At 33.7% G+C, this 72,089-nt stretch overlaps 1 protein-coding gene across 1 annotated transcript; it reads left to right on the top strand.

The window, feature by feature from the left end:
• The first annotated feature begins 21,317 nt into the window (after nt 1-21,317).
• On the top strand, nt 21,318-22,481 carry LOC130812726 (probable CCR4-associated factor 1 homolog 11). The gene has a single exon (XM_057678300.1). It carries the CDS (start codon nt 21,544-21,546, stop codon nt 22,366-22,368), a length of 825 nt encoding a protein of 274 aa, XP_057534283.1. The 5' UTR covers nt 21,318-21,543; the 3' UTR covers nt 22,369-22,481.
• The last annotated feature ends 49,608 nt before the right edge of the window (nt 22,482-72,089 follow it).

Raw genomic sequence — 72,089 nt, forward strand, 5'->3', positions numbered from 1 at the left:
TACTTTTGTGCCGCGTTTTTATGAAACCGCAGCATATGTTGCACAGCATATAAGGTCTTTTCCACTAGTGATCATCACTCTCATTCTCCAACTCACTTGTGGAATCCGAATCACTCCAAGTAGCAAGCATGGCTTTCGTTTTTTCATGTCTTTTATCAACTTTCCTTTTGAAGTCTTTCCTTTTATTATCTCTTTTATCATCCCTTTTTATCTTTCTTTTTCTTTTTCGGCCAATTTCTAATAAAATGATATGTTGCACCATATTAAAAACAAGTTAGTGTATTAGATTAGAAGGAATAGATTTTTTACCTCGTGGAAATTTGGAAGATCGTGGATATTTTTCTTTCTTTAAGTTCTATCTCATTTTCATGATTTTAGAAAGACCAAGAGTAATTAGGGCAAATGGATCATCATAATCTTTACTTTCTTCTTCAGATGTGGAGGGTTCTTCCCCCTTCTTGGCCTTGAGAGACATATTCTTTACTTTTAAAGGTAGCTCTTCATCATCTTCTTGCATGGTAACTTCATGTGTTACAAGTTTGCAAAGGAGATCATCAAGAGGTAACTTTTTCAAATCCTGAGCTAATTAATTCCTTTATAACTGTCACCTTTGGTTCTAATTCACTCTTTGGAAGACATCTTAGAATCTTTCAGACTTTTTCTTCATTTGTAAAGGATTCTCCAAAAGAAAGAAGATTATTCACTATAAGTGTGAATCGAGTGAATATTTTCATCATAGATTTTGTAATAGTCGGTGTTAAAATAAACCGGATATTCACATGTAAATATGAATTTCAGATTATACGTCAGACATTTAATTTAAACCGTATTCTAGGACCAACGGAATTCTAGGGACAAAGAAATACGTAAAGGACAACAATAATAAAAAATAAAAAAATAATTAAAAAAAAAAGTCAGCGGATGTCTTTGCAGTTTACAACTTGAGAACCTTTTGGCCTTATAAAACCAAATAATGTCTATAAGGTAAAAGTAGGGGTGTTCAAAACCGGATACCGGGTCGACCCGGTTCCGAAAAACCGGGTACCCGGTTTTCCGAATAGTTAAAATTCTGTTCCGAATCCGACCCAGTTTAAACCGGGTCGGAAACCAGATGCCCGGTTTTGTAAATTTTTTTTTTCCTTATTTCTTTTAACATTTTTTTAATATATAATTCAAATAATATTAAAATACTTAACTTACTTAGTCATAAACTATTAAAATACAACCATTAGTTAATTGAAATACAACCATAATCCACAAACTGATAATTCCATAAACTAAAAGCAAGCGATTAAAATTTATAAATTGAAACTTCAAGCTCTATTAATCATCTTCAATGACGTCAAGAGTTTCATCGATTATGACTTCCGGATGCTCCAAAGTTAATGCATTACCTAAACCAAGAGCACGAATAGTCGAACAATATAAGGTTAAAGGAAAAATATTTTTACTCTTAAATATTAAATAATCAATTGAAAAATAATTAAAAATTTATACTAACCTTCCTCATCTCTTCAAGTGCAAGCAAACTCTCCTCTATTGCTAAAGGAGTTCTAGAAATACGAAGCCAAGCTTGTGCGCAAATAAGGGCTTCGGCCATCTTTGGAGTCAATGATGTTCGAAAATCATCAAGAATACGACCACCAGTACTGAAAGTCGATTCAGAAGCAACGGTAGAAATAGGTATAGCAAGCACATCTTTAGCCATCTTTTGAAGAATGGGATACCTTTTTGTTTGATCTTTCCACCATAGTAAAATATCAAAGTTAGAATCATGAGATTCACATGTATCTTCTAAATACCTATCCAACTCACTTTTGTTTAGATTGGTTAATGAACAACCTGTCTCCATTTCATATCTTGAATTCATTAGTTCAATAAGGTTCACCTTCCTCACTCCTTGAGTCCCACTTTGAGTAAAAATGGTAGAGGTTAAAGAGGTGGAAGTGGAGGAAGAAGCTCCACTTGTCTTTGGTGGAGGCATAGAATAAGAATAAGTATCAAACAAGTTTTGAAAAACCATTTTAATCTTTAGTGACAAGATAGTAGCTTTTTGTGGCATCATATGAAGTTGGCACAATCCAATCAACATAATTCCACTTATGCCTAGGGTCAAGGAGAACAGCTACAAACACTAAAATATTGATATTATCGATGTTTCCATAATATTTGTCATATTTTGCCATCATATTGGTAGCCATTTTCCTCATACCCTCATTATCGACACTCATGTTGTTCGCAAGCAATAATCTAGTCCCAAAATTCTCATGTGCATAAGAGTTGCAAGTTACATAACGAGAAGCAGAAAATCTCAAAGTTGCATCATAAAAAACACTGAAAAAGGTAAGAAAGTGGACACTTTCTTCCAATCCTCTTTAGTAGAAGCACCACCAAACTTCCTAAGTAACTTAACTAAAGCAGAATCTTTCATGCATAAAGAAGCAAATGAATTTTTAAATTTGATAGCAGATTCAAGATTAGGTAAGTTGAATTCCATCTAGTTTCAATATCCAAAACAACAAGGCTTTTGCTCTCCTCTTTCTCCTCTTTTATGCATTCTTTAAACTTGTTAAGCCTAGCAGGAGAAGACCTTACATACTTCACAAGAACACGAACTTTCAAAACAGACAAATCAACATCATTCAAACCATCTTTCACAATCAAATTCAAAATACGTGACACACATCTCATATGTAGGTATTGACCCTCCAACAAACCAGTATCCCAAATGTTAAGTCTTTTCTTAAGGTAATTGGCTGCTATGTCATTTCAACAAAAGCAAAAGGCAATTCATCCATAATAAGCATTGTAGCAAGTTTTTTCCTACACAAATCATAATCAAATCCCCACAATTTCGGAACACCAACACTATCAACACTATCATCCTCATTGACACTTCTAGCAATATCAAATTCAATTTTCTTTTGCTTCATATCCAAATTTGGAGGATATTTTTTGCATCTTTTAATATGATTAGCCAAAGGAGTTATTCCATTTTTGCTATAGGACAACTAATATAAGTTTTGCAATACTTACAATGAGCAATTGTTGAATCTAATTCATCAACTGTGTAATGATCCCACCATTTTGACCTATTACTCCTCGTACCAGTAGTTACACGAGGTTGTTTTTTCTGTTTTTTAATTGGTGATCTTGTATCTTCATCCTCATCGAACAAGCGATGAACACTCTCTTCAAATTGAGTTCCTTCATTCGGTAGTGAATTTCCATTATTATCAAAAGACGACCCCATGTTCTATACAAGTTACCAATTCATAATCAGTTCATCGCTAGTTGTACAATACTACAATCAATTCACAATTAGTTCATCATCAGTTCATCCAAGACCTTTCAGCTAAGATAATCACAACTCACAACTTACATGAATCAATTTCAATCAGTTCATTCATCAGTTCATCACAATTCAGTGATTCCCAATCAATTATTTTCTCCAAATGTAAAGCAAAAAACAAAGGATTTGTAGAAGTAAATAATTCACAATCGGTTCATCATTAGTTGTACACAATCAATTCCCAATCAGTTCATCATCAGTTCATCCAAGACCTTTCAGCTAAGATAATCACAACTCACAACTTACATGAATCAATTTCAATTAGTTCATTCATCAGTTCATCACAATTCAGTGATTGATAATCGACTATTTTCTCCAAATGTAAAGCAAAAAACAAAGGATTTGTAGAAGTAAACAATTCACAATCGATTCATGATTAGTTGTACAATCAATTCACAATCAACAGTTCATCAAATTAAATGGCTACCAAAAATCAGAATATCACAACAAAAATCAGAATATCAGAATAAATATCAGAATTTTGAACAATTGATAAAGAGTCACCAAAAATCTAGATGGTGGAACCGGTGTGTAAGAATCCATGTAGATCTTCAATTTACTACCGAAAATGGCTGAATAAATCTGTGACAAAATCGAAAATGGCAAAAAAAAAATTAAATAAGTACTGAAGATGTTCTGTGACAAAATCGAAAATGCGAAAATGGTGATGAACTAAGATAACGAAATCGAAAATGGCAAAAAAAAATCTAATAGGTACTGAAGAAGAAGAAGAAGAAGAAGAACTGAAGAAGAAGAAGATGGCAAAAAAATTGAAACAAACTTACCCAATTAAAGATGACGGCGTGAATGGTGAAGGAGGACGAAGGCAAGCAGCAGCCAGCAAGCAGCAAGAATGAAGGAGGAAGAAGAAGGAATACCGAATAGGCGAATACTGGAAGACTGGAATAGGCCGCCCAAGGTAGAAGGAATTTGATAGATTAATTCATTTAGGGTTTTCAATTTCATTTTTGTCATTTTGAAATTTACAAAAAAAAAAAAAAAAAAAAAAAAAAAAAAAAAAAAATCAAACCGGATACCGGGTACCCGATTTTCCAAAATTTGCGATCCGTATCCGACACGAATACCCGGTTTTAAAACCGGGTACCCGACCCGAATTATCCGAATTTGGAAAACCGGGTAATTTACCTGGTTTTAAAAATCGAAAAGTGGGTTTTTCGGATCGAGTTTTCAAAATTGGATATTTTTGAACACCCCTAGGTAAAAGTACTTGCAATTGAAAAATGAATTAATGTTCATTAAACTTATAACAATAATCAAGTGTATCGGATTGCTCAACTACAGGTTCTAATATCCAATTCTCACCCTTCCAATCCCACCTGCAATCAACCTTCTAGTTTTCAAATGACAACATCATTGCTCGTTCCAAAGAACATAAACAAGTACACGTTAGAAACTTCATACGGTGTACAATATAAGTTACGTACAAATAATGAGTTTATCCTAATATGCAAAGGCTCTAACTTTTTTAATTCATATTCGACTTTCCAATTTTCCAACTCATATCGTTGCCCGTCCTGTTCGGGTCGCCAGAGTGTTACCAAATTTTGGAGAAATACAAAAGGGAGAGCTAATCCCAAGGAAATCTCTGACCTTAGAGATTGTCCGTCCTGTTCGGGTCGTCAAAGGTAAAGTATGCATAACCTATGGTGATCGTAATGATCCACAACTGCCATGGGAACTAATAATAATAATAAAATATTTCCAAACCCAATCTATTAATTCCATACGGGTGATAAACACAATCATCCTCAATTTCGAAGTTAAACTCTTTCAAATTATTCGAGGTGTCTAAATCTTAAGTGATATACAACATCACATCATAGAATGAATACAACATTCCTTTAAATAACAAATTACAAAAGTATGGTCTAAGCGTGTACCTTAGTAGCACGACAACCCAACACAATCACCTTACGTACAGTATCTCAACATCTTATGAATCGAGGTCCTAAACACAAAGACACATACAAAAATCACGTATTAGTTAGTGTTCGCACATCGAATCCACTCCATGCCGTAACGGCATTACTGTACTTCATATTATTAAATATTTGAATCATAAAACCCATTATTTCTTAATTTTAAAAACAATCAGTAACTTGACAACCCTTTGGGCACTTAAAAATTTTTAAATCGAAAATTCGAATTTATTACTGCATCCAGAAGGCATCAACTACCTTGGGTTCCAAATTTCATAATTTTAACACCCGTTTACTATTTTTAATTGATTTTAGTGTTTAAGCGACTTTTAATTTAATCAGCAGTGAAACAACGAACGAAACACACTCAAACCATAAATATATTTTCATGATGATTATCAATCTTATATCTTGAATACTATTAACCTTATTTTCTAAATCTTCCCATCACACATTTTCTTTTAAATCTCTATTCATGAAAAATGTATTTATAAATTAGTGATATATACACATATATACATAATTTCATCATTATATAAAATCATGAAACAAAATATACATATTTTTTCTCTTTTTCTTTGTATTTCATCACTAATTTATTTATTTCTATGTATTTTAAATAAAAAGTATGGACATGATCCTTTAAACAAATTAAAATTTTTTCGGAAATTATCAATGGTATTCCTGAGTTTTGGCACTTTATTAATGGTAGCCTTTAGTTTTTTTTTATTATCAATGGCACCCTTGTACTATTGAGTGTTTTACAACCGTAACTTTTCAAAACTTTTTTCGTTAAAAGTCGTCGAAAACTATTGACTATTTTTCTTTCTATTTTATTTTTCAATTCAAAACATAAAAGAAAGTTAACGGTTTGGGACGATTTTTGACGAAAAAAGTTTAAAAAGATTACAGTTGTAAAACACTTAATAGCACGAGGGTACCATTGATAATAAAGAAAACTTAGGGTCACCATTGGTAAAGTGCCAAAACTCAGGGGTACCATTGATAATTTCCCAATTTTTTTCAATGGTTTATAAATCATGAAGACTTACCAATTAAATATCAAAAGGCTTGAACCAGGACACTTGAACACCCAAAACCAAACCATAAACTATTTTCTCTTTTTCTCTCTTTGTTTGAATGGAATGGAGGAAATGGAGCAAAGATTTCCAATTGTGATTCTATACTAAGCATCCATATGAAAAGTTTAAGGCATGATTAAGTAAGGGATTAATTCATAAGCTTAAATATCCTCATGAATGGCATTAAGGGGAGGAGTTACATGAACCTTCTAGAAACTAACCATCACTTCCCTTTCCCCTTACTAATTTTTTTTATTTAATAATATTAATTTGATTAAATTGTTCAATTAATTTGTAAGACGACAAGATAAACTTGTTACGTGACGAAACACGAGGACCACAGAAACTTAAACGATGTCGAATTAATACGTACGTGCTTATATATTTTAATCTCGACTAAAATATATCAGATAATTATTTATCTTGGTTTCGTTGACCTCATTAGTAACAATGATTTTATTCAAATCGCACGGGCAGAAGAACAAGATGAAGTTCTTTCAAATTTAGGAAGGGGTTGAAAGAATGATATGGATCTCTTTGGTTTCTTAATTTTTTTGGCCAAGTAAGGTGTCGTTGGATTGCTTATGAAGTTATCTAAAAGTCCCCAAGTAATAGATCTCATAAATATAGACATTTTGATGCTCATTTTGGTCTAAAAGTTGAGAGATGCAGGCCCATAAGAAATCTGATTACCCATTGTAGAGAATGAAATGATTACTCTCTTTATCCTACAAGTTACCTCCATTTTAAGCATGATTATCCTAATAAATATGTTTATTAAACCAACAAATTTTAGAAGGAAGTTGAAGTAATTTAAGTAAATTCAAATAATGTTTAGAGAAAGAAAAAACATTGAAATCTTTACTCAATATAATAATAATGTTTCACAAAAGAAGACTTAGTTTGAAACTTTAAAAGTTAAAAAGGACTTCCATTATTTTTGGCTCATAATTAAAAATGGATATCTAGAGAGGTTAATATTCCTATTTTATGATTATGTGAACTGTTCTTCGAGAAGAATAATGTGATCAGTGCTAATCCTGGTTACAATAACTATCATGTTTTAGGTTCATAATAATTAATTGTGAAATTAGAAATTCAATGATTATCCAAACATTGGATTTGAAATTCAAATTCATCATTTTCATTTCTGAAATTAAAATTTCATATATTCAATTCCCAAACGTTATCTACTGAATTCTGATATGGGTTGTTTATGCCTTTGATTATTTGTGGTTTGCATTTGATTAGAGAGTATTTAGTTTTGTGATGAACTCTTTTCAGGAAATTGGTAATTACATCAATTAATACAGAAATCTACTCCTTGATAAAGAAGTCTTAACTTTGTACATGTGTGAGTTGTGTGCTTAAAAGTTTTCACCTTCTGTTTTGGATTTTGTATATGAATGTATATGAATTGGATTTTGTTTTTGTTTACACCTTTGTCTATTATGATAAGCCATTGACGTGGTTCCAATTGATCAAATGTTAGCTAAGTTGTAATTGATTTTGTAGATTCCTTCAAAAAGTGTGGATTTTAAAAAGAAAATGTTTTTTGAGAGAGGATTCTTGTAGGTTAAATGTTTAGTTCAGATGGTTTCTTTTCTTTAGTATCTGGTTGATGGCTGGTGTTTTGTGATAATGTTAGTTTTGCTTCTGTTGAAAGATGCAGCTTGGGCTCCGTCAATGGTGACTAAACCCGCTATAGGAGGAAGAAGGTGAGATATGTAATTCAAATTGAGGCTGTTAAAAGGTTGACTCTTTATGTTTTCCTGATTAATATGATGTTTTGCTGATGCTAATTTGTATCCTTTTTTGTTGTTAGTTGTTCTGATGAGAGCAGCCGTGCTACTCTTAAACTCGTCTGCGACCTATCGCAACATGTATTATGTAGCTCCCAGTAAAGCTAAGCTACTGTATTCAGATCATTTTTTGATACAAATTTATTTATTACATTTTCTTGGTGGATTAGGTTACAAATGGTTTTTACTATCGAGATTCGAGGGTCAATCGCAAATAACCTCTTTATTATTATAAGAGTTAGTTTGTGTACAACCGATCCCTAAACCTTGCCTAGATAGGAGTCACGTAATTGGAGTAATGATTTTTTATATGGTTCTTTTGTACACAATATTTAGATTTTAGCTGGCCATTAAAAATGGAAATTCAAAAGCCTCATTTAGCTTGAGATACTCATTTTGATTGCAGCTGGACATTAGAAGATAGAGTTGTGAACGAAATAAAGATGGACTCATGGTGATGGGCATCAAGGTAAGCCGTCAGACCCTGTGTATTGCGATTTGTGTCTCTTGATCTTTTTCATTCAACTGTCGTTTTAGCCTGGGCGTTGTTGGTTGTGTGCTCATGTTCATGTCTTCATCTTCTTTGATTCAATCAGACTGCAGCTCTATCAGCTGATCATTTTTACTTTTTCTAATTTTTTCTTCATTTAATTTATTGCTTGTTTTATAAGGGATAAAGCTTGTTAGAAATGAGCTTAAACTGATGTCCATTAAATTATTTGGTACAATGGTCTCTTACAATTGAAATTGACATGATTAATAGAGATGAGCCTTAATTTCTTTTTCATGCTACAAGTTCTTATTCTTTATGTACCTGTTATCAATAATTTATGAAATACCAATTGGTGATGAATTTATGAATAAACAGATATTTTCAATGATTTTTAAAGGAGGCTGCTTGTTTAAAGAGAAGATTGGGATTTAGTAGAGGAATTATTCATTTTTAAGGCTCATTAGAGGCAGAAAGGGAATAAACAATGCCTCTTTTAGTAGAATATCTTGCTTTAGTAATATCTTGCTTAAGTTTCTGTCAGATATTGTAGATCTTGCCAGTTTATTGGAAGTTGTCTAAGATTAAAGCAGTTAAGTTGAAAGATAGTTAAGATGGAAGTTATGGGGTTTTAAAAATGTGTTTTGGACCTTAGCCATTATGCTTTTAAATAATTGATGGGATTATACTAATTGAAACAAGTTTCGAGTCAAGGTTAAAATCGACTTTGAAAATACATCGAATTTGGCATAAATTATTATTTATTTCAGCTTTGCTTGAAACTTGTATGGTAATTGGAGATGGTGTATTGACTAAACCCAAAAACAAAAAATGTGATGAAGACCGGTTAAGACTTGTGTGCAAAAGTTTGTGCCATTTTGATTTTAATATTGGATTTGGTGCAAGTTTTTTAGTTTTGTGGTTGTTTTAGTTTCGCTACTATAATTTTCTATTTATGAATGTAGAGGCATGATAGATGGTGTGAGCAAGATCAATTGTACCTTTGAACATAGAAAATATTTGAACTCGGGGAATTTGTAAATTTAGTACATTTCTAGACTGCTAATTAAAAGTGAGCTGTTTTGCCAAGTTTCCATTTACCTTGTCGCATTCCACATGCAATCTGTGTGCTGTTGTTTTCTGCTCCCTTGATGATGTCCCTGTGCACACAATAATACAGAGTCTATCAAGATGCCCCATAGCAACCCACACGAAGCATGCTGCCCTCACACAGCCCCCTCGATGTCCCTCTTGTGCTGCTTTGTGCATCCAAAATGCACCCCAACCGCCATTTAATGCATCACTAAAGCAACTCTTTGCATTACTTGGGCCTAGAAGCAACAGCAATGGCTCAGAAAAAATGTGATAAAGACCAGTTACAATAAAAATGCAGTCAAACAAGATTATTATACTCTTGTTCAAGTGGATATCAGTAGATCTCTAGACTGTTAAAATATTTAAGGCAGGCTTTTCTCTTGACTATTAAAATATTTTTTTACCATTGTTTGTTATACAAATGAATAACGTTTTTGTCCTTGCAGAGCAGTTGAAATACAAGTGTAAAGTTGCATAAAAGCTTCAGATGATTGGTAAGTTAATGAGGTTGAATTACACTATTGGTCTTGCGTGGAATTTGTTCCATCTGGTATCTTCCAATGTGATTCATTAATGGGGTATGGCTTGAAGTAGAGCTTAGAGGCTCGTGTTAAGCAACGCCTTCGAGGTAAAAAATCACATCCATGAAGCATAAGCTTTTGAATAGGTTAATTTATAATTATTATTATTATTTTTTTTTTGAGAAATAAGAGAAATTTTATTTCATCAAGAATCAAAAATAGATATCAAGGTACAGAACCAGAAAAAATGATGCACGATCCATCATGAGCAGTAGCAAGAATCACCTTCTAGGAAGGGTTCCCAAGCCACGCTTAATCATTTGTAGCATCATTTCCTACAAAATTACAATGCTTGGAGCCAATCATAATGTCTATCATCCTCATCACACAATTGGAGTAATCTATTTTTCACACTCCATCTAATATGGGAAACTATATAAGCTGAATTAGATGCATCTGTATTCCGCCAGAGAACATCATTCCTCAGCTTCCACACTCCGTAAACTGTTGCTGCTATACTGCACAACAAAGCACGCTTCTTCATCTTGTTGCCTTTAATATTACCACACCTGTAAAGAATGGTTTGCAATGATTTGGTTGTAAAATTACATCCCAGCCACTGCATAACTTGCTGCAAAATAACAAAACTACAAGAATAATAAAAGAACAAGTGATCATGAGTTTCTATGTCATTGTTACATAAAACACAGGTAGCATCTACAATCAGGTTATGTTTTAGCAATCTGTCTCGAGTTTGCAATCTGTTTTTTATGGTGAGCCAGGTGATAAAACGGTGCTTAGGAATTGAGTGTCTACACCAGACCGTCCTGCACCAAGGGATACTAAGTTCTGGAGGTAGCAGGTCCTTGTATAGTCCTCTGATGCTGTAAGTCGTGCTGGACTGCTATTGTACTAGGCCTATAATGTCATCTCTTAGCTTGCATAGATCTCTCCAAATCCAACTTGCTGTGACAGGAGGCCTGTGATCCTCCCATAGTTGGTCCTTGATATAAACCGCATGAACCCATTTGACCCATAAGTTGTCTTTCTTGAGGCAAATAGACCAAATATGTTTTCCTATAGCAGCTTTGTTCCATAGCCCCAAGTTCCTAATGCTTAGGCCTCCACCTTTCTTTGTCTTACACAGATTTTTCCAGGCAATATTCCCATGCTTTGTGCCTTGACTGACTCCATGTCATAGGAATTGTTAACAGATGCTGTTGATTTTGTTAGTGACTGAAACTGGCAAAATATTATTATTATTATTATTATTATTATTATTATTATTATTATTATTATTATTATTATTATTATTATTATTATTATTTATGTATTACTATTTTATTAATTAAATAATTAATTTAATAATTTTGTTAATTAAATATTACTTGATTAATTTAATTAATTAATTAATTATTAAAATTATTATTTTTATAACACCTACAGTAATGATAATAATAATAATAATAATAATAATAATATTATTGTTGTTGTTGTTGTTGTTGTTGTTGTTGTTGTTGTTGTTATTATTATTAATAAAACTAATAATAATAATAATAATAATAATAATAATAATAATAAATAATGTAACAATAATAATAATAATAATAATAATAATAATAATAATAATAATAATAATAATTACAATAATAATAATAATAATAATAATAATAATAATAATAATAATAATAATAATAATTTGATCTGGTCTGGTAGGATCTGATCTGATTTGGTCTGATCCGATTTGATCTAATTTGATTTCAATAAGAATAAGTAAAAAGTTCATAAAATAAGTTGAAGAGAACAGGCCCTAAGCTATGGTTGGTTCATAAAATTCATATGTACAGCTTTATTAAAAATTCTCAAACACGTACATGTTTGTTTTTGTCATCTATCAGATTAACTCTCGCTTTTGACGCCCACGATAGCACGGGCTCATCCAACTAACTGCATTCAATGACACTATAGCAGAACTCTTTGGCAAAACATTCGATAAAATATATAGTCCAGCTACTTATGTGAGTCACAAATCTCTGAAATGTAACCTTAGCAAATCCTTAACTTTAATAATCAATACACTTATTACTACTATTAATTTATCTTCACTAAACAAGAACATATTGTATCGTATAAAGAAATTGCTCAATCACTACGAGCGAAACCGATTGAGATATACCTGGGGAGATTTCAATTGTTTTTTGCTTCATGCTTTAGTATCTTGAATCCATTGGGATATTTTGTATATTAAAACTTTTATTGATCATAACAATCTTTTTTTAGAAAATCGCCTATTCAATTTATATGAATTTCGTGCTTAAGTCATTAAAAAATATATGGATAATTGTCTTTTCAATATAACATTCTGAAATTTTAAAAATTAATTATAAATATTATTTATTAGAGTTAAAGATAATAATGAGGTTGAGTAGTATTTTTGTATCATGAAAAAATAATCAATTATTTGGGTTGAAGTAGTACTACATTTTATATTTGGGCTTAAATAACATTGTAGCTATGAGCCTCACTATAATTACCCAAATAAAAAAAATTAAACCTTAACCCTAATTACTTGCTATATAAATAAATCATAGTCATTAAATTTTTTATTTCATCTCTTCTACAATGAACACAAAACCCTATTTAAGTTTTATTTCCTTTTCCTTCTCCCACAGTTCCTTGTTTTGTTGATTGACAGTTTACATCAAAATCCATTCTTTTTTTTTTTCTCTATAATGTTACCGAGAATCGAATTAAGGCAGCAGCTTTCATTGTTTATCGCTATGGCTCTGGGCCCAACGCAAGATCTCATTATTTTCTTTCCTAATTACTCCTCCTTCACTTGGTAGGGTAAGTATTTTACTGCTTTACTTTTTACTACTCTGTTGTTAATCAATTTGTTCATATTTATTCATTTAATTATTTGACCCACTGTAGGAGTATACTCACATTCCAACTCCAATTCTTTCTTCCTTACACTAATTTGCTTTTTAGTATTGTACCATGTAAAAGATTTTATATATATAATATCATTTGTAAGTAGGCATATGGACATTAGATTAAAATATATATGTATACATACAAAGTTATGTAATTAGTAGTATGATAAATAATTGGATTGTGAGCGTATTAATTTATGGTACTAATTGCATATCATGCAAATATTGTATTAGCGATTGAATAAATCATTTAGTATAGTGGACCATTTGAGAGGAGATGCAATAGGATAAAATTTAATTGAGTCTAGTTCTTGTATGACACAATGTATATCGATTCACTTACTATTAGTTACTGATATTATTATCTGATCCAGAAGACGACTTCGTAAAGAAATCATTTTGTTGTTCTTAGTAGTTGTTGTTGATGGGCATCCGACAACTGAGCTATAGGTAAGTGGATAGTGCCTCTCTTCTAAAAAGAGACTAGCCAGACTGATTTTCTATTATGTGCATCATTGTTAATATTTGAAATTTTGACATGAAAATTATATCTTGACGTTGATTTGTTACATGGAGTGACACTTAAAAGACCATAGGTCTATCCTCCTTGATATTATATTGTGAGCAGGAGACAATTGGGTTTCTGCTATATTTTGAGACGAGTTGCCATTAAGACATTGGCTAGCTTCAGCCGAGAGAGACATAGCCCTAGAGTTATGGAGCATCCTGTCAACTAGATAATTAGTGCGCACAAAGGTGTAGGATCTTGTTTTTAATGTTCTGTGCTATACTCTTCTCCCTATTTTTCAAACCATATTTTATTTAAAGTTGAAAAATGTTTTACGTGAAGTGTATCTACCCGTTCAACCTTCCGTGGTTAATATTTATCTGTTTTGATTTTAGATTGCAAGTGACGTGCGGGAGCAGTCGATTGGCAAGTGGGGTATCGCAGTGTGTCCTCATATATCGTTGTACTCTTTATATAGATTTTTAGTAGCTTTACATTAGTATTGAAATTACTTCATTTTATCACTGATTTTTATGCAATTACTTTTATGCTTTTAACTTTCCTGGATTGTGACAATAAAAATTGAATATTTTCTTTGATTGTAGTTGGTAATGATCATTTTAATTATCAATTTTTCACACGTTCATGTCTAAATTTACTTTTTGATCTTTTTCACAGACAACAACGGATATCTAAAGTGAGGTAATTATTTTTTATAGACGTCTTTTACTTATAGCTCCATGATGATATATCTAATAAGATTTTCAGTAAATTAGTCTTCCGCAAATCATTATTTCCAATGCACATAACACAACAGATTGATGTTTTACTATTTTTATTCATTTTATTGTTAATAAAAGAATATAAAATAGCATTATAACGCATGCGACCCCACAACTAGTATATAAAAACCAAGAATAACAGTTCTTCGCTACTTGTAAATTTTCACAATGGAATTTTTGAATCATTCTTTTCTCCAATGACATTATAATAACTTTTATACCCAATATATAAATTATGGCTTATAATTGATGGGCAATTAAATTTAAAATAAGTTTGTTTTTATATCTCTATGAAAGAGTTTTAAACTCTTAATTTATCAGTATGGGACAAGTTATCAAACAATATTTAGAGTAATAGTTCTTCACTTTTCTTATAGGATTCCACATTTTTAATAAATTATTAATTAAAATTCATAATTATTGTATGTGTAAAAATATCAGCCATCAGGCAAAAGATCCTCTGGAAATGATAAATCAGGATTATTTTGGGAGAAGATAATAAGATCAGGTGAAAATCTGGGAGCTTAAGATTGAGGAATCTGGAAAGATTAAAGAGAACGTGGAAATGGAATGTCAAGAATGTTAGTGCATGAAATGTTAACGTAAGGTCAAGAGGATAGTTGTCTACTGTTGAGATTGGTATAAGGTAGTAGGACATGTGTTAACGAAAGAAATGAGAAGTGTCACCTAAAATAGAAGAAAAGCCACTAAGAAGAAGGAGAAATCAACATGTAAAAAGACAACTAGAGGAACATATAAGGGAATTTTGGGGATTGATAAATTTCAGAAGAAACATTCTATACATCCAATGATAGTGTAACACCCCTGAATTTCCGACCCCTTGTACGAGACCAAAACTGTAAAGGACGGGAGGAAATTTTAGTGTTACATAAAAGAAAAGGAAAAGAATTTAGATAAATGTTAAATATTAACTTAAAAAAGGTGAGTGGAAATTTCGGCAAAAACTCTTCTAAAAATCGAACATATGGTAGAGCAATTAGCACAATAAAACATTAAACTAATCTAAGGCATCATGACCATTAAAATCTCACACCACAGCGGAATGATTCGTCACCGGCTTCTCAAATCAACATGCCAAGCATGGATCGTAGCTCCAGTGTCAATGCTTGCGTTTTAAAATGACTTAACTCCTCAAACCATACAGAGTTATAAAATACGCAACGAAAATACAAATATGCAAGGGAGGACACAAGGCCTCATAACAAAACATATACAACCAAAGTTTACAAAAGATAACAAGAGCTACAAAATTGAAAGATAGCAATATGACACAGGTTATGCTTCGCCCTCATCACTCTCCCCTAATGCAATGCAAAAGAAGCTCCATTACCTGCTACGCTTGTCTATGATCTTCTTGTTGCTCGACATTAGACCAAATACTAATGTGTCATAGCAGGACAATCATAGAAAGTCATCAACAATCAAACACAAACACAAGCACGTACACGTTAGTAACTAGCATCGAATATAATAAGGCCAACTACTAGATAACATTATGTTATACAACAACATAAGATGATTTCATAAGACACAAGCACAGATAGTAACCGTTTATCGTCCACTTATACTTCTTGATCTCATTACGTCCTTTCCAACCCGAACCATGTGTTCTTAGATAGAATGCAGGTCTTTACACTCTTCTTTTCAAAACATAAACTCTTGCAAAACACGCATAGTATCAACTCAACCAAGGCATTAATAGAATACCAAACACATGACTTTATAGAGCTTGTCTATCTTAAGGTAAGTGTGATCATAGTCTGTAATACCCCTGAGGTAACTTAACTTAGGCACACTTCTCACTAGCATAAACTATTCTATCAATGAGTAGATATTCTATCAATGAGTAAACGTTCTATCAATGTGTAAGCAAACTATCAAAGAATGAAACTTCTATCATTAAATAACTTTCAATCAATGAATAAACTTTCTATCACTGAATAACTTTCTATCAGTGGATCTTTTCTCTACTTCCTGGCATAATGACACGGCCAAGGACGTTATCGGCCATCCGGCGCCCATGGCAAAGTATGAGCTCATGCCCCCTCCGGCTGACCCTCTCGGGTCCTACCTTCGGGAAAAACTAACACACTGGGGTACTAAACCAGTGAAAAGGCCACCATATTGGGGTTTGCAAGGCTCGCATGGTAACACCTCGGTCAAGGGGTGGTATCGGCCATCCGGCGCCCATGACAAAAGCATGCTCATACCCCCCTTACGGTGATCCCATCAGATCTCTCCTAGGGGACTACTAAATTAACTGGACATAATCTAGTTGACTCACGCCAGCTAATCATAATCTAATACTTTATCAGATGGGAATAACTCCCACTTTTGCCTATTAATGAGCGCCCTGGGATAGTAGCACGCCAAAACCACTGAGTCACTCAACAAAATATGAAATTCACCTATAAAGGAGTCATTCTAACTCCAAGTAAGGCATAATCCAATTCTTAAATAAATAAGGGGGTGGTCCCCGCCTTCTACTAACACTCTCATTCTCTATAACTATTCTAAGCGCAAGGATTTCATAGTCGATAGCTTTTCGTACAAAGTGTATTCACTAGTACTTCATAGTTTACAATGCATATTATCACAATACAATAAACAATGATCTCTTGAAGGAAAATTGTATATAACAGTTAATTATTGCGTGTACATACCTGTAAGCGTCACTGCATGACCAAAAGTCACAAAATTCACCCAACTAAGGTTCTATTTTCCTCTTATGAACTAGAAACCTATACAAGTTAGGAATAAAACTAATAAATCCCCTTAACTACTTTGTCATACCAACTAAATACCAAAATAACCACTATCACCTATTCAACATGAGTTTTTCGATTACTTTAGCACATACACAACTCATTCAATACAAGTCAAAATCATTAACTCAACACAACATAAGTCTTTTCACCAATTTAAAAGTAAAAGCATATGTGAATCGTTCCTTCTTATCAACAAATTTTGAGTACATTGGTTTGCGTTACCCATAAATAACTAATCACAACTAAGCCTTACAATTTTAATATAACACTTATACAATAATAAGGTAAATTTTAGAGTTACCGAATCGCGATATCATTTGTCACATTCTCCAAAGCTAGAAAAAATTATAATCAAAACACGACAAGTAACTTTTGCAACCATCGACGATAAGTTGACATTATGCGCTTGGCTTACTAACATTATGCATTATGACTTCAATAACAACCTAATAAGAGCACTAGTAATTCGCAGCAATCAAACCACAACAATTAGTAACTATTATTCCCAATTTAACAACCAATCACTTTCACTGTCAACTAAAATCATCACCATTACTAATTATCACAACAATAACCAATCGACTAAGTTTTAAAACAACTTTTAAGGTTATTTAATCAATTATCACCAAAATATAGCATAAAACACACATCATTAGTAATTTCATTTCTAAATCCAAATAGTCATTTCATGTTCAAAGATAATACTTTTAACCATTATCCATAGCAAGAATCAATAAACCAATACACCATCATAATGTACATGAAAGCCCATACTATTACTAATTTCAAAGATAACACCTTTAATTGTTACTCATAGTAAAATTCAAAGAAACTAACACACAATCAACACAAACTATAATTTCTAATCACACTTCAAATGCTAAATCATAAATATGTTCAATTCATCAATCAAACTCTTACCCACAAAAAGATTCAATGAATACAACACAAAAATCAACATCACACACATAAACTTTATAAAACTTCTAATTGAAACAAGAAGAATCAAATGGAAGAAGAGGAGATGGCTTACAAGGTTTAAAACTAGCAAAACCAATGGTGAAGAGGTAAGTGAAGGTTGTGGTAGTGGTAGCACAAGGCCAAAACCGGTTGGAAGGGAGCAAAAGCCGGCTGCCTCAGCTGCTGCTAACTGGCGACACACAGCCTGGCTCATCATAGCTTGGCCGCTATTTGGGGAGGAAGTCATGGCTGCTGTGACTGGCGGTGCTGTCGGCTGCTGTGGGAGGATGGTGGCGTGAGAAGTGAGGGAGAAGGAGAGAAGAAGAGAGGGAGGATGAAAATGACGGCTAGTAGAGCAACAAGGGTTTCAAGCTCTTTTATCACTATAATAATTGTTGTTGTTCTTGTTCTTGTTCTTGGTATTGTTCTTGTTATTGTTTTATTGTATTGTTATTGTTATTGTTATTGTTATTGTTATTGTTATTGTTATTATTATTATTATTATTATTATTATTATTATTATTATTATTTATTTGTTTATTTATTTTCTAAATTCTCTTGAAATGCCCAACTAAGAAGGCTTATTTATGTGTGCTCACAAATTCTAATAAAATAATAATTTTGATTCAAACCTCTTTATTTTTAGTAATCGCAAATTTATTTTTAATATAAGTATGTTAATGTTTAAATTCGTATGTGAAAGGTATCTATTAAGACAATTCAAAATAACTTAATATATTTATAAAATCTCCAAAAGTGATAATAATAATAATAATAATAATAATAATAATAATAATAATAATAATTAATGACGTCATAAAAATGACGGGTGTAACAAATAGGCTATAAATACTCCTCAAAGGACACACAAAAAAGAGCAACTAATTTTCTACTGTTTAAAGAAACACAAAGAACTCTTAGTAATTCATTGCAAAAGAGTTATTACAACTGAATTTCAAGGACCCACGTTGATTTTCAGAAAAACATTAAAAGCATAATCATAAATATAAGAGAGTTAATACAATTATTCTCATTAATCTTCAAAAGAACATTTGTCAGATATAAGGAACATCTTCAATAATTATCCTTTTTACAAAGACTTCACGTCAAAATAAGTCCTAAGTAGTAATCCACCTTGTAGTCAGTGTGCTCCTAAAAGGACTTATTAGGCAAATTGTGTCAATTAGATACTAACTTGGGCGTCAGAGTGGGTTCCTAGAAAAATATTTCAGGCCCTGCTAACTCCTTGTTGCTTCTTACAAGAACACGTGTCTTCAAGAGTGGTCTTATTGCATAACTTGATAAGATAGTAAAGACAAACGTCCACATCACCAGCATTAATCTTTGATTAATTTGAATCAAGAGATTAAACTTGTAATTAATTGTTCCACTAAAAGGAAACAAGAACAATTATAAAGTTTAAATCCAACATATAAATTACGACCTATAAACTTGATAAACAACTAAGAAAAAAAATTTGCTTTTATACCTATGTAAAAGAGCCTATTATTCTTCATTTATCAACAAGGACATGCCTTTAAACCTTTGTAAATGTAACTGTTCACTTTTCTTGTAGATTCCCACATTAAAATTAATTAAATAAATTAATTTATTAATCATAAGACGAAATAATATAATTTAGGCGCAACAGATAAATTATAACTCATGAACTTGATAGACATTTAACTGAGAAATTAATTTTAATTATATCGCTATAATTAGCATTTTTTATCTATTTATGTGAGACAAATTATCAAAACCATAGAAGGATAGTAGTAATTCTTTACTTATTGTATAGTGGAACATTATCTTTTTAAGGTTATCCATCTTCATTAATAGTTTGAGATAAGTATCAAACCATATAAGGAGAGTGGTAGTTCTTGACTTTTCCTAGAGTCTCTTATAATGTTTGTAAGTCTTGAAAAAATGCTTTTGAACAATTCAAAATAACATAAATCTGAAACCTCACATTGTTATAAAACTAATTTGACTAGTAAGTGTTAACAAACAACCATTATATCCCCAACTTAAACAATTGAAATAGATTAATTTGTTTTGGAGTATTATCTAATAAAACAACTAGTAATTATTTTTCACAAATTAATGAGCATACATTAAATAAAAACCGACTATAAATGCAATTTGATCGATAGATACCAACTAGAACAATTGAATTAGACTACCTTTTCTTATTATCTAATAAAACAACTAGTAATGATTTTTCACAAGTCAATGAGCATGCATTAAATAAAAAAACCGCCAATGAACTTAATTTGATCAATACCAACCGGAATAATTGAAATAGATTAATTTGTCTTATTATAAAATAAGACAACTACTACTAATTATTTTTTTTACAAGTCAATAAGCATACATTAAATATAAAATTAACTATGAACTTAATTTGATAGATAGTAATTTCTGATCGATAACTACCTAAAAATTAAAGTTTGAATCCGATCTGTGTCTAGAAAAACAGAAGCAATTATAGACTGATGACAAATCGAATCCAATTGACCCTCAACTCGATGTTCAACTGGTCACGAACCCGTGCAAATTTGATAATGCGAATAATTATTGTTAAATCGACATGTAACTAACCGACCTGATCTGAGCATGACCCGTCGTGACATACAATTTTAAAATTGACCAAATTATATTTAAAAAAGTGATATTAAACTCAAAAACATGCATGAATTGAGAGTTGAGACTTCAGGACACTCAATAATGATTCATGAAGATATATATGGGAATTCTTGTTATTAAACTCCAAAATTACATGCGTTAGACGACTAATCAAACGGTTGATTGACTATCACTGTTTTAAGAGTAAGCCCTTTTGTACTTGTTAGATGTAGTCAAGTAGCATAGAAAAGTGGACCACTTCTCTGTTCATCAAAGTTTAAAATTAAATATCATATGGTCAAAAGTGATCCGCGTTGAAATTGGACCTCATTATCACTTGTAACTTGTAATACGCTTTTTTTTTTTTTAAATTTTTTTTTTATTATTATTAGATTAGAAAACGTGATGACTAGTTGAGTGTTTGTAAAATCAAAAATGTGTGTTTAAAATCCACATTCATCCCCCCCTTCTTGGAAGCAACAAAGCAGCAGCCATCCTCCTATTCTCCTACTTCCTTTTATCTTCTTTTCTCACAACTACAGAAGTATATAATAAAACTCTAGTCTCTCCATTATCATCCAATTCCATCATCAACTCTTCCCGCACGACTTTTCTCTTCTTTTTTCTTACCCCAACATTTGAACAAGGATAGAAACAAACAATGGTTACTAAAGATGATTCCAAACCAATTTTGATTAGGAGTGTTTGGGCTTCTAATTTGCATTCTGAATTTCAATTAATTACCACTTTAATTGATCATTACCCTTTCATTTCTATGGACACTGAATTTCCTGGCGTTATCCACCGTCCCCACAAACCCAACTCTTACGCCCATCGCCGACCCTCCGATCTTTATCGCTTCCTCAAATCCAACGTTGATGATTTAAATCTCATCCAAGTTGGGCTTACCTTATCCGATGCTTCTGGTAATCTACCTGATTTGGGTACCAACAATTGCTTCATCTGGGAGTTTAATTTCTCTGACTTCGATGTGGAACGTGATCCTCACGCGCACGACTCTATAGAATTACTCAGAAAACAGGGTATCGATTTTCAAAGGAACAAGAAAGAAGGGATTGACTCCGAGAGATTTGCTGAGTTCATGATGTCTTCTGGATTAGTTTGCAATGACTCAGTGAGTTGGGTTACGTTTCACAGTGCTTATGATTTTGGTTACTTGATTAAAATTCTCACGCGCCGTCGTTTGCCGTCTGATTTATACGAGTTTTTAGCTTTGATGAGAGTGTTTTTCGGCAACCGGGTTTATGATATTAAATATATGATGCGCTTTTGTAATTGCTTGTACGGTGGATTAGACCGGGTTGCTAAGACACTGGAAGTAAACCGGGCGGTTGGGAAGTGTCATCAAGCCGGTTCAGATAGCTTACTGACGTGGCAAGCATTCCAAAAAATCGTACAAGTTTATTTTGTAAATAACGTTCCCGAAATGCACGCTGGGGTTCTATATGGACTGGAGGTGTACTAGTATTTCAGTGGTGTAACGTTTTAACTGTACTGAATTCAATGATTTAATAGTTGATTATATTAATTAATTAATTCTTTATTAGTAATAAGATAAGGTTATGTCATTGTTGACAACTTTTACACTGGCCATCACCATTTATATTGAATTTTAACATTACTCCATTTGTTGGGTCTGGGGCTTTCGATGAAAATACTTAACCACTTGGAGCTAGCCTACTTACGTTAAAGTGTCTTTTAATATTTTACCTATTCTATTCCCTTATGCTTTTGCAAAAATTTCAAGTTTTCTTTTCTCTACTTTATTTTATTAATAAAGTTCTCACAAAATATTTCACCAAAATTGAGAAAAATATAATATTTTCGATAGTAATAAATATAATATTATTAGATAATAAATTTGATGGAGAAAAAAATAAACATAAACCTTAAAAAGGTATTAAAAGAAAGTTGGTGAAAAAAAATATGAAAATTATTACAAATTTAAAATATGTTTATAAAGTTACTAGAAATTTAAGGTAACCATATGGAAACTATAACAACATCGAGTTTTCTGTGCTCACATTGGTTTTTATAGTTTTAGATTTATTTATAAGTTTGGTAATAGTCAAACTTCAGTTACAAGATAGAGTAATTATCCAAATATTGGTTTTTTTGAACATCTCTAGCTAAAATTAATAAGTATTGATTAGTTACCGATTAAAATAAACAACAATTATGGACGCTTGAAATCATACATGAAGTATGAACAAAGGGTTTGGCGGATTTTTATTTTTCTCTTTGAAAGTCGTTTCAAAGCTTTTGAGACCTCTTTCAAAACTATTTGTCAGATTCTATTTTATATGCAGTTTTGAATAAAGTGAATAAAATATGAAAGTAAATGATAGACAAAATACAAGTAATTGTTATGGAGGTTCAACTACAAATAGCCTACTCCCTACGTCTTGTTTAGGGTTCCCGTAACCTGTAAGATTCAAAACCTCTTTTATTTATCTCTAGTAATCCTTTATCTATTTAGAAGATTTCACTATCTTCTACTCACACCGATTGTTCACCTAAAAAGAATCTATAATTTCCTTATCAAAAATCAAAGGAATATAAGTTTAAAATAAATGTAACTCTTGACTAAAACAAATGAATACAAAATAACAATGATTGAGAAAAATTTTATGATGAGCTTTGTGAATAATGTTGCAAATATATATTTGTTGTATGTAGCACTTCTTTGATTTATTGAGGAGCATTTATAGTTGTAGAAGCCTCAAATGTCATCATTTAAACTAACAACTTGTAAAACCCTATTATATGAAGAATTTTTATAAAGTAATTAAAAAGAAAACTTTATTTATAATATTTATTACGAAAAATTACCGTAACTAATACGACCTTTAACTAATTTTTACAATAATACGAACTGTCGATTAATCTTAAATAATAAAACATTTAATTTTACATAGGAATATTACTTTTAAAATAGTTGAATTTTACTCGAAAAAAAGGATAATTATTAAATTTTAATTAAAAAAAATCCCAACTCCTTTCAATATCTCTCAGTTGCGAACTACTCCTCCCTCCTTCTGCGATAGCACACCTATACCATGCAAAATGGTGTTGGTCAAATTAGATGGTTGTCAATTTTTGTGGGGGACTTGTGCTCGAATTTGGTGGTGGAGAGGTGTAGTAAAGATGACATTGATTTGAATTTAGGATGGTTGTGGTGGTGGTTCGAATTTGGTGTAGGGCAATTTGAGGTGGGCGATTATGGTAGTTGTTCGTGGGGGTTGCACCAAGGGAGAGGAGGTGAGGTAAGGCTGCTCAAGGCGTTGTTCAAGGAGGGGTTGGTGGTGGTGGAGTAGTGGGAAAGGATTGGTGGTGTTGGAGAGTAGAGAGGGATAAGGGCTGCGTAGAGGCTGAAGAGTTCAATTTGGTGGTGGGTGTTGATAAAGGTGATGGTGGCCGAAAGTGGATGTGCAATAGTGGAAAAAACCACATTTTACGTAGATGCAGCATAAAATAATTAAGCAAAAATAAAAATGATTTATATACTGTGGTTCTTCAATGCCCGACCCGCAACAAATAATTAAGGAAAAAACCCTTTAAGTTTTGCAAGCTACATGAAACACTCGAAATTTAGGGCAACTTTTTTATAAAAGTTTTGTTTTTGTTTTTCATTGTAGATACATAACCCACGAAATCAGGGTAATTTCTATTTATTTTGTTAATTTGCATGTTTATATCTTTATTTCTTTACTTGTAAATTTAGAAATTTAGTGTTAAAGATATCATTTATTTGTGAATTTTACATTTTTCAAGTTTATGCTACTAATTTGTTAATTATTTGTGTATTTTGTTAAAAATGTGGTTTGTTGTTATACTTATACCTTTAATTAATAGAATTAGAATACATATATTTTTAGGGTTGAATGATTTAATTTATTATTTATATTTTTAATACGATTTTATTTACAATGTAGTGCTTAATATTGAAGTATGAAGTACAAAATTAGACTATGTTTGGTTATATAGAATTAGCATATAAAGCATATGAAGTATGAAGTATAAAATGTTAATTATTCTAAATGATTTTAGTTTTGGAATAAAATAATGTAGTGCTTAAATAGAATTAGAATATGAAATATCTATATTAAGGGTTAAAATGATTTGGTATATATAAGTATATATTTGTAAGGAATCGAAAACAATAGTCATATGCTTGAAATTACGTGCTAAGTTGCTTTTTTAAGGTTTTTTAAGCGTTTTTGACACTTTCTCGCATAAAGTGGTTCAAACTTGGTTTGTTTGACACGAAACATGACACACAACCCTATTTGGTATTATTATTGTGTTGAAATGGTTAGATACAATAAAATAGTCATATGCTTGAAATTATGTGCTAAATTTCGAATCTAAGGTTTTTAAAGGCTTTTTGGCACTTTCTCGCATAAAGTAGTTCAAACTTGAATTGTTTGGCACGAAACTTGCCACACAACACTATTTGATATATATCATTGTCTTGCAATTGTTAGAATCAAAAACAATAGTCATATGCTTGAATTTACGTGCCAAGTTGCTTTTTTAAGGTTCTTTAAGCGTTTTTGGCACTTTCTCACATAAAGTGGTTCAAACTTGGTTTATTTGGTATATATTATTGTGTTGAAATAGTTAGAATCGACTAACATCTATTTGATATATATTAAAGCTTTTTTGGCACTAACATCTATTTTCTCTTACTGCTTTCGACAGATAATGGAATTGACTGAGGCTACTACACTCTCAAATATATATGGACGATCTCTTACAAACCGTGAAGAACGTTGGAGTCGAAAATTTTGATGCGATATGTATATGTTACGTTCTTAAATAATAATATTATATATTTAATATTGGTAAAATCTAATGTACATGTATTACATAAACTTTTTAATTATTTTATATAATATTTAGGTTTTTATACGACACTCCAAGGGAAACACACACTTTGACAGAACGGGAAATGCAAATTGAAAGAAAAGGTGGCCGAGTATCTTTCTAATTTATGTGTTTGGTAGTGTAATTAGTTTAGATTTTGTATTTTGTATATATATATATATATATATATATATATGTGTGTGTGTGTGTGTGTGTGTGTGTGTGTATATATATATAAATAAATATATATATATATATATATATATATATATATATATATATATATATATATATATATATATATATATATATATATATATATATATATATGTGTGTGTGTGTGTGTGTGTGTCTATGTGTGTGTATGTGTGTGTATATATATATATATATATATATATATTTGTTCTTTTTTCATAATAGAAGGGTGTTATACATCCAACATCCAAGTTTCACGGTTTAAATAGTAGAGGTAAATGAAGACAATGTCAAATCATGCTGATAATAAGGGTTATGACCAAATCTGAATAGACATACTATATGTTCTAATGTGATGAATAGGCATGGCCACGGGGCGGGTTACCCGGAACCGAACCGGTCCCGAACCGCTTGGAACCGGATCCGGAACCGGAACCGTTTGCGACAGGTTCCGAACCGCCCCGAACCGCGAAACCGTGAAACCGCCGGAAAAAAATTGCCGGAACCGTAAAACCGCCGGAAAAAACCGTCGTGAACCGGGTAAAAAAACCCGCGGTTTGGAACCGGAACCGGTCCGGGAGAACCGGTCCAACGGTTCCATGGAACCGGTCCGGTTGAACCGGCTCAACGGTTCCGTGGAACCGGAATCGGGACCGGTCCGGTTGAACCGGCCCACCGGTTCCATGGAACCGGTTCGCCAAAAAACTAGCCGTTTGTTACCGTTTATAGCCGTTGGGATATACTCTATATATACTCATCACTTTCAATCATTTTCATTCACAACTCATCTCTTCTCCTACTCTCTCTACTTACTCTCTCTACTTAATTCTTTAATTACGCAATTATTCTCTTAATTACATAATTAGTCTTCTAATTATTTCTTAATTTAGTTAGTTACATAATTAATTATTTATTTATTTCTTAATTCTATATTTCTATTATTACTTCAATATTATCAATCATGTCTTCATTTTTGAAAAAAGCCACAAAAAAAGTTACTAAAGTGGCAAAATCATTAGGAGGTTCCAGTTCCTCCAAAAGAAAGGCCACTTCTACTCCGTCGGTATCAACAACACCCTCCATTAGTAATTATAATTATGAACATAATTATCCGGAAGGGTACGACCCGGAGTTACATAATTATGCAGAAGAAGTGGAAAGAGATATACAAATTGATGAAGAAGAGGAACCAACGACCCCAATTAGGATACATATATCTCGACAGTCATCAACAAGATCATATGAAGAACAAGGAGAACAACAACAACAAAGACAAGCTCGTGGTAAACGAGTCAATTTCCAAACTATCGGTTAGTTTTATAATTTTATTCTTCAAATTAATTAAACTTTAAATTATTTATTTATTTAATTATAGTTTTATAATTTTAAATTATTTATTTAGATGAAGATGAACCAGTAAGACAACCTTTTCCGGCAATGCCACCTCCTAGTGGTAGAGCTGTTTCACATGTGTGGTCGTATTTCACAAAAGAACCAACTGAGAATCCAGATATTTTCTTATGCACTTGTCAAATTTGTGAAAGTCAAGGAGTAAAGCCCTTAGTTTCATACAGTTTCACCAGAGGTAAATACTTTTTAAGTTTTTTATACATACATAATACATTCATACATTATATATTCATATTTTATAAACATTTATTTATTGTGTTTTGTGAATACGTGTTAGGTGGTGGAACGGGATCTTTTAACAAACATTTGGCAAAGAAGCATGGAATCACAAAAGAAACTCATGCAGCAAGCGGCAGCGGGACCACAAGTGGAAGCCGACAGACACAATGGGACATTCCCAACACAGGTATGCCTTTTAGATATAATCGTAATGACATGATTGATGAATTTTCTAGGTATGTAATTTGTGATGAATTGCCTTTTAACCACGGTGAAAGTAGGGCATACGAGCGTCTCACTAGACAACAATTGCAACCACAATATAGAGCAATCCCTAGGAGCACTCTTAAAAGACGCACAATTAAATTATACGAATCAATGCGCTATGAATTAGTTGAAATGTTTAAATCGTTTAATGGTAGGGTTAGCATAACAACTGACATTTGGTCTGCTCCCCCACATTTAGAACCTTATATGTGTGTAACAGCACACTGGATAGATCGAAATTGGATTATTCAAAAAAGAATAATTGCTTTTGAGACAATGCCAGAAAGACATACCGGTGAAAACATAAAATATAGATTAGTAGAGATATGTAGAGAATGGAACTTATTAGATAAAATATTTTGTTGTTCAACTGATAATGCAACCGCAAACATTAAATGTATAGAACTTTTGTTTAACGAACCTGCCTTTAGTTTAATCCTTGGGGGTAGCTTATTACACATACGTTGTTGTGCGCATATAGTTAACTTATCTTGTCAAGTAGGCATAAAACAATTAAGTGAATTATTAGAACCAATTAGGGATATAGTGAAATGGCTTAGGACCGGAAAGATAAAAAGAAGATATAAACAATTATGTGACCAATACCAACTTAAAAAAGTGTATTGGTCATTAGATACTCCTACACGTTGGGGCTCAACCAACGATTTATTAAGAAAGGCGATTGCTTATCGCCCAGTAATAACACAAATATATAGTGAGTATACAGATAGTTTCATAGCTGATGCAACTTGGGAATTAGCAATAGGTGTACATAACATATTAGAAGCGTATGACCACGCGACTAAGATTTTTTCTTATGTTTATGAACCGAACGTTCACTTAGTAATAAGTGAATGTATTACTATTTTTTATCATCTACTTAAACATACACATGAAGATACTAACCCACAATTAAGGCCGATTCTTGCAGATATGATGGAAAAATGGAAATCATATTTTACCGATTTTCCTTATATTTATGGAATCGCAACCATTTTGGACCCACGTTTTAAAACTGAGGTCCTAACTAAAGTAATAGGATTTTATTATCAATCGTTAGATCGCCCGTCTTCTGATGTACAATATTATGTAGGAACATGTAAAAAATATTTAGCTGAACTGTATGATTTTTACGCTAGTGTATATAAATCGAAACGCGATATGTCTAGGCGTGCTAGCGTTTCGGCTCGTCCCACTTTCTATAATTCAGTAATAGCTAACATAATGACTCAAGATGATAGTTTTGTAGGATCTTCTTCTTCCTCGACCACATATTTAGAACTAGATAGTTATCTTAAACACCACTTTGAAATAGACCCAAGTGTCTATAATATTTTGGAGTGGTGGAAAGAAAAATCTGTTAAATTTCCCATTTTATCGAGAATTGCAAAGGATGTCCTTGCAATTCCCGCGTCAACTATTGCGTCGGAGTCTGCTTTTAGTGCAGGTAGAAGAGTTTTGGATGAAAAGCGATCTCGTCTTGCTCCACATAGTATTCAAATATGTGTTTGCAAGAAAGATTGGGATCAAGCTGAGATTCGAACACAAGGACTAAGGAACGATGATGATCAAGACGACGATGATGATCCATGGATGATGATGGATACAACTTCATCATCGTCAGGAGGAGAGTCAGCGGAAGCATCTAATCAACCACATGATGATGACGAAGACGAATAGGATCAATCCGACAAGCGACAACGATGAATCAACACTCAACAACTATAAATAAAAGGTATGACAAAGAACTACGTGAGCTTTGATTCCTTCGGGATATGTAGGCAGCTTAGTATTCATTTGGGTACTAGGTTCAAGTCCATTTTCTCCCTCTTTTTTTATTAATCATCTTTATCGACATTATCATTGATTCGTTTCTTATTAATTTATTTTTTTCCATTCTTTTTAGTAAATATTTCAATAACGATGACAACTTGACATGCAATGAATTTCGCTAATAATCAAGTAATCATCAAAGGTACGTCCGCGATATTATAGTATTTTTTTATTATACAAAAATTTAAAGAAAAAATTAAAATGGAACCGATGGTCCGACCCGCCCGTCCCGTGAGTTGGAACCGCCGGAACCGCCTCATGAACCGCCAATGAACCGTTTGGAACCGCCCGGAACCGGAACCGGAACCGGAACCGTTCGCGACAGGTTCCAAATGGAACCGGAACCGGACCAACCCGGACCGTGGCCATGCCTAGTGATGAACAATATAGATGAAAAAATAAATGAGAAGCTGGAGCCCCATCACTGAACTCCTTCACTGACAATGTTCCCATTAGAATATTAAATATTTAGATATTGTGATTATTCATCCGCGTCAAATTGATCATTGAGTAGGTTTATGTATTTGAGAACATAATCCAAATCCACCACACCTGAGTTTTCTCAAATCGAAGAGCATAATCAAATAAAATTACGTCATTATTAGCCGAAAATGCAAGAAATAACTGGTAGACTCGATAATAGTAAGAAAAGTCTAGTAATTCTGATCACATGAAGGATTATCATATGCATGTTTAAATCCATAATTAAGCATCCCTCTTAATCCAGCATCATAAATCTTCTCAACCATCAAACTTTTTTCCTTTATATATTTATCCCAGGCCCAGCAACATATTGTTCATAAAAAATAAGCTTAATTGTCCCCAAAAGTGCTTGATGAAAAACGGTAATTCAATAAATTTTGACCACATAATCCAAATATCCAGTTCAACAATCGGTCGATGGATTTAAAACTCATTTAATTAATTTTGTGGTGGAAAATGATGAAACTAAGTTTGGGTATCATCAAGATTTAAATTTGAAGAAAATCTTTTAGAGGTTATTTTACAAGGAATGAATCAGGTTTTTCATCAAAATTTAGAGGTAAAAAGGGTAAAGTTTTGAGGAAAGAATTTAATAGTCTTGTAATTTAGCTGTTTGTGATTTCATTAAGTGGTGTTGATCTTCTCTGGTGGATAATCAACGCCTGAAATTCCATTGTGAACACAAAGATTGTGTACATGACTATATGTGGTGTAGAAAAGGGATTATCATGGGTTATTCAAGTTTTTTGTTTTAATTATTATTATCAGGAAAGAGCCTTAAAGGTTATATATGAAAAAATCTTTTATTTAATTTATTTAATTTAATATATTTTTGTTGAAAGTATAAGCATTTAATTATATTTTATTAATTTATTATTTATTATTTCTTGGGAAGTTAAAAATCATTATATAAAATATTAATTGTTTTTCAAATTCTAGATTATATTCTCTTGAAAATTTAAAATTATTAATGATAAAGAAAATTTGTTAATTTTTATGTACAGCCCTAAGCGCTGTAATATCAGAACCCTTATTATTATTATTATTATTATTATTATTATTATTATTACAACTTTGGATTTGGAATTAGGGATAGGGACACACGATTTTTATGTTTGTGATCCCACAAACGAGGCCAAACTGTTTCGGTGAGAAACTGGATCGTACAAAACTTTACTAACACCTGAAGATGAAGCGTCGTAAAAGTCAATGTCAGCTATCTTGAAGTGTGATATCATTCTACCACGTAAGTAACTGCAATTCCTACACCACAAACCGTTAGCCTTGTCCATGGGGTGATCTCCTTGAAAGTCCCTTAGATGATCAAGTCAATATAAGAGACAAAAAACAAGGAATTATATTAAAATGAACGTAATACTAACGATCTATAGAATGAATGCAGTTTGGGAGTAACTATTTGTACGTGGATTAGGAGGGATGAGTGTAAGTTTGGACATAGTTTCGGTAGGCATTGTGTAAGCTTAAAGTGTTAATGACTCTAGTATGATGTATTTATAGTGATAAATGAAGATGTAATGGTCATCATGTGGGATGATGGAGGATGGTGTAACATTTGGAAAATTAGTAGCGAAATCCATCTTAAACCATAAACAACACAACCAAGCCAAAGGTAAAAAAAATAATTCAAACTACATACATGGTGATGATGCCTAGCCTAAGCCAAAACAAACTACTCACTCATACTCATATTGAAATTGTAGATTGCAAACAAGCCAAGAATCATAAATGAATAAATTAAGCTAGACTATCCTAAAGAGATGAGTGCAATATAAGTTGAAGAACTACAAGCATGAACATATGAAACTAAAGGCAAACAATCAAAGATAACTAAGTGACATGAGTTGAAAACAATATAAGAGAGGATATAAGTTACTCTTTTAAGTTCAATCTAAGGATGAACAAGATGATTTGATGATTCAGAGTAATACATTCCAATAGCTTCAATAATAGTACATCAATGGTTGAAGAATTCCAAGTTGCAAAATATTACAATAAAGGATGAAGTTAAGATTGTATTTGGAAAGCGAAAATACTTAATTGAATTGAAAGGGAAATTATGCTAACACTAATTCTTATTTGAAATGAAAGCAAAGCTATGAAGAATACATAGAAATTACTCAAAATGAAAGATGAAAACTGAGATGATAGCTCCATCTTCCACTTCTCTATTTATAGGCTTCAAAAACAAGTGGGGGGGGGGGGGGGGGGGGGGTGGTGGTTTCATGATTGCTCCACCACCCCTAGGTTGTAGGAGGGGGTTGCCACCCCTAATGGATAGGGTAGGGTGGCTGACAGTCTTGGCAGCAGCACCAATATAATCAGACCTCGAATATGATACTTTATAAAGATCGCAAAAGCTGCTGCCGCCTATTTCGCTTGACTCGAGTGGCTCCTGCTCGACCAGTTGAATCACCATCAAGTCCAAAATCATAAACTTCAAAAATTGGACAGAATGTGAATTTTAGCTCGACCTTAGCCATGTTGCTCGACCAGTCGAGCAGATGTCCTGTACACCTGAATTGAATTCTGCTAATGATCAGAAGCTATGGAAGTTTGAATGCACTTCGCTCGACCCAAGCCAATTTGCTCGACCGGTTGAGCAAACTTCAGATATGTAATACTCAGCTTCTAACTCGAGCAATGCAGCTCGAGCCATCTTAGCTCGAGCCCATTCTGGTCGAGTGGATCTATTTTGGCTTCTTTTGGCTTGTTCTTATGGCGTGGCTCATGACGTTTCAATTCTTTGAGCCCTCGGTGTTTAGGTGAGCAATGTATGCGACCAAAGATCTAATTTATGCTCGGTGTTGATGATTAGATGCTGAAATAAAACAAAACACCAAAGCAACAAAACAAGCGTAAAATCCAATAAACCAATGCAATAACATGTAGTTTCTTTATGCTATTCAAGTCGCGTATAGGGATAAAAGTAAAGATAAAATGTAGCTAATATATAGAAACTCTTGGAGGCAGGGTTCATCGAGCCCTGCCAATATCCTAAATGGCTGGCCAACGTTGTGGTGGTATCAAAAGCAACAGGAGGGTGGAGGATGTGCTTTGATTTCACTAACCTAAACAAGGCATGTTCTGAAGATTTCTATCCTTTACTTAGAATCGATCAGTTAGTAGATTCTACTGCAGGACATGCTTTGCTCTGTTGCATGGATGCTTTCTTAAGGTACCATCAAATATTCATGGACCCTTCCGATAAAGAAAAAACTGCGTTCATTTGCACAGCGAGAGTCTACAACTACAAAATGATGTCATTTGGCCTAAAGAACATAGGTGCAACATACCAACGACTAATGGACCAGATATTTGCCTGCTAGAGGGGGAGAAATCTAGAAATGTACGTGGACGATTCAATCCTCAAGAGTAAGAAGGAAGAAAATCTTATCCTTGATCTCAAAGAGACCTTTGAGAACATTTGGAGGCACAATATGAGACTGAATCCCAAGAAATGCGTATTTGGAATCATGGCTGGAAAGTTCTTAGGATTTATGGTGTCTCAAAGAGGTATAGGTGCAAACCCGGCTAAAGTACAAACTTTTTTAGACTTGGCGGAGCCAAAATCCAAAAAGGATGTAATGAGGTTCACTGGGAGAATGGCGGCTCTTTCCAGATTCATAGCCAAGTCAGCAGAAAAATATCTGCCGTTTTTTAAGGTGCTCCGTGGAAATAAGAATTTCTTTTGGGAAGATGAGCATAAAAAAGCTTTCCAAGAACTGAAAGACCACCTGCATGGCCTGCCCACCTGCATGGCCTGCCCACCATGGCAAGGCCTATCCCAGGGGAAACTCTAAATCTATATGCTGCTGCTACTCAAACCATGGTAAGTGCAGCAATAGTCAAGAAAGAAGGAAATGTGCAGCTGCCAATCTATTTTGTAAGCAGGATCCTGCTAGATGTAGAAACTCGATATTCCCTGATCGAAAAGACACCCTATGCCGTCGTGGTGGAAGCCAAGAAACTCAAGCCTTATTTTAATGCCCATCAGGTAATTGTATTAACTGATCTACCATTAGAAAAATCCCTAGACAAGATAGAATGGTCTGGGAGACTTGCCAAGTGGGCCATTAAACTGAATGGGTACGAGATCAAGTATCAAGCAAGAACTGCTATCAAAGGATAAGCCTTAGCTGACATATTTGCAGAATGCACGCACAACTCTAAACTGAAAAAAGACGCTCCTGTTTGGCAGCTGCTTACAGATGGCTCTTTTAGAAATGTAGAGGCAGGAGTTGGAGTTATTTTAATATCTCCTGAAGGGAAAACCATAGAATATACTCTAAAATTCTAATTGAGAGCTACAAACAATGAAGCAGAATATGAAGTAGCGATTACAGGTCTGCAACTCTGTAGAGCCCTGGAAGCAAAACACGTAAGGCTGAGGATGGATTCTCAATTGGTAGTAAACCAGATCCTGGGGGAATACGAGGTTAGAGAAACTTCAATGCAGAAATATTTAGCAAAGATCAAATGCCTAAGTGCACACTTCGAAGGCTTTGAGGTAGAGAGACTCCCCAGATCACAGAATGAACAAGCCGACGCCATTTCCAAATTAGGAAGCGCCACCCAACATGAAATGAAAAGATATGTTCTGTTGGAAGTAAAACAAAAAAGTGCAATTCCATGAAGACGCAACATCAGTCTTCGCAATCAATAGATTGAATCTTCCCCCATGGATGGAAGAGATGCTGAAGTATAAAGAAGAAGGTGAGCTACCAATAGATCCTACCAGGGCCAAGAAGATAAAAAACATGGCACCTCAGTTCATAATCGTCAACAATGAGCTGTATAAATTAGCTAAGAGTGGCCCCCTACTGACATGCGTTACCCCTGAGGAAGCTGAGTACATCCTAAGAAAGATCCATGAGGGAGTCTGTGGTCATCCCTAAGGGGTGAAGTCCCTGGCCCATAAAGCATTCAAGGCAGGATATTACTGGCCAAATGCCTACTTAGATGAAAAGAATATAGTTGAAAAATGCGAAAAATGCCAGAAATTTGGTCTTAGCATCAACACACCTTCCAACGAGCTAAAATTCATCCACAACCTAATTGCTTTTGCCCAGTGGGGCTTGGACCTCATGGGACCATTCCCTGTGGCCTCATGAGGAGTCAAATTCCTTATAGTGGGTGTGGATTATTTTACCAAGTGGGTAGAAGCAGAGCCTCTCTCTACAATCACCTCCAAGAAGGTTGAAAAGTTTATATGACAACACGTCATCACCAGATTTGGGTTACCCATTTTCTTGTCGATGGACAATGGAAAACAGGTTGATTGTAATACCTTAAGGGAATATCTCAGTGACTTCAAGATCAATGTTGCATATTCATCAGTTTGCAATCCTCAATGCAATGGCCAAGCTGAAGCAGCCAATAAACAAATCCTGAATGGTCTAAAGAAAAAAGTTGATGAGGCAAAGGGTAGATGGTCTGAGTTCTTGTATGATGTATTATGGTCACTTAGAACTACTCCCAAAGTAGCCACATGACAGACTCCATTCGGGCTATGGCACAGAGGCTTTACTTCCTGTTGAAATCGGTGTACCAACTCTGCGTACCCAGTGCTATGAAGAAAATGAAAATCAAGAATCAAGGCTACTAGACTTTGAACTCATTGAGGAAGTACGAGAAAAAGTTGCTCTAAAAATGGCAGCCTACCAGAACGAGTTGCAAGATTGTATAATAAGAAGGTGAGAGAAAGAACCTTTCAAGTGAGAGATCTAGTCCCGAGATATGCCCAAGCTGCACAAATTCGAGATCATGGGAAACTTTGTGAAACTTGAGAAAGTCCCTACATTGTAACTCAAGTTTTGGGTGATGGAGCCTACAAATTGAAAAAGCCTGTCCAAGAAAACTTCTGGCACAACTGGAATTCTAGAGTCCTAAAGAAGTATTATTTATAGTTTCGCTGTAATCTAGATTTCCCTCTGGTAATGAATATGGTCTTTTTTGACCTTTTAATAAATCAAGTTGACTTTGTATGTAACTTTATTGAAAACATTTATACAACCTGCGAGTTTCTCCCAAACTCGAGAATCTAAAGGTAACAGTTCGAAGAGGGTGCTAAATAGAAGAGCCTAATCAATGAAATCTGCTATCTTAACCATGAAAACAAAAGCTTTTCAGTTAAGAGAGATACTAGGATCCTGATGACCATCAGACCAGTTCAATGCCAAAACTCTAGTATAATTCTGGCTCATTCTTCTTAGGACATGGATTTAACAGGAAAGCTATCTTATGCCCTGGTAAGGTAGACCCTTATCCTAAACAGACTTTTGCCAATTCTTGGATCAAGAACCTCAACAGGAAAGTGATTTTGATACCTTGAAAAGAATGTCTTGGAATCCAAAAAGTAAAGGCTAATGATCCTTGGGTCAACACTCTTCAGGATAGATCTTTTATACCTTGAAGAGGATGTTCCAGATCCCAAACAAACAAAAAACAGTCCCCAACACCTTATTCTCTTAAAATGACTAGTAATTTTATAAAATAAGAAAGAGGTATGGAAGGAGACAGCAGTAATAAATAGTTGCAAAACCAGCTCATGTCCCTTAGACAAAACCATACTCCAGTACTATAATGATTGTTCAAGAGGAATACAAAAGCATAAGAAAGGAATAAAAACTTGGACAGAAGAATGGAGAATAGAAGGTAGGAATCAACTTATCATTCCTCCGAAAGTTACAGTTTACAAATTTACATGTTGCAATATACAAGTTTACAAAAATTTCCTACAAAAATTTCCTACAAGTTTAAAAGTTATAGTATACAAAATTACTAGTTGCAATATACAAGTACACACACCTACAACGAATGGATGTATACAACCAGATCAAAGAATACAAAAATGCAAAGAATACAAAAAATGACGAAGCTGAACGGTGAAACAACTAGAGGCAAGTCATTTAGAAGGAGTAGTAGAAGCAAGACTTCCAGAAGAAGGCTTCTAAGAAGGGGACTCTCCTCCTGGAGTTTAGAGAAGAGGGTCACTTTTCCTGAGCTGGTTCACTTTACGCTCAATCATTGGGGCCTGAAGATGTCGCCTTACAATACTCCAGTCAAAGTCAGGGTATTGGAGAAAGCAGGCTGTAACACCCCGTTAAATTATCGGAAAAATATAATTTTTTAATTTAATTAATTTTTTGATTATTCAATTCAATTAGTTATTTGATTTTTTAATTATTAAGTGGTACGTGCATGTTATCACGTAACAAGTTTATCGCGTAACGACTTTTCGTCTAACAATTAAACCGAACAATTACTAAATAAATAAATAAATAAAATAATAATAATAATAATAATAATAATAATAATAATAATAATTTGGAGAAGGGGGAGCCAATTGTGGAGTGACTTTTGGGGAGTTTGTAACTCCTCCCTTAATGCTAATTAAGGGGGTAATTAGTTAGGTTATAAGGAATGGAAATTAAGGATGTTAATTAAGCAAATGACCTTGAACTTTTGACTCACAAAAAATTAGAAATTTTCTTCACACTTTGCTTCAAAATTTTCGGCCAAAGTGTAATATTGAGAGAAAAAGTGAGGAAAATTCTTTAGTTGAGTTTTGGCTGTGTAATTGTATTATTCAATATTCAATACTTGAAATTTTAAGTTTTGAATTTTTTATTCTTTAATCAAACTTTGTTTTTATTTGTTTTTATTTTGGTTATTTTCATAAATTACACATTTCTTTAACAAAAATTTAATTTGTTTGAAGGAATTGTTTTTAATTGTATGTTTTTTTTTTCAGTTTTCATGATTTATAATTCCTTAAAAAGAATTTAATTTGTTATAAGAATTATGTCATGAGTTACTTTATATAATTCTTTTCCCATGATTTACAATTCTTAAACAAAATTTAATTTCTTAGAGGAATTTTTCTCAGGATGTGTTTATATAGTTCCATGATTTATAAATCTTTAACAAAAATCTTGATTTTGTTAGAAGAATTAATTCATGAGTTATTTTATATAGTTTCTATGATTTATAAATCCTTAACAAAATTTAATTGTTAACAAGATTAAGTCATGATTTTTTTTATAGCTTTCCATGATTAGTAATTATTTAACAGAATTTAAATTTGTTATAAGAATTATATTCATGATGATTTTAAATAAGTTATTATGATTTATATTTCTTTAACAAAATTTTAATTTGTTAGAAGGAATTAAAATATATGGGTCAATTTATATAATCACACTAGTGGAAAAAACCTCGTTTGCTGCGATTTTGGCCCCCAGCAATAGTGATAGCAGCAAATGTCCTACTTTAAATGCTGCGGTTAAAAACCGCAGCAAATCAGGGCATTATTTGCTGCGGTCAGAGGCAAAACCGCAGCAAATAAGGAGGGGTATTTGCTGCGGTCAGAGGCAAAACCGCAGCAAACAAGGAGGGGTATTTGCTGCGGGCAGAGGCAAAACCGCAGCAAATAAGTGGGGCATTATTTGCTGCGGTTTTGCCCCTGACCGCAGCAAATACTTCTATTTTTTTTTCTTTTTCCGTTTTATCCTTATAATAATCCAATAATAATACAATGTAATAACAATGATTAGTCCAATGATAATCACAGATAATCAACAATAATCTCTTTGTAATAATAAACTCTCGCTCATATATATAAATATAATATTATGTACGTACATATATATATATATATATATATATATATATATATATATATATATATATATATATATATATATATGTATATATATATATATATGTATATATATATATATATGTACATATATATATATATATGTATATATATATATATATGTATATATATATATATGTATATATATATATATATGTATATATATATATATATATATGTATATATATATATATATATATATATATATATATATATATATATATATATATATATATATATATATGTATATATATATATATATGTATATATATATATATGTATATATATATATATATGTATATATATGTATATATATATGTATATATATATATATATATATATATATATATATATATATATATATATATATATATATATATATAAAATATACATTAAAGTATAAAAAATAATCTATACTAATTACAATTTATTAAGGACAAATATTAGCAAGATGCGCGGCAATCTTGTCTTTTAATTCGCGCATCTCTCCACTTCTCAAAGGGCGTGTTTCCCTCGGAATGTCGTTTAAAACCTATAATATAATATAAAAATAAAAGATTAATATAGAAACATTAGATTTTTACCAATAATATATTTAATTAAGAACGTAACAAATACTTACGCCATCTATATTTTCGACTCCAAACTCCTTCACGGATTTTATAATATCGTCCATATACTTCAGCGCGTAGTAGCCGCAGTCAACGGAAGAAGAAGGTTGTTGAAAGCACTAAGAGAAAATAGATGTTAGTGTCAAAAACGGTTTAAAACGCATAAAATGGCAACTTAACACGTAATTTCTAGCATATGACTACGAATTTCAATTCTAACCACTTCAACACACTAATATATACCAAATAGTGTTTTGTGCCAAGTTTCGTGCAAAACAAACCAAGTTTGAGCTACGTTACGCGCGAAATTGACAAAAACGCTTAAAAACCCTTAAAATCGCAACTTAACTCCTAATTTCTAGCATATGACTATTATTTTCAATTCTAACCATTTCAACACAATAATATATGCCAAATAGTGTTGTGTGCCAAGTTTCGTGTATAACAAACCAAGTTTGAGCTACTTTACGCGCGAAATTGACAAAAACGCTTAAAAACCCTTAAAATCGCAACTTAACACCTAATTTCTAGCATATGACTATTATTTAAAATTCTAACCATTTTAACACAATAATATATGCAAAATAGTGTTGTGTGCCAAGTTTCGTGCATTACAAACCAAATTTGAGCTACGTTACGCGCATTGACAAAAACGCTTAAAAACCCTTAAAATCGCAACTTAACACGTAATTTCTAGCATATAACTATGATTTTCAATTTTATCCAATTCAACACATTAATATATACCAAATAGTGTAGTGTGCCAAGTTTCGTGCGTAACAAACCAACTTTGACCTACTCTACGCTCGAAATTGACACAGCAGCAAACTAGTGACCAGACCACCTTGCACGACACGTGGAGACCAAACCTATGCATCCAGGACCTAGGCTAAAGTGGAAAAGGAATCTTGGTACTTGGATCTAGCTATCAAGGTCCTAAAACCATTCTAACAATCCCCGTGGACTCCTAGAAGCTGAGCTGAAGGAGGGCTGTTCGACAGTTTGCTAGATCAGAACTGTTTAAGTGTTTGTGGTTGTTACGTGTTCTTTTCATGATCATTTGTAGTTTTTGTCTGTGTCATTAATCAAAGCTTATGCACAACATTAATCCTTGCATAACCAAGGCCTTAATCAGTCCCGTTTTCGCATCAAAACCAAGTTTGAGCTACTTTACGCGCGAAATTGACAAAAACGCTTAAAAACCCTGAAAATCGCAACTTAACGCCTAATTTCTAGCATATGACTATTATTTTCAATTCTAACCATTTCAACACAATAATATATGCCAAATAGTGTTGTGTGCCAAGTTTCGTGCATAACAAACCAAGTTTGATCTACTTTACGCGCGAAATTGACAAAAACGCTTAAAAACCCTTAAAATAGCAACTTAACACCTAATTTCTAGCATATGACTATTATTTTCAATTCTAACCATTTCAACACAATAATATATGCCAAATAGTGTTGTGTGCCAAGTTTCGTGCATTACAAACCAAATTTGAGCTACTTTACGCGCGAAATTGACAAAAACGCTTAAAAACCCTTAAAATCGCAACTTAACACGTAATTTCTAGCATATAACTATGATTTTCAATTCTATCCAATTCAACACAATAATATATACCAAATAGTGTAGTGTGCCAAGTTTCGTGCGTAACAAACCAAGTTTAACCTACTTTACGCGCGAAATTGACACAGCAGCAAACTAGTGACCAGACCACCTTGCACGACACGTGGAGACCAAACCTATGCATCCAGGACCTAGGCTAAAGTGGAAATGGAATCTTGGTACTTGGATCTAGCTATCAAGGTCCTAAAACCATTCTAACAATCCCCGTGGACTCCTAGAAGCTGAGCTGAAGGAAGGCTGCTCGACATTTTGCTAGATCAGAATTGTTTAAGTGTTTACGCGCGAAATTGACAAAAATGCTTAAAAACCCTTAAAATCGCAACTCAACACCTAATTTCTAGCATATGACTATTATTTTCAATTCTAACCATTTCAACACAATAATATATGCCAAATAGTGTTGTGTGCCAAGTTTCGTGCATAACAAACCAAGTTTGACCTACTTTACGCGCGAAATTGACAAAAACGCTTAAAAACGCATAAAATCGAATTTGTGTACCTTTATTGCTGTCCATTTTGGAAATGTGGCTCTGGATGTAGGTCCCATTTGTCCACGCACTTTTTTCATTCTGCTGAAACGCATGGGAAAAGTAATACTATTTATATATATATATAACACTTAATTAAATCAAATTGGTAAAATAAATAATATCTCTCGGTATAACAATAGACCATTTTTTATCAGACGGGTCGACAATGTAGAATACTTGCTTGGCTTGTGTAGCTAGTATGAATAGCTCCTCACTATCACGCAAACGAGCTAAGTCTACAAGACTGAATCCACAAGGGTCGTCATTTTTAATGCATCGTCGATTATTATCTACCCACTTACATTTGAAAAGACCAATAATGAAAGTACAGTAGTCAAGCTCCCATATTTCATGTACCCGCCCGTAATATACCAATTTAGCATCAATCGGTGCTTGATCCTTCGCAGTCGCGTAAAATGTAGATGACGCCAAAATAGAAACCCCACTATTCTGTAGATACGATGACTTCTTGTCTTGACCCTCAGTCCAAAATGTGAAGCCATTGACATCGTAACCCTCATATTTGTTGACATCATCACGAGGACCAAAAGCTAACCACTTAACAATTTCGGATACACCCTTGAGTTCTTCGCATATTACTCGATTATGAAACCAATTAATAAACGTCTTGTTTTGCAACTACATCAATGCCCTATCCCCTTTAGAAGGATGTTTTGCGCGCAAGATATCAAAATGCTCACTCAAAAAAGGATGAACTTCCGGAATATGATGCAACACATACAAGTGTGCTTATAGAAGGTTTTCTCGAGGAGGTGTGACCGATTTGGAGTCAATTGTTCCTTTTCCCTCAAGTCTCCCTTCATGTCTAGAGGTGGGAAGTCCAATAGGCTTTGCTATGGCCAAATACTCGGCTATAAAGTTACTAATCTCATCGCTCACAGTAACTTGAATCATACTCCCCTCGGGTTGTGCTGGATTCCTCACCTTGTTTTGTAAAAACCCCATGTGTCTTTCAAAAGAATAACACCACCTTAAAAAAACCTGGACCCAAAAGCTTGATCTCACGAACGAGATGAACAATAAGATGAACCATTATGTCAAAGAAAGAAGGTGGAAAATACATCTCAAACTTGCATAAAGTTACAATCACGTCGAGTTGAAGTGCATCAAGTTTAAAGGGATCAAGAACTTTACTACAAATTGTGTTGAAGAACGAACATAGCTCGGTAATAGCATATCTCACATGTTTTGGCAGTATTCCACGGATTGCAATTGGTAAGAACACTTGCATCATTACATGGCAATCGTGAGATTTCATGCTTTCCGACTTCAGCTCACCATTTAGGCTCACAAATCTCTTCATGTTGGATGAGTACCCAGACGGAACCTTAATGCCATACAAACACTCACAAAATGTCCGCTTCTCTGCTTTGGATAATGTGTAGCAAGCTGGAGGCAAATAAACTTTGTCATTACTCATCTTCTTCTTACTGCCACCAACTTCATCAGCTCTATTTCTTTTCTTACTCACCTTAAGATGTGCCCACAACTCCGGACGAAGACCCTTACATTCAAACCAATCTCGCACGGCCCTAACATCCTTTGTCTTACCCGGAATGTTCATGAGAGTTCTGAGTATGGCATCGCATACATTTTCTCTATATGCATAACGTCAAGACAATGCCTAACCTGTAGATCTCTCCAATATGGAAGCTTCCAAAAGATTGATTCTTTTTTCCATAATCGGTCTTCACCCCCTTGCACTTGCCCCGTTTTACCAAATACAGTCTCAACTCCCTTAACCTGTTCATAAACCTCATAACCGGTCAATGGTCGACGAGCTACACGGTCCTCAACCTCCCCGTTGAACAACTTCTTCTTCTTACGATATTGGTGGTCTCGTGGGAGGAACTTTCGATGGTGCATGAATACGTGTTTGCAGTTAGGAATACACGTGGATTCCTTGTCATTGATACATATTGGGCATGCTTTCTTCCCTTTGTTCTTATACCCCGATAAGTTGCCATATGCCGGAAAATCATTAACGGTGCATAAAAGCATTGCACGCAAGGTGAACTCCTCATTAGCATATGCATCAAACACTGAAACGCCTTCATCCCACATCTTTCTCAAATCCTCAACGAGAGGTGCAAGATACACATCTATGTCATTGCCAGGTTGTTTAGGACCCAAGATAAGAAGCGAAAGCATTATGTACTTACGCTTCATACACAACCAAGGTGGCAAATTATATTTCACTAAAAGTACCGGCCAAGTACTATGTTGAGAACTAAGATTGCCGAATGGGTTCATTCCATCCATACACAGCCCGAGCCTTAAATTACGAACCTCATCCCCAAAAGTCTTATGCAACCTATCAATACTCTTCCACTCCGGAGAATCAGATGGATGTGTGAGCAAGTGACCTTTCTTCACCCTCTCTGCATGCCACCTCAAATTTAACGCATCTTTCTTTATAGAAAACAAGCGCTTGAATCTAGGTATTATTGGAAGATACCACAATACCTTAGCCGGGGGCCCTTTAGCATCCCGAGCCCCTTTACGCTTGTAGCGCGATAACCCACACCTAGGACACTCTTCTAAGTTCTCATTTTCATTCCGATACAACACACAATCATTCGGACACGCATGAATCTTCTGGTACTCTAAGCTGAAAGGATACATGAGCTTTTTGGCATAATATGTCGACTTTGGAAGTTCATTTCCCTCAGGAAGCATCTCACCTAACGCTTCTAATAACATTGTGAAACTAGCGTCACTCCAATTGAACTTTGACTTAATGTTGAAAATTGTCAACACTGCTGTTAGTTTGGTGAACTTTGTACATCCAGGGTACAAAGGCTTTTGAGAAGCCTCTGTCAACAAGTCAAAAACACGAGGACGTTTTCCTAACTCATCCTCGACTCCTTCCATCATCTCATCAACATGATCCACATCCTCATCGACATTCTCTTCATCTGTCTCATACCCATTAACATGATCTACTACATCCTCATTGACATCGGCCACATTATTAACGTCCTCAACAACACTTTTCTCTTTGTATACTCCCTCCTGACCATGCCAAACCCAAACATGATATTGAGGCCTAAAACCACGTCGAAGTATGTGCTCCCTAAGGATATCAACACTATCTACCTTTGATACATTGCCACAAATAACACATGGGCAATAAAAACCATCTCCCTCCGTCCTAACTTGATGTTCAACCACAATACTACAAAATTCTAATACGCCATCAATAAATTGTGACGATTCAATGCTTCCATACATCCAAGAACGATCGTTTGTCATCCTAATTAGTGTGATTAATTGATTCAAAACAAAATTAATACACAACTTTTAAACATATATAATTAACGAACTCTAAATAACCACAAAATTAAGTAATAATCATTCATTTAACACTAATTAACCCAAATAATAACACAATATTTTTAAACTATCCAAATGATGTTTATTATAGTAACCATAATTAATATTCATATAAAAACAATAAAAATAAAATCACATTCATAAACTTGGACAACTAATTAACATTCATATAAACAACTCATTCATTTAACCATAAACAACCCTATTAAACCTAATTTACAAACTAGAAATAAATTATGACAATTTAAAACATAAAACCACACACATTGATAAATAAAATGAAGAAATTACTTAAAAATATAACAAAACATGATATATATGATAAATTTAAAACTTAAAAACAACAACAACATACACATTCATAAAGTATGACAAATTTAAACCTAACTTACAAAATCAAAATGAAAAAGATACCTTGAATTTCGTGGGTTTTGGTGGGTTGTGTATAACCTATACAATGAAAAAAAATTAGTATAAAAAAAATAAATCCCTAAAACATAATGAAGGTTGAAGAACTTAAATTAAGCTTGAAAAAATAATACCTTGAAGAACAATAGAAGAAAACCGATGTACTGTATATGTGTTCAAAGTTTATGAAAATTCTAAGTTTGAAGTTTAATATGATAATGAACTACAAGAACGGTTTTGAAGAATGATGATGAACAAGAACAGTAGAAGAACAAGAACAGTAGAAGAAAAAAACCGTTGTACTGTATCGAAGTTTATGAAAATTCGATGTTTGAAGTTTGATAATGAACAAGAGAAGTTTGAAGAAGTCTGGAATGGAACGAATTATAAGGAGAACGAAGGAAAACAGTATGCGTGTTCGTTTAGTGCGTGCAATATAAGGAAACCGAAGGGTTATTTCTCAAGAAAATATAAACGTTAAAATATAAAGGGCGCCATTTTAGTAAACTTAATTGCTCTGGTTAAAGACCACAACCGCAGCAGTTATTAAAATTCAAGGCCTATTTGCTACGGGCACAACACAAACCGCAGCATTCATAAGTTCAACTGAGTATTTGCTGCGGTCAAGGCATAGAACCGCAGCAATTAATGTTTTTTTTTTCTTGTTGTTTTTCCTACTTTATGAAAAATTCGATGTTTGAAGTTTGATAATGAACAAGAGAAGTTTGAAGAAGTTTGGAATGGAACGAATTATAAGGAGAACGAAGGAAAACAGTATGCGTGTTCGTTTATTGAAGAGTTTTTTCAATGGAGAAGATGATGAAGTTTGATGAAGAGCAGATGATGAAGTTTGATGATGAACTAACAAGAACGGTACATATAAGTTTGAAGTTTGAGTATGGAGAAGATAAACTGCTGTGTTCGTCGTGCGTGTGTTTGTTTGTGGTAATGAAACAGAAGCTTATAAGGGTTTTATGAAAATATAAACGTTAAAGCTGGGGGCCATTATATTTTAATATATATACTATTTGCTGCGGTCAAAGGGATGAACCGCAGCAATTGCGTGTGTTATTTGTTTGTGGTAATGAAACAGAAGCTTATAAGGCTTTTGTGAAAATATAAACGTTAAAGCTGGGCGCCATTATATTTTAGTATATACTATTTGCTGCGGTCAAAGGGATGAACCGCAGCAATTGGGTGTGTTATTTGCTGCGGTCTCAAGCATAACCGCAGTAATTGAGCTTGCAACTGTTTATTTGCTGCGGTTAGGTCCTTAAACCGCAGCAATTGTTTGGTTTTTTTTTCTTATTCTTTTTCCTATTTATTGCTGCGTATATACAATAACCGCAGCAAATAATAAGCAGCAAATACGTTTTTTTCCACTAGTGTCACTCATGATTTGATAATAATCCTTTAGCAAAATTAAATTTGCTTGAAGGATTGTGTTTATATATCTTGATTGAAGAAGTTGTTTTTTTTAGATTATGATTCTCTAATAAAATCTTAATTTGTTAAGAGAATTAAATGTTGTGGATTTATTTTATTTAATTATCACAACTTATGAGTTCATGACTTTTCATTTATGTTAAAAGGAAAAAAAATTTTGATTTATGAGTTTTGGGAATATTTTAATTTCATGATTTCTCATGTCTTGATTATAATGAAGTTTTGTATATGAGTAGATGTATATATATATATTGAGTTGTGTAAGTGTTAAGAGTTTTGGTTGGTTCACTATTGAGATTCAATTAGTAGTAGTGAACGTGGGTTTGTATGTATTGTGGTTTGGTCATGTAATTATTATGATGAGATTAAAAGGATTTAATGATTTAAATAATAAAAAAATATATAAATTTAAAAAAATCGGGACAGCAGCTACTGTTTTGGCAGTCGCGCCCCAATCCGAGATGTTGAGTTTGTTTTGTTGTCATTTCACTTATCCGTTGTATTTAAAACTTGTTAAACGCTATTAATTAAAAATAGTAAATAGATGTTAGAAATTATGAAATTTGGTACGCTAGGTAATTGATGCCTTCTGGACGCAGTGGCGAAGTCGGATTTTCCGTTTAAGTTTTCTAAACTGTCCGAAATGGCCGTTTAAGTTACTGGTTAGATTTTAAATTTTGGAAATTTTGAAATTTGGTGGAATCATTTAAAAATTATAAAGTTTTAGGAAAGATTAACTACGGCCCCTGTTCTTACTTTGCCTGAACTTATGTCGGATTATATGGTTTACAGTGATGCGTCAAAGAAGGGTTTCGGATGTGTGCTGATGCAAGATCGTAAATTGATCGCGTACGCTTCACGACAATTGAAGACACAAGAGGTTAATTATCCTACTTACGATTTGGAATTGGCTGCTATCATTTTTGCTCTTAAGATATGCCGGCATTATCTGTATGGAGTCAAGTGCAGAATCTTCACTAATCATCAGAGTTTGAAATATCTCTACACCTAGAGTGACCTGAACATGCGACAGCGCCGGTGGTTGGAACTGATGACCGATTACGATCTGAAGTTCGTTTATCATGAGGGGCGAGTTAATTTGGCTGCGGATGCCTTAAGTCAAAATCTAGTCATACGCTGGCTATTTTGGAGGAAGTTGAGGAGTTAAGTTCAGAACTTGCCAAATTGAAGTTGGAGGTCATTCGGGAAGGTGAATTGCAGCATTCCTTGAGCGTGTTGGCTATGCAACACTCGTTTTTCGAGGAAATTATGAGTTCACAAGATAAGGATCCTAAATTTGTGAAGCTAAAGGATCAAGCTCTTAAGGGAGAAACGGAGGGATTTTCGGTTCATGAGGATGGAAGTTTGAGGTTTAAAGGTCGATAGTGTTTGCCCACGGGAGAGTCGACGTTAAAGGAATGTATTTTGAATGAAGCTCATACTTCGAAACTCTCGATTCACCTTGGGGGTGATAAGACGTACTAGGATCTTAACCATATGTTATGGGGGTCGGGGATGAAGAAAGATATCGCTGAGTACATTTCACGCTGCTTGACTTGTTTGAAGGTTAAGAGCGAGCATAGACGACCGGGTGGTTTGCTTCAACCCTTGGAGATACCGGTGTGGAAGTGGGATGATATATCAATGGACTTTATTGTAGGGCTGCCTCGGACGTAGTCAGGTAATGATGCTCTATGGGTCATAGTGGATCGTTTGACAAAATCAGCACGTTTTATTCCTATGAACTGTCGTTGGGAGATGGAACAGTTGGCTCGTGCTTATATCAAGTATGTTGTACGATTTCATGGGGTACCTCGTACAATTGTGTCGGATAGGGATACCGTTATCTGTCACATTTCTAGAAGACTTTACAACAGGCCATGGGGACTACACTATTGCATAGTACGTCTTTTCATCCGCAGACTGATGGACAAACGGAAAGGACAAATCAGATTTTAGAGGACATGTTACGTGCTATTGCTATGGAATGGTAAGGGTCGTGGGATGAGAATTTGCATATGGTGGAGTTTTCTTATAACAATAACTATCAGGCAACAATCCAAATGGCTCTATTTGAAGCTTTGTATGGGCGTCGTTGCCGAAGCCCGGTATTTTGGGACGATTTCACCGAAGCGACTAATTTAGGACCCGAAGCGACCGAGAAACCATTAACTTAACCCCTACTCCCTGTGGATTCGACCCGTACTTGCTAAGCGTACTATGCTATGCCGTGTACTTGCAGTATCACTATTGAAGAACGTATAGCCCTGATCAAGTTTTTGGCGCCGTTGCCGAGGAGTGGCGACTTTGTTAATTGTTTTTCTTGATTAGTTAGTTCAACTTTCTTTATCATTTTGAGTTGTTTTTACTTTTCTCTTCACTTTTGCACTTGACCCCTATTTTTGAGTGTAGTGTATGCAAATTAGGTCTCAATGACAAGTAAACCTTGTCCCTAAAAAGCTTGAAATTGGGAGAAGAAAAAGAAGGAGAACGAGACAACGAAAAATGGCAGAAGAACACTCAAAGTCCCTTCGGAAGTATGCCATGCCCCATGGAAGTCTAAGGTCGAGTATTGTTCAGCCGACCATCACATCCACAAACTATGAGATCAAACCAGCTTTCTTTGAATTCATTACTCAGAATCAATTTGCTGGCACTAAGATGGAGAATCCAAACGACCACGTAGATGAGTTTGTGAATAAGTGTTGCATTGTGAAATATCAAGGGCTTTCTGATGAACAAATCAAGCTGATTTGTAATCCCTATTCACTCTGTGGTGAGGCAAGAGTTTGGTTAAGATCTGAAGGGCCAAATAAGTATTGCACTTGGGAGGTATTATCTAAAGCTTTCCTTGCTTGATTCTTTTCACCAGCCAAAACTGCTAAACTACGCAATTACATCACTTCATTTCGTCAAGAAGATGGTGAAGCATTATATGAGGCTTAGGAAAGATATAAAGGGTTGTAAAGAAAGTGTTCGCACCATGGAATCCCAGAGTGGCTCTTAATTCAAAATTTTTACAATGGTCATAGGGACGAGATATAGATTTCAGTAGATGCTGCAGCTGGAGGAACATTGATGGCTAAAACCCCTGAGGTAGCCAAGCAGATAATCGAGTAAATGTCCTTAAATTTTCATTGGAGAGATAAAAGGAATATCAAGAAAGGTGGAAGATATGAAGTGGATGCACTACTTGCCATTCAAAATTCTGTCCAAGCATTAGCAAGGAGGATGGACAAGTTGAGTGCAGGGAACACATCGAAGGCTTGTGAAGTGAGTGGAGTCAAAGGTCATTCCACGTCAGAGTGTGCAGCAGCAGAATTTTCATCAAGTCAACAGGTTAATGTATTGTACAACCAAGGGAAGCCACCATTCAACCCATACTCCAACACCTACAATGAAGGTTGGAAGCATCATCCCAACTTTTCATATAAAAATACCAAAGCACCATTGAACCCACCATCATATCACCAACCTCCACCGACATATAACCAATAACCCCCAGGGTTTCAGAGACCTCTACCACCAAACCCACTGTAGAAATCAAATTTGGAGTCCATGATGGAGAACTTTATTGCCACTCAGTCAAAGATTAATGCTGATACTTCTAGTGCCATCCAGTAGATAAAGGAGCACATAACAAAATCATTGATAATCAGAAGGCACAGATGGAGCAACCATTAAGCAACCTTTCCAGACCCAGTGGACAGCTGCCAAGCAACACCGAGAAAAACCTTTTCGGGCATGTAAATGCAGTTACACTAAGAAGCGGAACTACCTATGATCCTCCACCCTTAGTTGTTGTTGACAATGAAGAAGAGGAGGTGGTAGTAGAGGAAGAAGCACCTAATAAGGGGAAAAGGAGGAACAACTAGCACCTACCCCAGAAAAGAGGTAGGAGCCCACCACTGATGTATATGTACAACCTTTTCCTTTCCCACAAAGATTAGCACGTTGCAAGCTTGAAGAAACATATGCGAAGTTTTTAGAAGTTTTGTGTAAACTTGAGTTCAACATTCCTTTCATCGATGCTATCAAGAAGATGCTTTATTATGCCAAGTTTCTAAAGAAGGTGTTATCTAACAAAAAGAAGCTGCCAAAAACAGGTGTGGAGACATAAAGAAGGCAATGTAGTGCTATCTGAGAGTGTAAAATGTTAAAGAAGGAAGCTAATCCTGGGAGTTCACTATTCAAGTCAATTTTGGTGAAGTTTTAGTTAATGAAGCACTTGCTGATTCGAGATTTAGTGTGAGTATCAGGCCGCTATCTTTATGCAAGAGGATCAATGCTGAGATCAAGCCAACAAGGATGTCTTTGCAGCTAGCCGATACATAAGTAAGGTTTCCAGTCAGAGTTGTTGAAGATTTTCCAGTTCAAATAGGAAAGTTCTAAGTCCCTTGTGATTTTGTAATTATGGATATTGTTGAAGATCACGTCATACCTATCATTCTTGGGAGAGATTTTTTGAAGACTGAACGGGCTGTTTTTGATCACCAATGGCAAGCTCACATTGAATATCTTGGGGAAGAACGTTGAGTTTCATCTTCTCTCAAATGATGAATGGGCCCACTGATGAATCACTGTGCAGAGTAGAAGTAGCAAGGGTTGAGATTATGCACCTACAGTATAATGACCCTTTGAGGTCAATCTTAGAAGGAGTTAAGGAAGTTTGAGGAAGCTGTTAGATGAACCGAATTTCTATATGGAACTAGTGAAGGAAAAGTTTTGCAGGCTTCTATGATGGTTAAAGAGGAGAGATCCACACCTCCCAGGTAGATCTTAAACCCCTTCTTCATTAAAATATGCTTATTTAGGTGAAAATGAAACTTATCCAGTAATTTTTAATGCTAAACTAAATAATACCCAACTTGACCAATTGATTGTAATGACTAAAAATTTCAAGAGTCTCATAAGGTATTCAATAGATGATATCACTGGTCTAAGTCCATCTTTTTGCATGCATAGAATATTTTATGATGATGATCATGCCACATCTATAGAACCTCAAAGGAGAATAAATCCTAATATGAAAGATGTTGTGAGAAAAGAGGTTCAAAAATCACGTGACACATGCATAATCTACCCTATCTTTGATAGTATGTAGGTTAGCCCCATACAGGTGGTGCCCAAAAAGACTACTTTTATTTGGATGGATACTTTGGATTTTTCTAGATCCCTATCCATCTAGATAATAAAAAAAAGACTACTTTTACTTGTCTCTATGGGACCTTTACACATCGAAGGACGCCCTTCGGTCTCTGTAATGCCCCCGCCACGTTCCAACAATGCATGATGGCCATTTTCTATGATTTTATTGAGGATTTTATGGAAGTATTTATGGATGATTTTTCTGTGTACGGAACATGTTTCGAAGCATGCTTAAGAAACCTCGAAAAGGTGCTCTGTAAGTGCAAGGAGACCAATCTCACCCTAAACTAGGAAAAATGCCATTTCATGGTACAACTGGGTGTAATACTAGGTCATGTTATCTCCAACAGGGATATTGAGGTAGATAAAGCAAAAGCAGAGGTCATAAAGTGTTTACCTCCTCCCTCTGATGTTAAGGAAATAAGGGGATTCCTTGGTCACGCTGGTTTTTATAGGAGATTTATCAAGGATTTCTCCAAGATTGCTAGACCTCTAACTAAGCTTCACGCCAAAGATGCCCTATTATAGTATACTAATGATTGCCTTGAAGCTTTTAACAGATTGAAACAGGCTCTTATCTTTGCTCATATTATCCAACCACCGAATTGGAGCCTAACCTTTGAGATTATGTGCGACGCAAGTAATTATGCAGTAGGGGCTGTTTTCGGTCAGAGAAAGGATGGAAAGTTGCATGCCATTTATTATGCAAGTAAGACACTGGATCCAGCTCAAAAGAATTATACAACAACAGAGAAGGAGCTTTTGGCAGTTGTGTTTTCCATAGAGATATTTAGGCCTTACCTGTCAAGTTCAAAGGTTATTGTCCACACCGATCATGCAACTTAGAGGTATTTGGTGACAAAGAAAGATGCTAAGCCTCGCCTGATTCGGTGGATTCTCCTACTATAAGAGTTTAATTTAAAAGTGAAGGATCAGAAGGGTGCGGAGAATGTTTTTGCCGAAGACTTATTCCGGTTGATTTCATGATGATGGAGCAAGTTTGAAAGCTCCAATTGATGATTCATTTCCATGTCAGTGTCTCTTAGATGTAAGTATGACAAGTGTTCTATGGTATGCTGATCTAACTAATTATCTAACAACTGGAATCATTCCCAATGGATACTCATCTCAACAGAAAAAGAAGTTTTTCTATGATGTAAAGAGACATTTTTTGGAGGACCCGTTTTTGTATAGACTATGTGTTGATGGTGTAATTAGAAGGTGTGTTCCACAAGAAGAAGTACCCTCTATTATCTCACATTGTCACGATCTGCCCTGCGGAGGTCATGCTAGTACCTCCAAGACTGCTGCAAAAATTATTCACTATGAATTTTATTGGCCTTCTTTGTTCAAGGAAACACATGCCTATGCCAAATCCTGCGATAGATGTCAAAGAACAAGGAATATTTCAAGAAGTAATGAACCACTCAACAACATCTTAGAAATTAAAGTCTTTGATGTATGGCGAGTGGATTTCATGGGATCATTCCCATCCTCCTATGGGAATAGGTATATCTTGCTGGCAGTTGAGTATGTGTCGAAATAGGTAAAGACTATTGCATCTCCTACCAATTATGCGCGTGTGGTTACTAAGTTCTTCAAGAAACACATTTTTCCACGTTTCGGCACACCGAGCGTATTGATTAATGATGGAGGGTAACATTTTTTGGAAAAGAGATTTGAAGGTGTATTGAAGAAATATGTAGTTTAACATAAGATTAGTCTAGGCTATCATTCGCAAAGTAAGTGCCAAAGTGAACTTAACAATCGAGAGATCAAAAGCATTTTGGAGAAGACGGTAGCAAGGTTAAGAAAAGATTGGGCAAACAAGTTGGATGACTCTCTTTGGGCCTAAAGAACAGCATTCAAAACCCCTATTGGAACTACACCATACAAGTTAGTCTATGGAAAACTGTTCCATTTACCATTGGAGCTTGAACATAGAACATTTTGGGAAATCTAAGCCCTTAGCTATGATCTACTACGTGCTAGTGAAAAGAGATTGTTAGATATTAACGAACATGATGAGATACGCTTGGATACGTACAAGAGTTTGAGGCTATACAAGGAAAAGACCAAGCAATGGCATGACAAAGGTCTTATCAGAAGGAACTTTGAGGTTGGACAGTTGGTGTTACTATTCAACTCCTATTTGAGGCTATTCTCATGAAAACTGAAGTCACGTTGGACGGGACCATTCAAGATCAGAAGGGTATTCCCCTATGGTTCCATTAAGCTGTCAAATGCGAAAGGGGAAACATTTAAGGTCAATGGTCAACGTGTCAAACGCTATGGCGCGTGTGAGCCTTTAGTAGGGCCAGTGGTAATGTCGCTTAAGCCCCCATGTGTTCTGAATAAATAATGCGCAAGGGTCTAGCTAACGACCTTAAACAAGCGCTTGTTGGGAGGCAACCTAACTTTGGTATGTTTTTGTGTATTCTTACTTTTATTTCTTGTTTTTGTTGACATTTATGTATCATATTTTATATAGCTTGCTTTTACTAAGTTGATGGATGTAGGATTTGATAGTTGAGTTGTTCATGGTGTGCATAAAACTGAGAAATCTGCTGAACTGGTGCTGTAGGGTCGAGCAAAAGGGTATTTTAAATATAGCATTGCACTGCAGGTAGTCAGAATGCGAAATCAGCTGAAAAATACCCCGCTCGAACTGCCGAGCAAATTTGGCTCGGGTTGAGGAAACAGCAGGCATCAGATAATGGAACAGGGGATTCGCACGACTATTCGAGCAACCTTTTTATAGCTCGCTCGACCACTCGAGCAATTAAGCAATTGATTTCCAAAATGCTCAGTAGAAGAACATAATGCAAAAAAAAATGAGAACTGTACTTCGCTCGACAGGTCGAGCGAGCTAGCTCGATCGAGCAGGAAGCAATTTCTGATAGAATTCGTTTTAAAACCAGATCTGCACGACCAAAATCTCATTTCTCATCTTCTTTTGTAGGGCGCCATGAGACTCCTTGTATGGTTATAGTTCCGTTGCGTAGTTTTTTTTGAATGTATGGCCGTAAGAATACTTCTTTTTGTAGTCGTCAAACCGATGCATTGACATTGGAACCACGATTCGTGTTGGAGTTAATATTTTGAGGAGCCGACGATGACTCATTCCGTCGTGACATAATTTTTTCGGAAGGCATTGAAGCCTTTGATTAGTAGATGTGTTATTTATTTACCCATCGTTGTCACGCCCTCAATTTCGGTAGAGATGGTCACATCCTTTTTCATTGAGCCATAAGATGATAGAATGAGTATAACTCCAAGATAGTTCTATAAATTATCTTTTTCATCCTCAGCCACATACCCAACAAAGTGTGGTTCATTTAATTTCCATTATGATTGGTTTAGGAGTCTTAGACTCAGTATGGTAAGGTCATTGCTTGACAACTTGTTTTGAAAATAATTTGTAGAACAAGATCACATTTCAATCTTTTGAAAATTGTGGCTTGTGCGTTCATGATCATAGCTGTTGTTAGATTATTCATGTGCACCTATGTTGGTTCCCGAACTTTTCCCTTTATGTTAATACAATGCTTGCTTGAGGACAAGCAAGGGTTTGGTTTAAGAGAGTTTGTTAGCTACATTTTATCTTTATTTTTACTCCTATAAGTAGCTCGTTTAGCGTGAGGAAACTATATGTTATTTTATTTTACGCTTGTTTTTGTTGCTTTGGTTTTTTATTTCATTTCAGGATCTTATCATCAAAACCGAGTACAAAATAGCCTTTTTGTTGCATACATTGCTCATCTAAACACGGAGGGCTCAAAGAAGTGAAACATCAAGAGCCAAGCCACAAGAGCAAGCAAAAGAAGTCAAAGTAGACCATTCTAAAGCCCACTCGACCAAAATTACCTCGAGTCAAGGTAGCTCGAGCAGTCCAGAAGCATCTACTTGAGATCAGAAGCTGAGTATCACATTCCTGAAAGTCGCTCGACCAGTCAAGCGAGGTGGCTCCGGTCGAGCGAGCTAAAGTCAAACTTCCAATAGCTTCTAATCATTAGCAGGATGTAGAGGTGTTCATTCGGGTGATCGGGTCGGTTTCGGACGGGTGTCATTCGGTTCGGTTGCATTTCGGATCGATTATTTTTCGGCTGTGTGTTACAACGGGTCACACTCGGGTCGAATCGGTTAGTCACGGTTCGGTTGGAGATTAGTTATTCAAGCTGTGGGGTTAGCATCAGTTCGGTGTCGGTTGAAGTTCGTGTCGAGTGTCAATCGGTCTCAGGTTGTCATCGATTACTAATTGGTTCGGTTTTGTCCGGTACAGATCGGATTCGAGTTTTTTTTTAAAAAAAGCAAAATTCAGCTACGTATTACTAATTACTATCGATCGAATCAATATCAAATTAAGTTGTTAGTCAATTTTTAATTGATGACAAGATTCCCTTTATTTAAAGCAAAATAGTTAAAATGCAAATCAATTAGTAATCATTATTACTTTGTTACTTTTACTTGTTTGACCGAAAATTAAAATTATAAAGTTCTATCGATATTCATCTAATTCGATTAAAAGTAGTTAAATAAACATTGACCATTGATTATTAACTCTAAATATAAGAAACCATGTATTTATAAAATTTAATTTTTTAAATTATCTAACACTTTATTAGATTAACAAATAAGATGATTGAATATGAGTCTATCATATTTCTATGTTAAGAATTGGTTCAGGTTTACAGCAGTTCGATCTAAAATTCGTTCGGGTTAAGTCGGTTTTAGCCGGATAGAATTCGGTTTCGAGCATGATTCAGGTCGGATATGACTTGGGTCGGTCATTATTAGGTTCGGGTAATCTCGGTTAACGGTTATGTGTCGGTTACAAAAATCGGTTACAGCTCGGGTTCAGCTTTCCCATTTTCGGTTGTCAACCGGTTCGGTTACAATTTCGGTTCGGGTATTGTCGGTTCAATAAACCAAAAAAAGGAACACATTTTCGGGTCGGTTTACTTTCCATTTCGGTTCGGATTTTCGAGTCTGGTCACTTTTTAACAGCTCTAGCAGGATGTAATTCAGGGGTACAAAGCATCCACTAGACCAGGTCGAGCGAGATGGCTCGAGTCGAGCGGAGTTGATTTTCACATTTCGTCCAATTTTTGAAGTTTCTTATATTATACCTGATGGTAGGGGTGTTCAAAAAACCCGGTTTGTAAAACCCAACCCGGATTATCCGGTATCCGGTTTAAAAAACGGATAATTCACCCGATTTGTCAAAATTGGGTATTTCGGATCGGGTACCCGGTTTATAAATCGGATATTCGGCTCGGATCCGGATATCAATTATAGTAAAATCGGGTATTCGGTATCCGATTTTTTTTTAAAAAAAAAATTAAAATGCATATTCTTAATATATCTGATATAATTAAATATAATATAATCATTTTACCTTAAAAAAATTTAATGTGTTAAAATTCAAAGTATATGTGTTAAATTATATTCTATTATTGTCCTTCAAACGGCGTATTTCAAAATAAGTGTTTTCAGTTATTAGATTGATAGCATGTTCCATAAAATATCTCATCTGATGATCAGCTCAAGAATTTGATTTATTCTTAACGTGGTATTGGCAATTAGATTGTAAATTTAGTAAAATTATTCTTGATAATTAGAATTTAATTAGGATCACCATACTAATAGCTAGTTAGTAAAGATATTGCGTTACTTAGTTTTATCTTATTACTAGTATAAAAACCCGTACAATACACGAATTTATTATTATAGAATATATAAAAATATTACTTCATAGAATATGTAAGTATATATTATCGTGATTAAATTTATCGAATACATGATTTTTTAAGAAAAAATTGAATATTGAATTTTTAAAATTATTTATCAAATACATCACTTTTTCATTCAATTATATGTAACAAATTCTAAGTGACTATGAAATTGCTAAAATAAATTACATAAATATTTTGCCTAATTTAGCTCCAATTTAAAAAAAATAAAATTCTAAATTAGGTAAAATCTATCATGTAAACAACTTAGAATTCGAATTTTATTTTAAAAAATGTTAAAAGAAATAAGGAAAAACAACACAATTTTAAATAAATAAAATCGGGTATCCGGTTTCCGACCCTGTTTAAATAGGGTCGAAACCAAGTCAGATTTTTAGGTATCCGAAAAAGCGGGTACCCGGATTTCCAAATAGTTAACTTATATACTTATATTTCCAGGTCACAATTTTAAAAAAATTTCTTTCATAGATGTTAACTTATGTACAAATATTAAAAATATAGTTACGATTTCTAAAATAAAGAGGTTCGAATCAAATGATTATATTATTAAAATGTGTGAGCCCACGAAGGTGAGTCTCTTAGTTAGGTCTCGCAAGAAAAATAAATCGAGTTAAAAATAAATAAATAAATAATAATAATAATATTAATAATAATAATAATAATAATAATAATAATAATAATAATAATAATAATAATAAGCCATGAAACCCTAAATTTTCAAGCATAGCCGTCACTCCCAACCCCTTCTCTTCCCTCTCCTCTTCTCTCAATCCCCTCTCACTCACGGTTCAGCCCACGAACAGTCGGCAGCCACCGCAGCAGCAGGCGTGCCTCCCCCTCCACGAGCAGCCAGCAGCAGGCTACGTTGCACCCTCACAGCAGCAGCATAAGGCTGCGTTCCTTCTCACCCACCATCGGCAGCTGAGCTGCAAAACAACCACTAGCAGCGGCTGTGACAACCGATTGTCCAACCTCCACTGTCACACTCACCACCACCACATCAACCATTTGCCTTTCACCCCCTTTTTCTAGTTTCACCATTGTGAGTCATCTCCTCTTTCCCTTTTTTATTTTTTTTGTAGTGCTAATTAAAATTTTATAAAGATTGTGAGTTTGGTGTTGATTTTGTGTTAATTTCATTGAATCTTGTTATGGGTAAGAATTTGATTGATGATTTGAATGTACTTATAAATTGGGTTTTTAAAATATAAATGAAAAGTGTTGAACTTTGTATTATTTTCATTGAATCTTTTTATGGGTAAGAGTGCGTTTGTTGAATTTACCATATTTATGACTTAGAGTTTGAAGTATGAATGAAAATAATGGTTGTGTGCTATTTTGATGGTGTCTTAGTACATGAGTAACTTTATTTGTGTTGAATGTGGGAGTTTTGTTAGGCATGGTAGTCTTAATTGTTCTTGTTCAAGTAAAAGAAATTATTAATGTTGATTACAAGTACTCTCGTTAGGTTATCGACGTTATAATTAAATGATATTAGTAAGGCTATGACACATGGTGTCAACATGTTGAGAATTTTTAAAATTACTTGTTATGATGTCTTGATTTTAGTTCTTTCAAACCTTGGAGAATATAATAAGTGATATTGCGATGTGATAACCTTAAGATTTGTTCTTATCGTCATATTAGCACTAAGTGTGAATCGTCGTTTTATTTTAAGATAATGTGAATCGTTATAACTCAAAGTTAGCGGGTGTAATGAAACAATTGACATAATCCTTTTATTCTTTGTCGATAGAAAAACATGTGTTATTGTTGAATTGACGATTATGCTTGGTGTTGAATGAGATGTGTACGTGCTAGAAGTAATTGAAAACTTGTCATGAATGGATGATAGTGGTTACTTTGGCTTTTAGATGGTATGACAAAGTAGGTATGGGAACTTATTAGTTTTATTCCTAATTTGTATAGGTTCCCAATTCATAAGAGGAAAATAGAACCTTAGTTGGGTGATTTTTGTAACTTTTGGTCGTGCAGTGACGCTTGTAGGTTCGTACACGCAGTAATTGATTATCATATTCATCTTTTCAAAGTATTATCAATATTTCATGATTATATTCATCGTATTAGAATTATAGAGTGCCAGAAAGTAAACTATGCTAACCAATAGTCATAATAGTGATATACGCAAGTAGAATGAAAGCATTAGGAGACTATGAGAACAGATTTCTATATAATAGAGAACGCACCATGGTTGTGTGTGGTATCGAAGTGATTTCCTACTTATTGAGCCTTGATTTTGATTAGTTGGCGTGACTCAACTGGATTATGTCCGATTGATTTAGTAGTCCCCTAGGTGAGATCCGACGGGATCACCGTAAGGGGGGTATGAGCATGCTTGTGTCATTGGGCGACGGATGGCCGATACCACCCCTTGACCGAGGTTTTACCATGCGGGCCATGCAATCCCCAATATGGTGGCCTCTTCACTGGTTTAGGACCCGAGAGGGTCAGGTGGAGGGGGCTTGAGCTCATACGTTGCCATGGGCGCTGGATGGCCGATAACGCCCTTGGCCGTGTCCGTATGCCATGAATAGAGAAAAGATCCACTACCTTTGAATATACTTCGAGAGATTAGTAGTTTGAAAGAGAAGTTATGAGTAAATAGATGTGTTGAGACAGATGAGTAGACTCGTTATTGCCATATTATATCGTTGTCTATAGTTTTGTTCAATGACTCTAATTGTTATAAGTTCATTTATTACTGACGTGTATGTGTTTGTTATTGTTTGTTCATGACTCTTTATGATGTTCCTGCTATGACACATCTGACTATGGTCATTATGTTAAGCAGCAGGAGGATCATAGCTTCACATGACAGGTATAGGAGCTTCTTTTGCTTTGCATTGGGGGAAAGAGCGGATTACAATCGTAATAATTGTGTACAAGTTACCTAATGCTTGTAGCTTCTATATGACTTGTAATGTTTTCTTTTGGGATTGTATAATTCCTTCTTATGGAGTCATGTGACTCCTTGTATGATCCGTAGTTTCGCTTCGTAGCTTTTGGATGTATAGTAGTTATAATACTTCTTTGGTATTCGTCAAACCGATGCGTTAACACTGAAACCACGATCCTCGTTAGAGTTGATGATTTGAGAAGCCGCCGATGATTCTTTCCGCCATGAGATATTTTTGAAAGGCATTAAAGGCCTTAGATTAGTTTCGTTATGTTATCCATTTAGATAACCTTGTCACATCCTTAGTTTTTAGCAGAGATGCTGCCGAAATTCCCACTTACCCACCTTTTTAATTAATCCTTAGCGTTTATTTTAATTATTTTCCCTTTTCTTTTATGTAACACCCGAATTTCTCCCTTCCTTCATAATTTTTGGTTTCGTTTAAGGGGTTGGAAATTCGGGGCGTTACATGGAACTTTGTCGAAATTTTGATAGAATTATTATATAATATAATATAGTTTAGTGACTCAAAATTCAGGGGTGTTATAGTTCTTCAACTTATATTGCATTCATCTTTTTAGAGTACTCTAGTTTAATTCATTCATCTATGGTTCTTGGCTTGTTTGCAATTTACAATTTCAATATGTGTATGAGTGAGTAGTTTATTTTTGCTTAGGCTAGACATTATCACCATTTATGCAAAATTGCTTTCTTCACCTTTCGCTTGGTTGTGTTGTTTATGGTTTAAGATGGATTTTTCTATCATGTTGTAGTGTCGTTGAATTGAGGGCGAGAGTCGATTTTCAACGATAATCTATGCTTAAAAATTGAATCATCTCCATGAGAATAGGTAGATATTTTAAATGGAAATGTTGAATGTGTGCTACATACCTTAAAATGTACTTAACTCCATGAGAATAGGTAGTTGAGTATGTTTTAGGAAGCTTTTGTTGCTCGAGAGGAAACATTAGTATTTATGATTTGTTCTTCCCTATAACAGAACATCCATGACCTTAGGTTAAAGTGTAGTAAACACTACTTTGGTGAGAAAGCCTAGCCTATGCCTCTTTAGTTTATTGATCATATTATACTTGCTTTAGTTCATTGCATCCTTATTTACTTTTATGCTTCGTTTTCATTAAGTATTTTTAATTGCTTGCTTTAGTTATTTGTATCACAAGCATCATATTATACGTTTTTAAAAACTTTAATCGATCGAGAAACCATTAACTTAACCCCCACTCTTTGTGGATTCGACTCGTATTACTATTGAAGGTGTATAGTCCCGATCAATACCATAACACACAAACACAAAATAATGACAATAAACTAGGATATGATCAGCCTAAAATGATGAAAGATATGATATTCCTCTGAAATCATGTGATTTTAACCAACTTAAAATAAAGTTTGTTCTGAAACTCACTTTAATTAACAAATATAAACAATAACCTTTTAACAGACTCTGGAGATGTTTTAAATGCTAACCCAATGACCCAATCTTATGTTGTTCACTCCAAACAATTAAACCTCGTGGCATCATTGTTTTACAACCAGTCTACTCGACTACATGATTAAATAACCACTTTCACGAGTGTTACTACGGCACAAGAATATCACAAATATGCTTATCTATGAGTCGAATAAAGCCCTCTGATACGAGTAAGGGAAAAAACATCATAGGAAGCTTATATCATATAGGACTTATCTAGCAAACACAATTTAGACTAAAGCACATATACTATACTACCAATACGAAAAATGCAATTGACAACCATAATGTTCACGTTCTCACTAATGCAAAGAAGTATCTTATACTTTAATGTTAACCTTCACCGTGAATTGACAAAAGAAGTTTACCATATATCTTACTAAACTCTTATGTCATAATTAGTCAATATTAACTATCCTCGCACAGCTTAAATGAGATCTAAATTTTCTAAAATTAACACAGCTCTAACAAAACAAGCAGTATCCTCAAGTCGATTTTTGTGTATCCTCAAGATGTCAGTATGTACCCAAGAATTGTAAATACTTGATAATACTTCCCACACTATATTTGATAACATACATTGAATCACTCATAAACCTCGATACATCATTGAGTTATAACTCCTTGATAATCACAATATTATACATCCAAAGTTTATCGCAAAGCTCGTAACCACTTAAGACTCTTCAATAGTCCTTGATATACAATAATAGCTCAACTGATACTAAATCTTCAATTTTATTCGAATAACACGAAAGTCTCTAAAAAAATGTAGTTGATTCTGACTCAAATGAAATTCAATTTCCTCAACATAACTCTTTTATAAATTCAAAATGTCTCTAAAATGTAATAAATTAAACTCCTTAATAAGTAATCTAAAATGATAATAAATCACACACAAACACCGAATGCTTTATCAAATAACTCAAAAGTCTTAATATTAAATCCTCAATAACACATCTCAAATGTAAATACTTCAAATTATATTATATAATCCACCTATTAATCATAATCCACTAAAGCTTATGCCCACCACTTAAGCAATAATTTTACCTTAACTCAAAATTTAGGTTTTTGTATCCTCAATTTACCACTTCACTTGTCTCTAAGATCTTTTCACCCGCTAAGTAAACTAATAATCCTTCACATTAGTAACGGTCGCAGGTTGGTTCTGATACCATTTGTAACACCCCTAATTTTTATAAATATAAAATATTAAATACCATAAGACATTCATAAATTCTCATAGCAACGAAAAGTAAAAGCAGGGTGTCCGTCACACTCATAAAGTGTAAGGCGTCAAAACAAGTATTTATAACTAATAAAGTTTAAGGAAATTAAATGTTCTAACACTACTACACTCATGACGTACACTATACGTCGCACAACCCTCATGCATTAAACACGTCAAAGAACTTGTTATTACCTGTAGAAAAACAAAAACACAAAACATCATCCACAACTCAATGAATAGTTACTTTAACGTGTCAAACCATTTATACTTGAAAACGTTTGACTTTAAAATATATATTTTTTTAGAGAAATTCCTCGTGGTAACCCTGAAGTTTTGGGTTTTTCATGTGGTGACCAAAACTTTTAAAAAAATCCACATGGTAACCCTGAGGTTTACTAAATTGTTCCACCGTGACCTTGTTGCACATAAAACGTTAGCAAAACGTTGGCAAACATTAATTTCAAAGCTTTAAGGTTGTTGTACACCTATTTATGTGACTCATCATTTCAAATGCCATCAATTTCAACCTTTTCTCCTAAAATATAAACCCTAACTCTACCATCTTTGGATTTAGGGAAAAAAAATATAATTTGCATGAAAGATGGTAGAGTTGGGGTTTATGTTTTGGAGAAAAAAGTTGAAACCGATGGCATTCGAAATGGTGAGTCGCATAAATAGGCGTATATTAGCCTTAAAGCTTCAAAATTAACGTTCGCTAACATTTTTATGTGTAAAAAAGGTCACGGTGTAACAATTACGTAAACCTCAAGGTTACTGCGTGGATTTTTTAAGAATTTTGGTTACCACGTGGAAACCCCAAAACCTCATGCTTACCACTTAGAATTTCTCATTTTTTATAATTTTCAAAATCCACAAAATCGTAAAGTATTTAAATATAAAATATATACTTATATGGTATAAAATACTCAAGTTGTAACACTTGAAAATTATTTCACAATATACATTTATGTAATGTCACAACAAAAATGTACACATCCCCTTTCATGGACTTCTCTCAAAAGGTTGGTCCACATGCCATGTTTTGCTCTTGACAATATAAACATATGTCATGTTTAAGTGCACCAAGTGTTAACCTATCCTACATAGTCCAGCGAAAAAACAATTTTATTAAAATTCACAAATCATATCACCCACTATGAAATACTTTCAATGAGAAAACAAACAAATTAGTTACATCAAACAAGTAATGCATATCCGAATAAATCAACAAAATGCAACCATATTTAGAAGTAATTAGCAAACTTAAAGAATGTGAATAAAACATAAAATGTATATACTTGTTTACTCAAGTATTTTATTACTAGAAAATAATATAATATATAAATATTAGTATATCAAAAATTAGAAATGTGAACTTCTATACCAACGAAACAACGGGGAAACAAACCTTTTAAAACAGTGTTGTCATCTTTGATATTTATAGAACATTGAAAAATATCCATTGTCGAACTAGAGCTTATGGGAAATTTTCTATCAAACTTCAGAATTAAGACATAAAAAAGTATTTGAATTGAAGAGGATATTTGTTGTGTTTGATAAGTATTTGAATTCTCACCAAAGCTATGTATTTATAAGAAAAGATGGAAAAAATGAGAGGTGTAGAAGCAACAATGGAGAGTGTTTCAGTATCATATAAGATGTTAATATAAGAGTGAAGCTATTGTAAGACCGTTCAGTAGCATGCCTATTAACACTACTAATGGCAGACTCCTTGTATGGTTTTAATTAACTATATTAAGTTTCTTTTAATTTTCCTTTTCTTTTGTTTTATGAATTATTACCTATTAACGGTAGTAATGACGTTTTAGTAACCGTAGCTTTTGTTTTGACTTTGTAATTATTATTATTATTATTAGAGTAAAGTATAAAAAACTATCTAATCTATACTCCTTTTTGTAAAAACACTACCTTATGTAAAAGTTTTTGCAAAAAACTACCTTATATAATACAATTCTTTGCAAACACTACTTTATAACGGTTTTTAGCCTTTAACCGTTAAGTTTAACCCTTGACCCTCACGTGACAGTCACGTGATTCTTTAATCAGCCAGAAAACGGGCCTTAACCCCAGCAAACCCAACTGACCCGCGTTCCCTTCCTCTTCCCTTCCCTTTCCCTCTTCCCTTTTCCTTGCTTAAAACAGTAAAAGCCTTTCATGGCTGCCACCAAAAGCAACATCCACTAAGACCACCGGAAAAAGACCCAAGACGGTCCCTAACCATGCGCCAACCACCCAAACTATACCAGCTACCGTGGCTTGAGCCACCGAGCCGCCAAAGTAGGCGTTTATGCACAAGTTTTTCGCAACATTGAAATGAAATTCGACCATCAAATGTTCAAATTATAATTCCAAAATAAGGGAAAAACGTACAACTATCCTAAAATTATAGTTTAGAAATCAAAATGCCATTGAAATTTGAATTTTGAAGGTTAATGGCATTCAAATTTATACGAAAATGGGATTGGGTTAGTTTGATTAGAGGAACCTTCAAATGCAAATGGAAATGTCAATTTTGAAGCAAGCAGCAGAACTTGCAGCCATGGAAGCTTCATCAAATGAAGAAGAAGGTCTCTTTTAAGGGTCACGTGACTGTCACGTGATGGTCAAAGGCCAAAATTAACGGTCAAAGGCTAAAAACCGTTATAAGATAGTGTTTTGCAAAGAGTTTATATAAGGTAGTTTTTGGCAAAAACTTTTACATAAGGTAATTTAAAAAAAAAAGGTATAGATTAGGTAGTTTTTTATAATTTACTCTTATTATTATTATTATTATTATTATTATTATTATTAGTATTGATTGATTGTTCTCAAAAAATGTTAACTTATACTTCGGAAACCGACCATATATAAGTCCATATTTATTATACTATAATACTAAATGGTCAAATAATAACACATACTATTAAAAAGTAACATTGTTATATATAAATTTTAATTATAATATGACCCTTCACGTTATCATTTGACGTGTAATTTAGTCTATACTTATTAAATATTAATTTTCTATAATGTATTATGATATAACATACACATATAACAACTATAAATAAAATAAAATTAAAATAAGATTCACAGTAAATAATGGGATATTACAAATATATTCTGGCACATAATCATGTATTTGATGCTAAAGCCTCTTGAACTCGATGAGACACTCTCTTATTAAGAAAAACCTATCCAAATCCTTGATACCAAGTTTCAAAATACTCGTATCAAGGATATTATGATGGTATAAGTGTTATAGTCCAATCAGAAGACACAAGAAGCGACATCGGCAATCGAAGATATGATGCAAGAGAAGTACCTGCACTTGTTTATCCATGTTAGTAATTTACGAGGGTGTAACTTCTTTAAGGAAAATAGAAGTCAATATGAATTTTGCGTATTTGACGTGCTTATTTTTTACCATGTTTACTACAAATTAATTTTGCCAAATTTCATGCTTTTTAAAGCACATTACGCATGATTTTATCTTATTTTTTGCCGTTTTGGTTGTTTTGTGATTATTTCAGGAGATTCAGAGACAACAAGGTCAATATCGATGTGTTTTGAGACTTAGGCCCGCAAATGAGGACTCTTCCGGATCGCAAACTGAGCTTGGAAGCCTCTTGATATCTCTAAGATGCAAAATTGCTAGTTGCTGCTCCATTCGGGCTAACTAAAATACCATTCAAGCAATTGGTATTGTTCGTGCTCAAGAGAAAAGGCTAAAGCTGCTGAAATTGTCGATTGAACTTGCATGCCGAATAGACATGTCATTCGATCGAATGGTCATAACTTGCCTCAAAGAACTTGACCAAAGTTGCTGGAATAAGCAAATAGCGCTTCATTTGGGCGAATGGACCATGCACTCGAGTGAATGGCTCTCAATACAGCTGCTGGATTGTTGCAAACATCTAGATTCGGGCGAACAGACCTGTTTTCTGCGGAAATGTTATTTCTTCTCAAGCCAAGCACAAGGGTAATTTTGGGCATTCACGGTTTCTCTGTTTAGAATGTGGATTTTTGCTATCGAGTCAAGTATTTTTGGGCATTCACGGCATTCTCAAGCCAAATGCTAAACTGCTCTTTTCTTCCTCCATTATTGAGAAGGTAAACGTCTCTTTTCGTCTATGTTGTTCTTCCATCTTGATCAATTTGAGTTTGAAATTTTTTCTCATTCAATTACTTTTTTGATAACCCTAAATTTTAATTTTGCACTTACGATGACAAACCCAAGCTCACCAAATTGACAAAACCCTCTTTCTTCCCCTGTCCTAGACTTCAAATACCTGTCCTCTATCTTCCCTTTTTTTTTTTTTATTAAAAACACTGTAGTAATGAAAGCTCGTATTTGTCAGTTTTGGGTTTGACGATCCATTGATATCGACAACCTTTACCGTTCTCGTGAGCCAATTCAATTGTTTCATAGTCGTACTGAATCAATTTCATCATTACTGTAGGTAACATTTGGGCTTTCCACCTTAAAATTTTCAATAAACATTTTTGCTATAGAGTCGATTGAAAGAATTAGGATATAATTTTTTTACAATAAAAGAATTAATAATTTAGAGGAAAGAACAAGAACAGAAACATAGAAAAAAGGAAGGAAACCCCAGAAAAACGAGGGTATTCTACAACTGGAAATCTCTCTCAATTTAATTAAGGCCAAGTATATAGATTATAGATTAATTAATGGAAGTGTGAAGAGATTAATGAAAGTTTGATTGGTATTAAATAAGCATGGTGTCGAGTATAGTTATTATAATTAGTTTATATTGATTGGGTTTAACAATGGCTTCGAATTGTTTTTGTGTGTTAAAAACATGATTTTTAATTAAAGCTTATTGCATTGTATTTTTCGAATGCCACGGCCCACAATATTGTGTGTTTTGTTAAATATAAAATTATATGTATTGGTCAATTTATTTGTTTAAATTATTAATAAATAAATTCAATTTTTTTAATTATGTTTTCTCTTATAATATATTAAAACAATGCAAAGTTTTACAGTAGAGCAATATTTGTGAAGTTATTTGGAAAGTTTGGTATACATTGAAATATATAAATGTTTTTGGCCCGGACTATGTAGGGTAGGTCAACTCTTGGTGTACCTAAATGTGACATGTGTTCATGAAAGGGAATGTATTATTTTAGTAACATCATATAAATATACATTGTGAATAATTTACAAAGTGTGACAATTCAGAATTTTATACTATATAATTATGTTTTGATTTATATTAAATAATATAAATACTTTACAATTTTGTGGATTTTAAATAACATTAAACAAAATATTATTTTAAAGTCAAACATTTTTACTTTGACATGTTAGAGTAACTGTTCACTGAATTGTGGCTCATGTTTTGTGTTTTTGTTTTCTACAGGTAATGACAAGTTCTTTGATGTGTTTAATGCGTGAGTGTGTGGCGGCGTGCATTTATTTTTACATTTCGCTGCTACAAGATATTATTTACCTCTTATTGTATGTATTATTTTATATTTATAAAATTTAAGGGTGTTACATCAAGATTGTCATTTGAGGACTCTTAGACAATTAATCTTTACCAATGCTTGATTATATTAAGTTTTCATGAGCATAGATTTCATAGATAGATTACCTAGCTAAAAATTAAGTAATGTTTTTATTCAAGTATCAGTCGACCAAAATCATCAGAGGTATCTTTGCTAAAGACAACCTAAAATGGCAAAATAATATGCAATGTCTAGGTGAATGAGGTCCTTAGACATCATAGAGTGTCGTGACTCGTGACAATGATATCAAATAAGGGTGTGACATTGTGTCTCGATTCTTCTGAAAATAATTACAGAGTACATTAGAACAACTCTTAATTATAACCTTGCCACCATTAAGCAACTGTTGACCAGACAGAAAGGAGCATCTAGACTTTATAGAACATATTACAAGCTTGTACCCTTAAATTTCAATTTTTTGGGAAGAAAAAAAATTCATCTTAACTCCTTTACAATAGCAATCACCAAAGTAGAATTAGTATGGCTTCATTTGAAGTCTTATATGGGATACAGTAAAGGATTATGTTATGTTGGATTAACAACTTACCATTAGACCTGAAATGAATTGTGAGGCCACATAAGTACTTAGGATCATTGGAAACAGAATGAAAGCAAGCCTAGGATAAGTCCAAAAACTTATAATGAACGCTGGAAGAGAAAACATAAGTCGTAGGATAACGAGAATGTAAGATTATGTGCAAAGAGAAGCTTGATCCTAGATGCATTGTACCATATGAAATTCTATGGGGAATTCGAGAGTTTTCTACAAATTGACACTAAAAACCCCTTTATAATTAGAAAAGATGCACAATTTGTTCTATGTATCACAATTACGAAAATATGTGCTTGATTTATCTTACATGCGTTGGCATGAGCTAGGGTAGTTAGTTTAGAGTTAAGTTTATGAGATACCTTTATAAATCCTTAGTTGGGAAATTGAAAAACTTTGAATACATACCATTCCATTAGTTAAGGTGTTGCGAAACGGGCAAGACCGGGATTATTCCAATTTGGAAATTGAGGAAAATATGTTACCTAGATATCCTTACCTGTTTGCTTAAGGTAACTATAATTTATTGTTCTTAGTTAGTTTTGAGGACGAAACTCTTATAAGAAGGGAAGACAAAAATAGTGAAAATAATTAATCTCATTTGAATCACGAATGCGACGTCTAAATTTTTTTTAATTAGTGACGATAGTAATTTGAAAATTTTCTGTAATGATTAGAAACTTCTTAATTCATAACGTAGTTATGAATCGTAATAACATAAAATTTGGAGGTAAAACTTAATGTTGAACTACTCCCATAATATTTTGGGATAATTATAGTACTTGCTCGAAAGCGTTATTTACCCATGTTGGGAATAAATTAATTATTTCATATGCATATACAAGCGATTTTTAAGCATGAAGTACAAGTTACTTAACTTGTTATATGTACAACAATTTTTACCCAAACTTGAAACTATCTTAGATAAACCTTTTTTACACCTTAATCGACCAAATTGAGGATAAATATCACCTCAAATCATCCCCAAATAACAACCCATATGGTTGTTCCTTACCCCCTTTCTAGCTCTTTGTTCACTACATACACAAGCTACACACTCTATCCAAAATCCCCTTTAGTTCTAATCTAGATTGTGCATCATTACAAGCATACAAAAACTAAAATAAGACGCCAAAACAACCCCTAATTTTCCATTTCATCCAGCCATAAACCCAAATATATTTCTCCCAAACTTATCCAAGAACAAACACTAAAATCATTTAAAGTTTCAATACCTAAAACGCCTTGTTCTGTCATCAAATCTTCGAAAACCCATCTAAGCTTCTGAAAGTTTTTGTCTAAAACCCTAAATCTTCCATAAATATAATCTTCATTTTAAGAGCTTTCCATAGACACCAAATTAAACTTGAAGGGATCCACCAAGAAATGAGTAAGTTATTCAATTTCTTTACATCACTAGTTTTGTTAAAACTTGTTCATGTAAAATTCTTTTTATATGAAATCTTTCTATAAACTAAGATCATTATAAAATGGGCAACTTATAGCTAAAACTAAGGAAAATAATCACTTATAAAACCTCTATAAAAATCAATCATATTTGAAAGTAAAAGATGTTATTTTCACAAACTTATAAATTTTGTGAAGAATGTAAGTAAAATTATGGGACTTGAGAAAGTATGTTGCTCGACATAATAAGTATACTCTAAATATGTTAAAATCTTCACATGTATTAGTTTAATATCCCAAACTATAGTAAGTTAAGTGAATATTTGAGATCCTATATAATTATTGAGTTATGGATGAATGCAATATGTTTATTTGAAGAGTTAGAGTTGAGACTTAAAGGGCAAGGACTCGATGTTGAAACCACTTATAAGAACGCTTAAAAACGTATGTTGAACCTTACGAAAAATTTAAATAGGCTTGGAGTTGAGGTATGTCGCATGGGGTGATTTTAAATGATTTAAGAACAACTTGGAAAAGATTTTATATTAACTTCTTTTTAAAAATAAAAAATCCCAAAGAGAAGTTCTTAGATCTAGAAAAACATTTTAAATACATTTTAAAAGTAATTTCAGTAGCTTTATGTTAAAAAAATTTCTTAGATATTATTCTTGAAATTTATTGGTTAAAATGACGTTTTATTGGATTTAAAGGTATTGAATACTTTTATAATGACAAATGGTATTAGACAAACTCTTGAACATCAAAAATAAATAATAAAAGCATATTACAATGTCTCCAAAAATATTTGGCAAGAATATAATTAGTTTGGACTTTTTCTAAATTTTTGAATAATCATTTAATTGTTTAATGTTAAATTGTTATAGACTTGAAAATTTTATCACATACTCATATGGATAGTAATTAATTATGGTAAGAATTTTTGACATGCTTAATGGATATTTAAGGACCTTAAAAATTTTCACTTAGTTATTAATAATAGGTAAGCTAAAAAATGGTAAAATATAAAAGAAATATTGAATGACGCCTTTTGAACATAAAAATTTTATCAGAGATATATATAAACAGTAGATACAATGTTAAAAAATTTATATGAATTTTGATGACCAGATATGGACTAAAATAAATTCTATTCGTTTTATTGGTAAAATAATGACATTAATCATTGAAAATATCCCCATGATTTTTAAT

This window comes from Amaranthus tricolor, chromosome 5, assembly GCF_026212465.1.
Source record: "Amaranthus tricolor cultivar Red isolate AtriRed21 chromosome 5, ASM2621246v1, whole genome shotgun sequence".
Lineage (NCBI taxonomy): Eukaryota > Viridiplantae > Streptophyta > Magnoliopsida > Caryophyllales > Amaranthaceae > Amaranthus > Amaranthus tricolor.

Excerpts from the sequence above, each read along its gene's own strand:
- LOC130812726 (XM_057678300.1), top strand. The coding sequence starts at position 21,544 with ATGGTTACTAAAGATGATTCCAAACCAATTTTGATTAGGAGTGTTTGG.